Source organism: Marmota flaviventris, chromosome 7, assembly GCF_047511675.1.
Source record: "Marmota flaviventris isolate mMarFla1 chromosome 7, mMarFla1.hap1, whole genome shotgun sequence".
NCBI lineage: Eukaryota > Metazoa > Chordata > Mammalia > Rodentia > Sciuridae > Marmota > Marmota flaviventris.
This window is the reverse complement of record NC_092504.1, coordinates 74,058,474-74,121,015: the sequence shown is the minus strand read 5'-3', so window position 1 is coordinate 74,121,015 and position 62,542 is coordinate 74,058,474. Positions and strand designations below refer to the sequence as shown.

Genomic DNA, 62,542 nt, shown 5'->3' with positions numbered 1-62,542 from the left:
TGTTTCCCTCTGTTCCCAAGATATAATGTGCATTTCCAGGTGGGTGATAGATTGGGTATTTAATGTACAGTGATCATCATTTCTGGAGATGCTGGAAATTTTAATACTTCTGAGGAAGCTCCTAATCTGTTACCAGCTCAGGTTCTTATTGTGCTGTGTAGACAGTGGCCACTGGCTACAGGTGGCTATTTACATTTAATTTTCAGTGAATAAAGTTTATATGCAATTAAATATTCAGTTCCTCAGTCCCATTAGGCACATTTTAAGTGCTCGATGTCTAATGTTGCTAGTGGCTACTATAATGGGAAATTGAAATACTAGAACAATTCCTTGATCACTAAAGTTTCTCTTGAACAGCTGTTCCAGAAGGTTCTTACCAAGCTCTATGTGTTTTCCTGAATTGATGTTTATACCTAGAAAGCCTGAAGTTCATCATAAGGCATAGACCTCACCTTTTGTTTTTCATTCTGCTTACTCAGCAATATTTCTGTTCAGGAGAAACCATAACTAACATTTCAAACTTTATCATGAAATAGTAAAAAATAACCAGGATATTGAATGAATAGCATCTAAGGGACATCAAGAGTAATGTTGAATTACATCAGCATTTACATTTTTCTTTTACTGTGAAAAAAAAAAAAACTTTTATAAGAGACCTTAAGAAAAATACTTGAGGTTTTTTTTTTTTTTTTTTTTTTTTTTTTTCCATCATAGGCCTTAGGTGGTTGTGCTTAATTTGGGTTGTTGTGTTAATTCTTTCAATTCCCAAAACTTGACCCTCAAGTTCTTTGAGGCAGGGATCCTGACTGAACTTCTGGTATCCCCCAGATGCTCTTCCATAAGGCTGCTCCCCCAAGCTGTGCAGACGTCCTGCCCCCAGGGCTGTGAACTGTACAACCTGGGCAGAGGTTCTTGAGCCTTGTCTAGAGAAGTGTTCCAGGTGGCTTTGCCATAATGCACAGCAAATCCCTCTTGGCTCTCAGCCCAGCCTAAATCTGGGGATAGAAGGCCAGCCTTTGAGTCATGGTACAGATTCAAAAGAGTGACATAACCATTGTTACATCCACACCATTGATGCAAACATGAATGACAGTTACTAATACACAAATAGCATTTCCTGAAAATTTGGTGTGGTGTTTGGCATAGCTTTTTTTCTCTTTTATTTTGTCTTTTGAGACTATCACTAGTGGATGTAACTAAAAGGATGGCCATTTTCATGATATTTTAATCATTCTGGAAAATTGTTGCCACTTGAGCCTGCAGCTGTGTTCTGCCTCCTGCTTCCTCCCAGCAACAAGAACAGTGCCTGTCATGGGGTAGGGACTCAGCAAACTCTTCAGGAAAAAGAGAATAGAAATTCTGGGTTCAGAAAACAACAACAAAATCAGTCCTTTCTCTCCTCTCTCCTAGTCTTCCTGTGGTTAACTTATAAAACACAAAATTTCCATTGTCACATTTTAACGTGTGCCATAAAGTATATGCACAGTGTTGAACCATCATCACCAGTGTGCACTACCAGAGCTTTGTCATCATCCTAAGGTGGAACTCTGCCCATCAGCACTGACTTCCCATCTCCCCATCACCTCAGGCCCTGGTAACATACTTTCTGCTTTCTATTTATGAATTTGACCACTCTGAGTGCTTCATATGAGTGCAGTGGTATAGTTTTGACCTTTTATGACACACAATTTCCCATAGCATAATATTTTCAAGGTCTGCATGGTACGAGGTACCCATATCCCACTTCTTTTTGTGGCAGAATCATATTCCATTTTATTCATGTGCCACATTGTGTTTATTCATTTATCTGTGGATATCTTCCCTCTTTTACAGCTCTTCAAGTTTATCAATCCTAATGGGACCATGAGCCTACTGCCCACACTGTTTCTTGGTTTGCCAAAGACCTCTTTGGCTTTGCCATTATGTTCTTTATCATTTTCTTAGCATAGGCTTAGTTGGTGTACCTCTTCTTTGGTTATCTGGTTGATGATCTCAGTACTTTCCAAGAATATATGAAAGTACACATAAAATTAAGAAGAAAATTATAATCAGATAAAATAAAGCTGTCATCCCAAGGACAAAGAAATCTTCACTGTTGCTCTGTGCACCATGACAGTGTTAAGAATATTCAAGATAAGAGTCACCTTTCCCCAACATCTACTCAGTAATACAAAGTTGTTGATGCATTCTGAAATGTTGATGCCCTCAAGTAGTGAGATATAGGAGAACAATCACAGAAAACCAACATGATTCCAAGACCAAGCACATGGCAGTGCCCATTGCATAGGAAAGGCTCTAAAAGGACATTTGTGATATTTTTGTTCTTGTTGAATATGTTGCCTTACATTTTGAACTTCAAGAGATAAATAAAGTAATAAGTATTTCTAATATTCTAGAAGAAATTTAGAAATGCACAGAAATTTTCTGTCTTCTCCCCAAAGTTTCCAAATATGTGACAAAACAAAACTACAAAAAGAGCCAGTATCACATTTCTGTTCCATTTATTTGTTAAAAGTCAATATGGAAATGATTTTTATTAAAACCCAGCACTTATAACATCTAGCTGTTTCCTTCACTTTGAGTAAGTGTGAGAATATTGGACTTTTGAACAGATACAATTCTGGCCATCCTTTAAAAAATATTCTCCTTTTTTTTCTTTTAAGAGATATTGTCTTCACACTCAGGGTTACCATTGTAGAAATATAGAATTGCTATGTTTTACGCAGATTATGTATTGGATTCTTAGAGTCAATTGCTATGTATGTTATCAAATAATAATTATATTTAATATTAACCAGATGGAAACAACATATAGCCAGCCTTTGAGTCATGGTACTTCCATTGCTGATCTAAGCTGCAAGACTTTTTCAAAGCAGTTGACAATTTTCCATTATATGGCATCTGTCCATAGTGATCCCAAAATGTGATATCATCTTGACGAAATGTTACATGAGTTTCTAGACATTCTCTGTTTCTGTATTGTGGGTGTTCTGTTTTGTTCTTATAGCATCACTCAATTCTGTATCATTTTGTTTGATATCAATTTTGTAGAGATTGCAGAAGCTAATCAAGTTTGGGGAGTACTGTGTTTCACTACCATTGTGTTCTTTATGTTCTCCATTCTTTTAGTATGTATGCTTTTGTTTATAGTGAGATTTAATTTTCATAAATAACCCTCTTCTCTTTTTTTTAAACTTTATTTTTCATTATTTCAAATAAAGATGAGGACATAGAAAAAAGTATTGATTTCAAAAATTTATTTTATATTACATTAATTTGGAATTTTAAGCCTTAAAAAAGTAATAATTTACTTTGGTGTGTGTGTGTGTGTATATATATATATATATATATATATATATATATATATATATATATATATATATATATATATATATATATATCAAAAAATTAGACCAATGCAGATAAATAAAGTTATCTAAGACAGTGCTTTGCCTCAAAAGTAGAACATGCTCACTCACATAATTTTTTAACACAGATGTCAACACTTCATAGTTACTTGGTGGCATGACTTTTCATTTAACTCTTTCTTTCTTATAAAAGTAGGAATTGAAAAGCAAGCTAGATCCAGGATGACACAGGAAGTGTTTGAGCGAATTATTGCATACCAAGATAAAGATATTATCTTTTAACTCATTCACATATAACACTTTATTGATATGTAGAGACTACCTACAAGGAATATGAATATATTAACTATAGAACTCAATCAAATGATGATTATAAATTGTTTTAATAATTATTTCTTTAAAAGCTTTTTGAGTCTTTTGATTTGGTACAAATTGACACTTTTAACACTTTTGATCTGAGTTACTTAAGATAGTTTTAAAGGTTTTGTTTTTTCTTATCGTGTTAACATTTGTGCTTTCACTTAGTCCACTGAAAAGTATTAAATTAAGTCAACTTAGGCAACTGGGGTTTTTCATCTAACACTAACATTTCATGCTTTCCCTAAGAGTCATCTTAAGAAAACTAAATTATTTCTGTTTTAGTCACCTTTTTTGAAGCTGCAACTAAAAGTTTATTTGGTGGTTCATGATTTCAGAGGTCTCAGTCCATGGGAAGCCGGCTCATTCTTCAGGGATCCAGGTGAGGTAGAAGAGCATTGCAGAAGAATGTGGCAGAGGGAGAATGGCCACATGATGATAAGAAGGCAGAGTAAAACTCCACTTGCCAGATTATATATATATATATATATATATATATATATATATACACACACACACACACGAAAGTCACGCCCACCATGACCCACCTCCTCCAGCTACTCCCTTCCTACTTTCAGTTATCACTCAGTTAATCCCTCTCAGGGGATTCATTCACTGATTGGGTTCACCCACATGGAACTGCCCACCAAAGCTGCAACCAAAAGTGGAGATGTACATAGAAGATGTGACAGCACCAACAGCACCCAAATCAGCTCAACCCTCATACCACACAGATCCAATTGTGGCCACTGTAAATCCACCATGAAAAGCTTGAGATAGAGGCCAGTAGTAATTTCTAGAAAACACAGTACAGGAGGTTCAGACATTCAGTGGAACTTGCTGGTCCCCATTGCTGTTTGTGCTCATGATCACAATTTGTCGTTTCTCTCTTCCACATCCTTTCTAGAACTTTCTAATTCTTTGCCATTACTTCAGCTGTACTCTAAGCTGTTTTCTTGGAACAGATGTCCACACCTTCATTACTGAGGCCTCAGAGACATTATTACAGAGAAACATTGAGTTACTTCTCTGAATTCGCTACCCATTATGTAGAGGGCTAGTAATCCTGCCCTTCAGTGTCACAGGGATGACCACTATTATAATGCCTTTCCTTGCTGCTGTGACACCACTGTGGAAATCCCAAAGTGACAAAGGGGCAGCTACTTTCAGATTTTGTGGAACTTTTTCTGTATTTCCATGTGCCCCTGTCTACCTACTCTTCAGGATTAAAGATGTCTAATACAGCAGATCCTAAAGGTGCCTAGACCTAATGCATAAATTCTGCAAATGAGTTCATGGAAATGATGTTGAAAGAGGCTGGTAATTGCTTGGCTTATGGACCTGTTTCCCACTTTTTGGAAACAGAACCTATGGATTTCATGTCAGTTTCTGTAAGCTTACATAAAGGGTGAGATAGTAAATATTTTGGTTTTACAAGTGATCATGGTCTTTCTTTCAATGAGTTTGCTGTCGAAGGGCAAAAACAGCCATAACTAATACAAAAATAAAACTCCATGAGGACCTATATCTTAATGCAGTGGTCCCCAAAGACATCAGGGATAATGACTCAGTTATTGCATGTCATCATTTTGCCACCAATTTGCTGACTGGTCTGGTTTCCTGGAAGGGCAGGACCACACTGAAATATTAACATCAGCAACAGAGGTGGCCTTCAGTCAAACAACCTTGGTGCCAGCCCAGGCTCTTGTAGGATCCATTGATAGCCTCCATCCCTGGCCCCTTGACAGCTCTTTTCTAAAGCCTACTGGAATCAGAAAAGACATCTCAAAAATCAGTATTACTACTTGTCAAAAAAATGTAAGTACAAGAAATTTTAACAAATTTCAAATCTTAGGTGCATGAAGATGACTTCATAAACAGAGAAAGTGATATATTTATTACCTCTTTAACACCTTTCCACATTACCTACATGTTCTTCCCTTCTTCTCTCCCTCCCCAACACAGTGAGGAACATTTCAAAGCAGCAATCTTCTTGAAATCTTGATTGTCATCCAAAGAAGAGTAACTGGAGAATAAGTATCAACTGACATTTCATTTATTCCTGCATATAGATCAGTTCCCCTCCTTTATAGATTACTTCTGACGTGCAAGGAAATAAAAACAAATTACACAAGTATACATATATGTTCTTACAGATATTTCTATTAACTAACATTTTATTTTTTAACCTAAGAAAAATAATATCACACTTCTTTAAATGTTCCTCAATTTAGAAGTTTGATAAGATGGTAAATTTATTTTGTGTTTGTTGACTCAATAAAAAGTGTATAAAAAGGAAATTATAATGCAAAGAATAAATCAAATATGGTACAATTAAATGTTTAATAAATCCCAAAGAAGATATTGTTAATTTGAGCTATTTTTTAACCTGACAGATATATGTTGTATATAAATATGCATATACATTTCTCTCTGTGTGATGATGTATATATGTAGGTAACTGTAAGCACAGATACAGAAAATTTTTTCCAAAAGTAGAAAAAAATATTTAACATTGAAATTTCCATAAAAACTTGGTAAAACAGATATTATTCGATGCATTAATCAAATGTTATATAAAGCAATATTCTTTAAAGTGTAAAGATAAACATCTAAAGTCAGCTCCCTTGACTGACATTGCAGCAACATGGAAAAGCACCCAATGGTGGGTCAATTATATTCCTAGAGAACCAAAGTCACAGGCATCTACACTGGTGAGTCCCTAGATCTTTTCATTCCTGTATTTCCTTCTGCAAGAGGGATCTAGACACAATGTGATACCCAAAATTTGATCCTAGAACAATAAATGAACATTAGTTAAATAAAGCAGGGGGTAATTTGTAACAATTGTGCAATTTGAACACAAATATGTCCCAATGTTAATTTCTGACCTTTGACTGGTGGAGCTTGAAATATAAAAAGTTAAAATTAAATGAATCTTGGCCAAGAGCACATGGGAGATTTCCACACTCTCTTTGCAGCTTTTCTGTAAACATAAACTATTTAAATATTTAAAAGCTTTTTAAAAATGGAAGAGGGAATTAAGCATGTAGCTTTCCACCAAAAAATACAAACCCGAGCTGCAGTGATGTTCTGATAATAGCAATGGACAGGAATATACATAAATCATTTTAAAAGCAACCCATTGAGAGAGGAGGAGGAATCAGTGATTAGGAAGGTGCATGCAGGACTCTCCTGTCAGGTCACATTCTACTTCTTGGCCTGGACTGGTGGCTGCATATGTGTCATCATTTTATGGTAACTCACTAAATTGTATTTTTTGTTGTTGTTGTTACATTGCCCTTCAGTAAAAGAGAAGTTCTTAAACACAGTCATAGTACTGGTAAATAGTTCAGGTAAAGAATGAAATGAGTATACAGAAATAAATTAAATGTACAAGCATTGAATGGGATCTTGTGTAGGCAAAGATATCCAAGTTATTAAACCACAAGCATAACATTTTCAGAGCTGAGAGAGCATTAGAAATGGCCAAATTCAGCCCTGACAAGTTCTCCATGGAGGCGGCTCTCCAGGTGCTCCTTCAGTGGGAAAGGCAGGACCTGACATCTGTGTCTTAGCAACACCCTCAGAGATTCTGATGTAGCCAGATTATATACCACTGAGACATGCAAGGAGGCAAAGTTAAATTTCAGAGGCAGAATGTCCCAGAAATGGCACAAGAGCCATAACCCCCAACCCTGGCCCTCAAATCCACCTGCAGCCCAAGACCCCAGCTAAGACTCCTGAACTCTTACAATTCCATTAGAGAATATCTGTAATTTCCACCAATCTAAATTATCTTATTTAAGACATGATTTTTTATCATCATGGATCTGTTTCACCCTAGAAATAGCATTATGTTTCCAAAGTAATTTAGTTTCATACTTCTAATACAACAGTTACACAAGTTATTCATTTAATGGGATCATATTTAATGGTAGAGTCATAGAATATCAAAACCAGAGGGCTACCAGCCAGCCTACTCATTTTGTATATGAGGAACCTAATGCCAGAGATAAGAGAAACTTGTCATGAGTTTCTAGAGATCAATTCTCCTTTTTCAGGTCAATAAATTAGCCTAGATTTCTTCCCAATACTTATTGTCTGAGGGAGATAAAGTAATATGCACAAAGAAATACCATCAGATTTTGGCTTTGGTTTTTGGATATATAATTCAGTTTGTTGTTGTTTTGTGATCTTTCCTATTGAAGATGATTTCTGCTGATCAGCAGTGTGATGGAACTAAACAGAAGACAATAAAAAAAATCATTAACTACAGACAGCCAATCCAGGTGCTTTTTAAATGTGAAATTAATTCACAGTAAATGTAAGTAAAATTTAAGAATTTATTTTAAGGTATAACATTCTTAGGTAGGCAATTATGAGAAAGATAATCATCAGAATGGACAGAGCTACATGATTCATCCACAAGCCCCAAGGTGAGATATCCATGTCCTGCATTAACAAAAATTCTTCACCAGAACATCTGAAATGAAACAGAAAACATAACTTTATTCCTGGCATCTGTGAAATTTTGGTCAATTTATTTGCTTTTCCTTAAGGAAACCTATGGATTAACAATATCTTCAAAATTATCCCTTCACATACAATAGCTATCAGTCATTGTTACTTGATGCTATGCTAAGTAACTTGCATATAATTTCTTACTTATCCCTAAAATGTTCCAAACGGGTATAGATATCATATTCACTTAAGAGGAGGAAAAGAAGGCTTAATTAACTTAGCCAAGTTTACAATCATATTATAAACCAAATTTCTAGTGTAAGTAGAAATCAGATTCATTTGTTTCCAAGTATATAATGCTACCATCTTCAAAAACCAGAAATAGGCCAGGTGCGATGGCACAAATCTGTAATCCCAGCAGCTCTGGAGCTGAGTAAGGAGGATGGGGAGTTCAAAGTCAGCCTCAGAAACTTAGTAAGGCCCTCAGCAACTAAGTGATTCCCTGTCTCTAAATAAAGTATAAAATGGGCTGGGCCTGTGGCTCAGTGGGTAGTTGCCTCTGGGTTCAATCCATGGTGCCAAAAAAAAAAGCACAAATAATTATCAACTGATCTTTCACTGACTCCTGATGGGGACAAAGTGCTCACCCATGAGATAACCATCCTGAAAAAAAATTGGCTAAAACTTCTAAAACCAAAAGGGAGCAAGGGCTTGTAGGCAGAGTCAAGTCTGTCAGTTGTCAGTCTAACACTGTGATGAGCATCACAGATAATCAGCTACAGGATGTTACTTGCAGGCACAGAAAATGACTCAGACCTTAAGTACCAGCTGAAGCAGGACATGGTGGAGCATTCCTGCCACAGGGAGAAAAGTACCCGATACTAAAATACATGATGCAGCTACAGTTGTTGCCTGCTGCCATTTTTGTGCATGTTGGCATTTAGCAGTTCCTAAAATAGCCGTGCCCTCTTTCTGCCTAGAGGAGAGATTCCTCCTTCCTCTTGTGAGGATAGCCTTTTGTGAACAGTTAGGCTGTGGTGGCTCCTGCTTATATGTTCCCCTGTTTCAAACCACTGCCCAGCAGCCTGATGGTGACTCTATGTTACAAAGACACCACACCCAGATCAAACCAAGGTGAAGGGGGCCCAGTAGAGAAAACTCTATTCATAGAGTTTTTACCTGTCAGTAATTCAAAATAGGAACTTGTCTGATTATTACAAATTATTCTATGTTATTTGAACATTCAAAGGGGATTCAGGACATCAGAATTCTCTTTTCTCTCATTAATAGGCACCTGGCCTATTAGAGGCAATAGTAGAAAAGTAAAATATTAAAATATAAAACAAGGTCTTTTAATTTTTTAAACCTCTGTATTTCTGTTTTAAGGACATGATGCAGAAATAATATTTACTTCTCAATTGGCTGAAATATGTGTTTCTTTCATTGAAAACCATAGCCACTGTGAGAGAATATTCCATTTCAGAACACATACACACACAAATACACACACACACACACACACACACACTCACACATGCATACATAGCCTTGGATTTTATGTGTCTTCCAATGGCCTGAGCAAAATGAATGGCCAAAATCATGGGGGACAATGTTCACTCCATATATACTATGGCTGCCCTGAAACTTCTTACTAACATGAGCTCAGCTGACATGTAGCACAGAACCCATACACTGAGAGATTAAAACCTTTGCTAAACTGTCAGAACAATCAACCCATTTTCAACTTAAATGGTCTGAAAATTGAGAACTCAAAATTACTGAAAACTCAACTGTAAATTTAAAAGTCAACATGATCTTTTGAAAGGGCCCAAACATTTCTCTACAATAAGTACAATTTTCACTGTAGCAGAATATAGCATGTTCATATTGATTAGTGCACAATGACTCAATTTATGAGGGATAAAATATAGGCTCAGAATATTTGTTGACCTTGAAAGTTTTCATACCAGCTATAAGCCCAGGGAACTTGCTGCATCTCATTACAGTATTATGTAAACCCCTGATGACACTGGACACAAACTCACATTACATAGTCAGGACACTTATTGCTGGTTTTTGTATTGAGTTCTGGACAGAAGTTTCCTCCCAAAAACTTATTATGCTGCAAAGCCTATGTGACACAAAGAATAAGACATGATGATTTTAAATTTCAAAAACTTTCCAAAAAATTATCACAATGAAATCCTCAAGCTTAATCTTTACTAGTATTTTTTATTTCTTCTTTTTAGTTATATATGACAGTAGAATGTATTTTGATATATTATAAATACATGGAGTATAACTTATTCTAATTAGCATCCTATTCTTGTGGTTGTACATGATGCAGAGTTACACTGGTCATGTGCTCAAATACAAGGCTAGGGAAGTTATGTCCAATTAATTATATTGTCCTTCCTATCCCCTCTCCCTCTCTTCTCTTAGCTTCCCTTTGTCTAATCCAATGGACTACTATTCTTCCCCTCCCCACTCTCCCTTGTGGGTTAGCATCCACATATCAGACAGAACATTCAGCTTTTGGTTTTGGGGGATTGGCTTATTGAGCTAAACATGATATTTAAAAGACAAACCAAGCTTCATATTCAAAGTCTGTCATGGCAAAGTGATTAAAGTTATGAATCAAGAGTTCCAGAGTTGGGATGATGTTTTCAATTAGCCAAGAAGAAAGACCTCTTGCTAGTTGACCCTATAGCCCCTTCCATCTTCTCTCCCTGTGAACTCTACAGCTTTATAAGTAAAATGATACATTGTTGGTCATTAAAAACTGAAGACTTATTTTAATGACACTTCTTCTTTTCAATAAAAACACTTACAATGAATGATAGGTGGTAGAATCTTGGTTACACTGTATTAAGACACTGTTTTCTTTGGAGTTGGTTAGCTTGCTAGAGCCAATAGGGCTGAGTGTTATATAACCTTTGTTCCTCTTATAATTTCCCTTTCAACATGATCTACTATTCTAGTCTCCCATCTTCTCATTTCCTTGTTGAATGCAAACAATGTTTCACATCATTATTTCTGCTTTACTATGAGATTTATTCTCCCCACACTTCCTCACCTTCAAACAACAGGATGATAGAAGGAAACCACAGATGATGTCCTGACCTTGTGCTAATGAAGGCTATTAGGAAATCCTCATTCACTGATCCTGAAAGGACATTCCTGGGTGGGAGGTGTCCACAGGTCATAGCAAGGAAGGCTGGGTTTTATTTTCACTGTTCCCATCTTGGAGAAACACACACAAGCGTAGATAAGGACAGCTTACCATAAAGCCATAATATAGAATGCTGAAGTACTGAAGCCAGGGGAACTGAGATCTTCTGGTTCCAAAATACAAAGACACACCTGAAAGAATCTACACAGAAAAAAAAAATGAATTAGAAGAGTCCAGAGATTTCAGGAAAAGTTGTTCAGAAGATGCCTTTTGAGATCTCCAGAAACTTCTCCACATTACTGCTGGGAAGAACTCTTGAAATCCTTTGCACTTATTCTAAACATTAACCTTCCTTTACATGTGTAAACCTCTGCCTGGCAAAGGATGTTCATGGTTTTAAATTAATAAAAATATACTATCATCTATATTACATGTTCCATTTATTTGAAAGATCCTTATTGTCAATACTTTGTCCTCAACTTCCTCTGCACCCGTACACAAAGGAAAATTAAGAAGCATAGTTTTCTCTTGGTATGCAAGGGAGATCAACTCCAGGACCCATGCATACATATACCCAAATCTGCAGATACACAAGTCCCTTTATTTCACAATATCACAGTATTTGTGTGTAATCCCAAGTAAGTCCTTCATATATAAATGTATATATATCCTTTGATTTTAAATTAGCTCCATACTTCTTATAATACTTAATAGCATAGAAATGCTATGTATGTATTTTATACCATAGATATATAACTTATACACACTAAATAGTTTAGAGAATAATGAATAAAAAATTGTGCAGACATAGTACTTGTTTTGTAAGTTTTGTTTGTAGTCAATTGCATCTTATAATCCATAAAGTATGTATTTGAAGGGCTGACTGTACTCACTATTCTAATTATATCTCTACCATGTGTTGCCCCTAAAAATCTTAGAAATCTAGAAATATATACAGAACATTCCTGAGCAACACATATCCCTCTTTAATTCCATACATCAGTAAGTGTTGTTATTTACAAAGTTTGCATGTTGTATCCATGATGTTAATAATAATTTGGGCTTCAGAATTGCAGGTTTCAGGTTACCCAAAACCTAGAACTGATAAACAGCAAAGTGCAGTGTAGTACACAGAATACCTAATGAATCTTTTCATTTAAAGCTATAAAAAAGCAGCAGTGTAATGCTGACTCAGGAAGGAATGCTGGAGATGAACTAGAGGGACTGCTAAGGAATCCACATAACACTTGTCCTAACTTGTACAGGGTATGTTGGGATATGCATAGCAATGATAGTGTTGGTGTACCTGCGTATATCAGAATTGACCTAACAAGTGCCTGATACATAGCATGGCAATCCTGAGTGAAATGCAATTTCATGACTAGCTTTTAAAATTCTACATGGAAACCTTTAAAAAATATCAATCAAGTATCAAATAAAACAAAAAATCTTATTTTATTGAAGTACATTTTTGTTACAGTACATGATATAAAAACAAGACATCACTTTTTTAATGATATTCATATTCATCTCCAAATTCAGAAACAGAAGAACTCAACTTTGGCAATAGTATGTGCTAAGCTATGCTGGAATGGTTAAACCCAAATGAACCCCAATATTATGGATAACTATAACTCAATAATAAACAATTCTTAATAAGAATATGTGCTCCATAAATGTCATTGAAAGACATCTTTTCCTTCTGTAGGTTGAGCATGTCTGCATCACTGACATAGTAGTGGAGGGAATGTGATCATTTGTTCTGTTTATCTGTTGATTCATCTAAGTGAGGACAAGATTTAGGAGCATGATAGATTAAGCAACTTTTTTTAAAAGCATAAAACAGAAATATATTAATGTAAGAGATTCTCAGAAACCCACACAACAGGTGACCTATGGACTTTAGAATTTTCCAATAAATTTTAAAACATTTTCAAAGTGCAAGAGACATCTGGCTAGTCCCCCCTAATACACTTCTCAGGGAGCTTGACTTTCACCTTGGGGAGTAGTGAATCCAACCAAACCACCTCTGCTGCTTACACATCTGGCAGTTCTCTAACACCAGCATGAAAGGCAGGCAGAGAGCTATGTTTTTTGTGAGGGAATCAGCCAATTTTTCTGGGTTTTGAAGTCCCAACCTATGAAGGACAAGAAGTCCCTTTTAAAAGCTCATTAATAAGTACATGGGGCTGAAGTTAAATAACTACATTAGAAACTAGCAAAAAAAGACTGGATAAGAGGAAGAAGAAAAGTTGCACATTCTCTAATGTAAACTGTTTCAATATATAATCTCCTTGAAGCATCAGAGACCCACCCACACAATCCTCAAAGCTGGTTTTACATGACAGAAGGTGAAGGGACAAACAAGGGGAAAAATTCTGTCCCAGAGAAGCACAGTTCACACTCACCAGCATAAATGTAAAATAGGTGTCCACAACATTTCCTTGTATAGAGACTTTGCTATAACCTGCTGCTAGAGCCAGGGTCATGGAAATGGATGAAAAACCAAAGATAATGAGGGTAAAGGTCATGACAAAGAAAGTCTCCATCCGTGGCTTTGATCCTTAAAGAAAAGAAGGGATGAGTCCAGCTGGTGTAGCTCCCTGTGTACTTGTAAATATTTATTGTGCAAATATCAGGATAATATTAAGCAAACAGTAAGAGAACAAAAATAATCATCCTCTGTCCTAACACCCTGGGTCACCAATTTCATTATTTCCCTCCATATACCTGAGAGGGGGTATCACTAAGTCCTCATAGACAAATTGCCACATGGCTCTGTGATTGCGAATAGGGCTGTTAAGTTCTTAAAGTAGTTTATAATTATCATGAGCTAATGCTTTGTGTCATATGATCTGAAGATTTGGGAACAGCTGCAAAAACACTGATAGGAGTTCAGGGCTCCAGATTCCATGAATAATTCTTATCACATATATATATTTCTAAAATGGAAAGTTTAAGCTCTATTAATGATTCAAACTCTATAGTGGGTTGTTAAAGAAACTTTTGGTGTGTGTGAATGTACGTGTTTGTGTGTGTGTTCGTATGTGTGTATCAGTGAAAATTATGGAAACAATAACTCAATGAGTCTGGGGTAAACCCAGAGTATAATTCACAAATGATATTGTCTACTTCATCAAACAAGTAATTTCATTAAATCAATAAACCCCAAAGTCATCATCTTTATCTAATTAGAAAAGTAAACAGGAAGAGAATATAAGTGTATAATGATTTCTTATCTCTCTCTATATGTCTCTACAGATATTAGAGGTAACACTTCCTATTGATATTTTATCTCTATATTGAAATATATACAGAGAGAGAAAAAATGTAGAAAAATGCAATAAATATCCTGGCTCCTCTAACACAGTTTCAAATAATTTTATAAATTTGGACGATACTTGTGTTAAAACACACAGCATCTGTACAGTTTTATAAGTGGTGATAGGTAAATTTCCATTTTATAAGTAGTTTTAATAGTTCAGTTGGGAAAAGTCTAGAAAAGAGTGTCCACATTAACCAGCTATTTATAGAGTACCCAATAGACACATGTTTTCTCCCTTATAGATTGCTTTGCCATTTGGGGAACAAAATACATGTTTGCAAACAGAAGCTAACTTCTCCACATATCCAAAAGTAAAGACACATTCTCTTTGTCGTGTTACTTACCGGCCATGAAGTATAGTGTATAAATAAATATAAAACTTGTCAATATCATCTCGAGTAGTAAATCAAGCAAAAGACTTCCAAAGAAATAAGATGACACTCTGTAATACCCACTGATGGACTCATGTCTATAGAATAAAAACATACACCACACAGGCCAGGTTAGTTTAAAAAGGCACAGCCCAGATAAGATGCTGTTAAGACTCCTGCTGCCACCAGGTCTAACCCTGCAGCTGCCCACAAGCTCTGTGCTCATCCCCCCATGTCCTTCCCCATCACAGGTGCATCCTCTCTGGGACATCAGCCCCATACTATGAACCTCTCTCATGGCAGCACCCTTCCTGCTTCCATCCCCTCTGGTCCCATATCACCCCTCCACTAACACAGTCTGCATTTCCTCACTCTCCTCAGAGCCTCTGCTTTTCCTCTGAGGCTAGCTCACTGGAAAGGGGTAATATTAGTGGTAATAGAGGCTTGGTAAAAGAGGCTTTTCTGGCTTGGCTTGGCACTCTGGTACATGCCTGTAATCCCAGAGGCAATCGAGGCTGAGACAGGAGGATTGCAACTTTAAAGCGACCTTCAGAAAAAGAGAGGTGCTAAGCAACTCAGTGAGACTTTGTCTCTAAATAAAACACAAAATAGGCATGGGGATGTGGCTCAGTGGTCAAAAACCTCTCAATTCAATCCCCAGTACCCCTCCCCTCCAAAAAGGAAGCTTGTGTTCTTCCCACCAGTGAATATGAAGGTGAACTTGTTATACTCATGACAAACAGAGTCTCCATCCATAGCTTTGATCCTTAAAGAAAAGAAGGGATGAGTACAGCTGGTGTAGCTCCCTGTGTACTTGTGAATATTAATTGTGCCAATATCAGTATAATATTAAGCAAACAGTAAGAGAACAAAAAAATCATCCTCTATCCAACATAGATGAAGATCCCAAAACCTCTTTTCAAATCTATTCTGATGTTGAAGCAAGAAAATGATCATGCCTTTCAACAAAATACCCTTGACAGATACCAAACTTTAATCTTTGCTATTCCTAATGCCTCTCTTTCCAAATTCCAAACTCTTTCACCACTACCTTCATTCCTTCCCTCTATGGTGATCCCAATCCTGGGCATGTAGGCATAGGCAAATCTCCTCCATCTTTGAAAACTACAATGAACAAAACCATCCTGCTCTTTCCTGTAAGGCTGCCCTCTGGCTCTCTCCATTCTTTGATCCACTCAGGGCTGCGCTTGGCCACATACTTTGTAAACTTCATATCCCATCTCCAATTTGATACTTAACACTTAAATATCTACCAAAGCTCCTGAATTTTCCTTGAGAGGGGCTTTAAGACCTATTACTTTCTCAAAACCAAAGACAATTTTCAACCCTTTTATTCCTCACTTTCTCTGCAAAATAGGGACTTGCACACCCAAACCTTGATATTTTTTTTTCCCTTAGTAGCAGACCTCACATGCCTTTGGTTTTCCACTCCATTGAAGACTGCTTTTCTCAAATAATATTGGTAAACTATATATACTTCAAAAGCTTTTGTTGTACAAGATAAATAGACACAATTTAAATATGACAATTTTAAACATAAGATATGGGAAAGAAATGAGAAGAAAATAAATTTTCCAGTTATCTCAATTATGAAATCCTTGGCCCAATTCTGGATATGACCAGTTTGCCCACCAGGCTGCAATTCCCCTTCCCTGAACAGAGTCCAACTCACACAAACTGCTTCTTCTGGATCATGAAGAGATCCACTGCCAATGTTCTTCTGCGACACAGGTAGACCATCAGGAAGAAGAGCATCAGTGCTCTGTCAAGAGAAAATGGGAATAAAAGCAGCTCAGTCAAATCAGAGCTCTTAGGTTGGTTTCTTCCCTCAGAACTCCTTCCAGAAGTAATGTAAAATCAAAGACATTAAAAAAAGTGGAACTTTTTCATTTAAACAGATAGGAAAGCATCAACCCATCAGGGATCTCCCTGAGTGTCCTCAGTGGTGCCCTGGTTACTCCACACTATAGTACATATTGAAATTTCTGTGTGGACTGCTGTGCACTGACTTGTATTCACTAAAATTCATATGATAAAGAAATAACCTCCAATGCAATAGTACTGAGAGGTACATTTTTAAATTTTATTTATTTATTTATTTAGTAAAGAAATGACAGTAGAATGCATTACAATTCATATTATTACACATATAGACCATAATTTTCATACCTCTGGTTGTATATAAAGTATGTTCACACCAATCTGTATCATCATACATGTACTTTGGATAATGATGTCCATCACATTCACCATCATTTCTAACCCTATGTCCCCTCCCTTCCCCTCCCACCCTTCTGCCCTATCTAGAGTTCATCTATTCCTCCCATTCTCCCATCCCTACCCCACTATGAGTCAGTTACCTTATGTCAGAGAAAACATTTGGCACTTGTTTTTTTGAGATTGGTAACTTAAGTAATGAGGTTTAGGCAAGGTCATGAGAGTGGAGCCCCCATGATGGGACCAGTGCACTGGTAAGAGCAAGAAACCCCAGAAACTCTATGCCATGAGAGATGCAGGGTGAAGGCACCATCTATAGGCAGAGCGGGACCCTCCCAGGAGCCTACTGCTGGAAGGGAGCTCTGATCCCAAACTCCCAGACTCTACAACTGAAACAAAACAAAGTTTTGTCCTGTAAGTCCCCAAGTCTGGTGCATTGCTATAACAGCCTGTGCTAACACTTAGGTTATAAAATACTTTCACCTTGAATTTAACTCACAAAAATCCTGAGTATCATTCCTAATATATGAAGAGAAACTTTAAGTTAAATAGAGCTCCAAAGGGTTAAGGTATTCAATTCAATTTGGTTTTGAAGTGAAGTAACAAAAGAGTAAATGCATGTGGAAAGAAAATGCCAGAACTATACAAGACCACCAGAAAGCCTGGACACCATTCTTGATTTGGAACAACCACCTTCCTATGGGGTTTCCAAAGTGATAAAAATAATCAAACTGATGTTTATTCATAATAAAAATCAATTGATCACCTGTGTGAAGACTATTAATATGTATATCAGTAAAATAATTGAGGGTTAGCAAGATATATGTTCGGCTAGTTTATATTTCAAGTGAAATAAGGATTTCATTGGAGTTTGCCAACATCCTTAAAACATGGGCTTCCCTGTCTAATCAGACACATAAATTGATATTACTATAAACATGTAAAGAAAGGATATATGTACATCATTTAAATTACTTAAAAACAAGAGAAAGTTTTTCAAATGTAAACACAAGTGAACAATTCCAACTACCTTAAAGAGTTTATAGAAAAATTTTTATTCATGCACATGAGAAGGTTTATTTGAAACCTATACATCATCATGCTTTCCCAGCATATATCCATGTTATAAAAACAGCTATCCTCCCTACAAGCAGTAAGTACACTTTACTTCATTCAGATGTGGGTGTGAATGTGTACTTTCAATTTAAATAAACACTCTACATCACCTCAATTCACCCACTTAAGTCCATCCTTTTCCACAACAACCTCTCATCAACAGAAAATTATGGTGCAGCCTGGCTTCTCTAGACAGATATTTATCACACCTAAGAAATAAAGAACTAAGAGGGCAGGCTGTTCTAAATATGAAAGTTCATCAATAATTAAAAAGAATGGAAGAGACAAACAGCCAAATAAGTTTTAGTACCTAGTAAACCTAATATCAAGCTAAAGGTCCATGGGGAAACAATGGAATAGAAGAAAAATTCAATTAAATTTTTTTCTCACATTTAACAATATAGTAATATTCATAATTCTGAAAAAGGAAACAGTAAAATTCCTTCTAAGACAGAAGATGATTTACTTCATAATAAACAGGTTTTTATTATGAAAAATGTTTAATGCACTCAATGCTTTTTAAGGGGGCAATTCAGGTGTCATGTATAAATACACATCATATTTATTTTTTTTTATAAATTGACAAACTATACTCAAACATTTGTGGGGCACAAAGTGAAGTTATCCTTCAAGAATTCAATGCTAGTTGGGTATGGTGGCTTATGCCTGTATTCTCAGGCACTCAGGAGGCTGCATCAGGAGGATCACAAGTTCAAGGCCAACCTCAGCTATTTAGGGAGGCCCAAATCAACTTAATGAGACTCTGTCTCAAAAAATGAAAAGGACTGAGAAAAAAACGTCCCTAGAGAGTAAAATGTCAAAGAATAATAAAATGAGTCTATTATGTAGATCCATTGCTTTTAAAGTTCATATACTTTAATTTTTATCATTTTTATGGTGAGAACATTTGGACTTTATGCTCAGCAATTTTGAATTTTACACTAATATGTACTGCATTCACCAACCTGTTCAATGTATCTCAATAGAAAGAAGATCCTATTCTTCCTGCCTTCCTGAGATTTGTACCTTTGACCTTCACATACACCATTCTGGCATACACCATTCTACTCTGTCTTTAAAAGACTAAAAGTGTCAGAATTTACATATAAGCAAGAACACGTGGCTTTTCACTTTCAAAGTCTGGATCACTTTACTTAGCACAACATTCTCAATTTCGTCTATGGTGTCACAAATGGTAAAATTCCTTTTCCTGTGGCTGAACAACATTCCCTGGGGCATTCACCCATTTTCCTTATCTGTTTGTTAGCTGACAGACACTTAGATTGATGTCCAAATTGACTGTTTTGCACAGGGCTACAATGAACACAGGAGAACAGATCCCTCTTCAACTAATTGACTTCAAATATTTTGTGTGAACACCCTGAAGTGGGATTAATAGATCCAATTTTTTTTAAAAAAAACATCATTTTCCTAATTTGTTTAGCTGTCAAAACAACACATTAAGGCTATAAAGTCAAAGTGGCTCACACCCTACACAGGATTCAAACCCAGTTCCTCAGTTACATAGGTAAGAGGAATTGCGAAGACACCACTTGATTCCAAGAACAGTCCTAAACCACTGGCCTTCACAGCAATGTCAAATGAAGGATGCATATTCCTGTCCAAAGAAAGTTCTAATGCCCTGGTTCCAGAGAAGAAGCTGAGACTTCATTTTCTTACCCAAACAATCATCACTAATCACCTGATCATCCAAAGCAGAGGTAGATGAATCACACACACAGAGGCTACTCTCACATAGTCCAAATATTCTAAAAAAAGTAGGTAATGATAGTCAAAAATGCAAATTAAAATAACGTTAGTGTCCAATTTCTCCAGAAAACATCTGAAGAAAGGACTACACTCATGTATTTCTCTGAAATTTTTGACCAAAAGCTGTGGTGGTCAGCTTTTCACTTCTTTCAAACTGCAGTTGATGACAGATTCCTCAACAGTCTTCTTGCTGCACAGTATACATCTTTCATGGTCTCAAAACCTGTGATTCTGCTGAGCTTTGTTAAGAAATAGCATGTACACAGGACACAGACACTAACAGTTGTAAAAAAAAAAAATCAGAGATCTCTTCCTGAAGAAGGTAAAATAGTGATTTAACTCTGGAAAACAGCTGTAATAGTCATCTTTTTGTAAGAAAACACCATCTACTTCAACAAAAAGGAAAATTCACTTTAATAAATAAATTTAAATAAAGAATTTTTATGGTTATTTTTCATTCAAAAACAATTTGCCTGTATCCAGAGTTCACTTCAGGCTTTTGGTATGCATCTTGCTGCTCAAACACAGGAGGCTTTTTTTAAAAACTGACATGTCTTCCTTTTCTTTTCCTTAGTCTTTTCCTTTCCTCCTTCCCTACCTGTGGGGATCAAGATTAACACTGTTTCTCCCCCAGGATGGTTGTCATGTCCTTCAATTCTTGGGTTCAATTCCCAGTACAAAAATATAAACAAAACAAACAACAAACAAACACCATCTCATTATTTGGATCAGGATCAGCATCTGGGACAAAGACCAAGCTCCACATTTCTCAACAGTAAAATGGGGATGAGATCACCCACTCCTCTGGCCCTTGGGAGTTAACATTATCCATAGCTGTCAAGCACGAAGCTCAGTGCCTAGTGAGAAGTGCTTTTGTATACATGAATTGTGATGAGAACCATGAATTCTGGAATGTTGAGAATCTATGTTTAGAACATGAGCCAGCTGTTTAAAATGACACCTAGGAATAAGAGTTTTAAGGGCATATTATGACTGAAACTAGAAAGGAACATGACACTAATGTAAGTGCTTTCCATACAGAGTTAGGAACAACTGATTCCCATCCATACATCTTATACTCCGAAGTCATGCAAACACCAAAATTGAGGAAACTCACAAACCACCAAAGAAAAGAGAGCAAAAGTATATTTAAAAATCAAAAACATCTCAGCATAAAAGGCATTATGAACTGAGTGCAAAAAAAAACCCCACAAAATGGAATAAAATATTTGTAAATCATATATCTGAAAATGAATGAATAACCCATAACTATAAAGAATTCCAATCATCATCAACAACAAAACACCCCAAAACCAAAGAATGCAACTTAAAAATTGGCAAAATACTAAAAACAAACATCTCTCCAAAGATCATGTGGATCTCTGTTATTTGAAAACAAAGTAAGTTTTTGTGAGAATGAGAAGATATTGTAACTTTATGTATTGCTGTTAAGAATGAAAAATGCAGTAGGAGAGGCTTTGGCAGGTATTCAAAAAATTACCACATAACCCAGCAATTCCACTGCTGGGTATCTGCCCCAAATGACTGTTGAAAGAAAGATTCAGACAAGTGTGTGCCCCCCATAGCAACATGACTACAATAGCTCAAAGGTGTTAGCAACCCTGATTTTCAGCAATGGATGAGTGGATAAATAAAATGTACTTTCTACACATATATTATTTGGCTTTTAAAAAAAGAATATATCCCATGCTACAACTTGAAGAAACTTAACAAGTTTATGCTGAGGAAAATAAGGCAGTCATGAAAAGACAAGTATTGTATGACTTCACATTGATAAGTTTCCTAGAATGGCCACATTCAGAGACAGAAAGTTGCAGATGGTTGCAGAGGTTGCAATGATGAGTATGGGTAGTTACTCTAAGGTGGGTTGAAGATTGCACCTGAGAAGGTAAAGAAATGGTCGGTAGTTGGATGGTGTTGTCTTGTGACAACATAAATGGACATTTTGGCACTAAACTGTGCACTTCAAAATGGTTAGGATATGTCCATGATGTGTAATTTACACACATACATACATATGTGAAACCAAAAATTAACTCTTCCATTCCCATTTCAATACACTATCTGATCCTACCCCATAATAAAACAGCAATGTTTACCCTGTATTGTCATAAATTCAAATTCTGAATGGATTTTCATTAGTTTCATCAAAGTAATAGCATTTTCACAAAATTGAGATTCAAATTTACTTACCTGTTTCGGATTTCCGTACAATCATCTCTCAGCAAAAGGATAATGGTGCCTGTAACCAGTCCCAAAACCAATGTGACAATTATCTTTTCAAAGAGAAAAATGAAAATTAGAAAGAAAAATTTCAATTACAGGTAAAACTTTTTATTACCTAGTCAAATATCTCCACTGAAATACACACTTTAAATGGATTGGCCAGAGTAACTGGGGAATTATCAGACAGTGGTTATTATTAGAACATTTTCTGAATTAAATTGAGAATGTCAGGATTCTGTGTTTTGGGTACTGGGAGGACAAGAGAGCAGATGACCTGATGAGATAAGAATCTTCCCAGTGTCTACCAATCTCTGTCCACAAATACCATACAGAGTTGCTGTGTGAGGAAGGCATATAAGGGAGATGTTTTGGGAACAAAATAAGAATGCTGACTTAAACTGAATTTTCAACTTTCATGCCAGTGAATGTGCACAGCTTTAAACTTCAAGAGATTCAAATTAAAACAAGATGACTTCACTCTAATTGTGAGAAATAAAGGAAATTTCAGGGCTGTGGATGTAGCTAAGCAATACACTGCTTGCCTACCATGTGCCAGACCTGGGGTTTGATCCCCATCACTGCAAAGTACAGAAATACATAAAATTTTAATGCTACATCCAAATTCTAAGAATGGAATTTTGAATGATAAGGAAGAAGTGGACTGCACCTAGCTAACATGTGGGGAATCCCCACCTGCACAGGAAAAGTGCATTGTCACTGTCACCAAAGTATTTGGCCAGATGGGGTTACCCAAATCCTCCCATTACCATCTCCGCTCATATTTCTTGTCTTTCATTTCCAGCCAATGAGCCTTACAGATAACTTGACACACCTGAGCTGCCAATTCTTTGCCTTTCCCACCCATCTTCACCTACTCAGTCTATATATCTCCCAGAGAAAATGGAACAATGTTACATTTCCTCTTAGAATAAAAACTCTCTTAATGGTGCTTCAGTTAGCAAAAGATCAGGTTATATTAGAACATATTTTATGTAAGGAATTCTTATAATTATATGTGAGCTAAATATAATAATATAGGAGATAGGAATGTAAAGAAAACTAAATACCTACCAGTAATCTTGCAATAATCAAAGTTTAAAAAAATATCTCAATATTACAACAGTATCAAGCCATGAACTAATTGGTAATGGATACTTGGCAAATATGCAGGCAACATGCAAAGAAAAGAACAGTGAATTGTAAAGAATAATTTGTGAAGACCAGACTCTGGAAAGAAGATTAGTGAAATGTTTCACCTATGAAATGTCCTTTGTTAATAATACAGAAATTTGGGGTGGGGGTAGGAATCCATTCCCCTGCTATATCCCCCAAGACCCTCAGAATCTGTTCATTGTTACAACTAATCAAGTTTCCAAAATCTATGCTAATGGGTCTACCAACATGCAGCATGCACATCTATGCAAGAGTCTATGTTTTCCCATTGTATAACTGTCAAGATATTCAGACTTCAAATTAGACACTCTGCATCCTTCATTTCTCTTGCATCCACACTTCATTTCTTTCACTGACTGAATATTATCATTTGGATATTCCTTAGTGATTTTTAGCCAATTTTCAAATATATTGAAAAAATGATGAATCCATGATCATTCCATTCTTTTAAGAAGTTCACATGTATTGTATCTTCTTGCATGAAGAAAAACAAAGCCATTGAGTAAACAGAACTTTTAACAACAGGGTAGATGAGCCTGACTATGAGCTTTTTGTATATGTACAAATGGTCTCTGTTCAAAACAGATCAAGATGAGAAATTCTTCAACTATGTCATTCTCCCTTTTTCCAGAAGTATTTATACAACACATCTCAAGGTATGGATTGATGGATATTTGTAGCTTTCTCTAAAAAAATTAAAAATTGAATGCATAATATTTAGCAAGAAGAGTGAAGCTGGTGGTGTTATTATTCCAGACCTTAAACTATACTACAGAACAATAGTAACAAAAACAGCATAGTATTGGCACCAAAACAGACAGGTAAACCAATGGTACAGAATAGAGGACACAGAGACAAACCCACATAATTATAGCTATCTCATATTAGACAAAGGTGCCAAAAACATATATTGGAGAAAAGATAGCCTCTTCAACAAATGGTGCTGGGAAAACTGGAACTCCACATGTAACGCAATGAAATTAAACCTCTATCTCTCACCATGCACAAAATTCAACTCAAAGTGGATCAAGGACCTAGGAATTAAACCAGAGACCTTGTGTCTATTGGAAGAAAAACCAGGTGACATCTTCATTATGTTGTATTAGTCCCCATCTTTCTTAATAAGACTCCTATAGCACAAGAATGAAAACCACAAATCAATAATTGGGATGGATTCAAGCTAAAAAGCTTCTTCTCAGCAAAAGAAACAATCAGTGATGTGAATAGAGAGCCTACAGAATTGGAGCAAATCTTTACTACAAGCCCATCAGATAGAACACTAACTCTAGGATATATAAAGCACTCAAAAACCTTAACACCAAAAAGAAATAAATAATCCAATCAATAAATGAGCCAAGTACCTGAACAGACACTTCTCAAAAGAGGATATACAATCATCAACAAATATATGAAAAAATATTCATCATCACTAGCAATTAGAAAAATGCAAATCAAAACTACTCTAAGATTTCCACTCACTCCAGTCGGAATGGCAGCTATTAAGAATACAAACAACAGTAAGTCTTGGTGAGGATGAGGGGAAAAAGGCACACTCATACATTGGGACGGCAAATTTATGCAGCCAATATGTAAAGCAGTTTAGAGAGTCCTTGGAAAACTTGGACTGGAACCACCATTTGACCCAGCTGTTCCACTCTTCCGTTTAAACCCAAAGGACCTAGAAACAGCATACTACAGGGACATAGCCACATCAATGTTTATAGCACCACAATTCATAATACCTAAATTGTGGAGCCAACCCAGATGCCCTTTAGTAGATGAATGGATAGGGAAACTTTGGTATATATACACAGTGGAACATTATTCAGCACTAAAAGAGAATAAAATCATGGCATTTGCAGGTAAATGGATGGAGTCAGAGAATATAATGCTAAGTGAAGTAAGCCAATCCCCCAAACCCAGAAGTTGAATGTATCCTTTGATATGAGGATGCTGTCTCATAATGGCAATGGTGCTCAGAGCATGGGAGGAATGGAGGAACTTTAGATAGGGAAAAGGGGCAGGGGAGGAAGGGAGGGTATTTATGGGTAGGGAAGATGGTGGAATGAATTAGACATCATTACCCTAAGTAAATGTATGAAGACACAAATGGTGTGAAAATATTTGGGTACAACCAGAGACTTTAAAAATTGTGTTCTATATGTGTAATATGAAATGAATTGCATTCTGGTATCATATATAACAAATTGGAATAAATAAATAATTTAATTAAAAAATTGAATGCATAGTCAAATATTTAGTATGCAAGTATAGACAATGAATCTCAGAGAGATTAAGGAGAATGTTGTCAAAGTAGACTTAAATGAACAATAAACCATTTTTTAAAAAATAATCCATTCATTCCTATAACTTCCCAACATATTTGGTTAAATGTCAAGTCTGAATCATGTCAACAAATAACTAGTTTACAACAAAATACAAAAAAATCAGGCAATAAATTAAGGAATGTCACCAGGAAAGCATTAGTTTTGATTTGAATTTTTCTAGTTGCTAGCAATAATGAATATTTTTTTTTCATATATTTGTTGATTGATTGTATATCTTCTACATTTAAATAACTCCATTTCACAAAACTTACAAAAATAAAAATCATACAAGTTTAAGGACTTGATGTCAGAGCCAGGCATGGTGGCACATGCCTGTACTCCTGGTGAATTGAGAGGCTAAGACAGGAGGATGGCAAATTTAAAGCCAGCCTCAGAAATTTACCAAGGCCCTAATACACATAGCATCACCCTGTCTTTAAAAAATGTGAAAAGGTGTGGGAATATGTCTCAGTGGTATAGCCTCCCAGTGTTAAATCCTCAGTACCAAACAAAACAAAACCCCACTTATATCAAGGATCAGTAAACTAAGGGCCAAAACCCAATAGTTTGTTTCTTCCATTTTTTTTTACTTGGGAGGTAAAAGTTCAAGAATAATATTTCTTTCAATATAAATTTCAAAATCAGTGTCCCTAAATAAAGTTTATTGGAATGCTGCAATGTTCATTTGCTCATATGTTAGCTGTGGCTGCTTTAATCATGAAATGGCAGAGTAGACTTTGTGAAACAAATGACATATGTGGCCATGAGTCTAAAATGATTAACTTCTGAGGTTTTACCTAAACGGGTTTGCCTGCTCCTGAGCTAATGTTTCAACATTTAAAATCCTGAACAAGAGTTGTTCCACTGAGCTCAGGGTTCTACAAGGTTCTTCCCTTACTGTAGAGACTACTGCTTCCCTGAACATTGCTGGAATTGCTTTTGGAGAACCAAGTTCAATGATGAGACAAGTAGGCTGAATGTGCTACCTGGAGGCTCTGGGCCTGCTGTTTGACTCTTAAGGAAGCCAAGGCTCAAAACACTCATAATCCTGATGTAAAAACACCTGTGTTCTAATAACATCTTGCCCAGAATACCATATGTTTCTTGAATAAGACACTTAAAAATCAATTTTAGAGACATGTAAGAAAAGCCTAATGAATAAATCACTCTGAAGAATCAGCTTATTATACTGCATCTTCCTGTTGAACAATGGGCTACCAAAGTTAATGCATCTAATTGGCCTGACATTTTTTCAAATGATGTCAAATCAATGATCTAAGAATAAAATATTGTCCTTGAACAATGGGATACAAAACTGCTTGAGAGAAATGCCAAATCACATGGACTAAAGAAGTCTGAAACAATGAACACCATCACTGAAATGGGGATGCAGGCCCTCAGGTACACCTGGAGAGCAACAATACTTAAATATGAAAATGTGGTGCTTATGCTGAGAAGTCAGTTTATTAAGCCAAAAACATGCCACATCTTAATACACAGAAATGCATTGATTGACAATGAAAATATCAATAAAATAATAACCAGCTAAATTGATTTCCCTACAAATATTGGACAATAATAACCAGCTAAATTGATTTCCCTCCAAATGTTGGACAAATTAACTGAAGGAACAGTGTTTTGTGTGACATATGGATTAAGATTAACTAATAAATAGGCCAGACATATAGCCCAATAGCAGAGCACTGGCCTAGCATGTGTGAAGTTCTGAGTTCAATTCTCAGTATTGCAACAAACAAACAAAAAACAAAACAAAATAAAATAAAAACCTGGAGGCCTGAAAACACCTACCACAAAGTAGATCAAAAGGAGAAAAGAACACCATCATATCTTATTTAAGGCAATTAACCCCACCATGAATATTCTTGTTGTATCTGGTTACATCCTGTGCATAAACCACACATACTTTGAGTTATCTATTGCTTTGCCAATATTAAAATCTCTCAATGATGAGCATCAATCCTTACATTCTGCCTACAGTCTCCTCCCTCAGACAGTGGACAGAACAAACTATCTTCAGGAATATAAATGATACTGGGTTCCTTCAACACCTGATTTTATTGGCAAATCAATCCTCTTCTCCCTATTTTGAGCCTTCTCTCTTCTTCATTTCTATGATTTCTCTCTTTTCTTCTGTATAGTTCATCCTACCATCTGACATAGTCTGTATTTTCTTTATTCATCTATCATTTCCCTTCCCTTATATGGAAAATGAGTCAATAAATGACAATGAACAGCTCTCAGCAAATTCCATATGTGGTTGATATTATCTGTCTGAACATTTTTAACAAATAAAATTTTGACTAACATTATCCATTATAGTGTGTGTGTGTGTGTGTATATATATATATATATATATATATATATATATATATATATATATATCAACATTTTTGAGTTATATAGTACAGAAGCCACTTAAAGAGCTTTACATGAGTAAAACTCAATTGCTTTTTACCTGTTGTGTTTCTCATGTTTTATCACTGTGACAAAAATAAAAATTTAAAATACCAAGAAAGAACATGTTATGGTTGGACATTAGATGTCCCCCAAAAGCTCCTATGATAATACAGGAAAATTCACAGGTGAATGATTGAATTGTGTAATCTAATTTGTCTGTCCTAGTTTGAATGGACTGACTGGGCAGTAACTGCAGGCAAGTGGGCTGTGGCTGAAAGAGATGAGTCACTGGGAGTAAAGCAGGGGGTGCCCTGAAAGCATTGCTCTTCCTGCAGCTCTGCTCCCTCTCTCTGCTTCTTGAGCCCATTATGAGCTGGACAGCATTTTATGCTGAGCCCTTCCTCCATGATGTGCTGCCTCCTTGTGGGCCCAGAACAATGCAGTCACTTCTCTATGAATTGAAACTTCTGAAGCCATGATCCCCAAATAATTTTTTTTTCTCTAAGTTGTTTTTGTCAGGATACTGGTCACAGCAACATGAAAACCAAGTAAGAGAGAAATTTTATTTTGACTCACAGTTTTAGACATGTCAGTTCAGATTTTGTGGTTTAAGAGTAAGGTGAGGCAGAACTTCAAGGCATGTGGGTGTGGAGGCTGAAAGCTGCTCATCTCATGGCAGTCCGGAAACAGAGCGAGGAAGGTGTCAGGGACAACATAACCCTTTCAAGGCAGACAACTTGACCTACTTCCTCTCTCTAGATCCTGATTTGTACAGTTTATATCACCTCCTAATAATGTCATCAAATTATGAATCCATCAAAGGATTAGTTCATTGATGATGTCAAATGATACAGCCACTTCCAAAGAGCCCAACCTCTGAATATTGTTCCTTTGGAGACCAGCCTTCAACCATGAGTTTTGGGGGACCATTCATATCAAAGATAATACACTAGAATGATTGGTTGTTTCTAAATTCCAAATGGAGGGGGCGTGACTAATAAATGGAAGGATGGGTAGAAGAAAAAATAATCCTGCATAAGTCCATATTAGAAACAAATAGCTCTCAGATGGGTATTTCACAGCATAACTGGAAGATTTTTGTCACTTACCTCATTTATCCAGTGCTGGGGATTACCCGCAAAGCTTTGGAATGAACGCTTGGTGAGACTAAAAAGCTGATGACCAAAGGAGGTGACATAAGGAATCTCCTTCCTGACCCAGCACCTCTTATTCTCATCCCTTTTGAATTCATGCAGTTCAGTTTTTATGTCTTTGTAGAAAGTGGACTTGGCAAAATTATTAGCTAATTATTTTATCTGTGAATCATCTGTCTTTGAAGGCACTTCAGTCTTGTTAGCTTTGGAATGGAAGAGGATAAGAGGTCACAGATTACTGCATAGAGTACTAACTCATTATAAACAAATTACTCCTGATTTCACAAGTTTTCTCTTGACCTTTTATTTGTACAACTCCTATATTTTGTAGCTTGAGTACAAAAATGAATTAGCATGTACATTCTCAAATAGAAATGCCCACAGCACTCACTGACAATGTCTATTTGTTCATCACATTAACATGTAAATTTACAAGGTCATGTTTTCATGAATCATCTCTTTGCTAAACCTCGGGCAAAAATGTGAAAATGTGAAAGGTTCACATACCTTCATGTTCTTCTGAATCTCTCTTTATTACACCATGAAAGAAGTCCAGGAATATTTCTGCAGGGTTAGTGTAGAATTCACAGGGAAAACCTACAAAATAAGACACCCCAGAACTCAAGCTGATAGTCTTGGAAGGTAAAGAAGACTCACATGCAGAGGATGCTGGAGGTGAGGGGTAGGTAAGGCAGATTGAACAACTTTTTCCTCGTCTTCTTGCTCTCTTCTGCCCTCTCTAATTTATCCTTTCCTCTTCTTTATTTAATCACATAATATTTCAACAACTGTCTCCCTCAGGCAAAAAAATAAATAAATAAAACAAAAAATGTATCCCAAACTATTCTTGGACTCTTCAGAACATCTTACATTAGTGCTTACCTCTCATAAAAATTCAAAATCCAAGAAGCTATCAATATGCTCTACTGTTTACTAGTACTTCTTCAAAAATCTAAATGTAGATCCTAGAAAGGATATTAAGTTTCTGGTGAACTGTGCACCTAGAGAATACTGAGTTCACCTAGAGAATACTGAGTTCACCTAGAGAATACTGGAACAGCAGTAGGTATGTTAGCAGATGTTGCTTTGCAACCTACTAAATTCAGAGTTCCAAATGATCATCTCTCAAGATGCCATAATTCCAAATAGACAACAAATTCCCAGAGAAGCATTATTGAGAGAACATGACCAGCACAGCACACCTGACCTCTCACCTCAACATCTAAATTTGGCCTGAGCTCTGACTCTTTAGTTCATCTTCCCTGGATTCCCAACTCTCATGTGTTTGATGTGTTTTTAAGTGACAGATATTTAATAAAAACAAATTAAGAAGGAATGATTATTTACAACTTTATTTGGGGTCATGGATAAACATCTATAATCATATCCACAAACCCCTGAAGTGAAGCAGATAGGTAAACCATTAAAGAAATCAGAGTACTCAGTCTGAAATAGAAAGAACCAGACAGACCAGAAATTTTGACCCATTATATCAGATTCAGGGCCAGCTATTCAAGACTTAAATATTCAATTTAATGTTTCTAAGAAACATTTCCACAAGCCCTGAAGAAGGCAGAGCAAGACTATGTGTCAGGGGAAACACTGTAATATCACAATCTGTTACATGTTTTAAAAGGCAATGGTTTGGAACTTTTCAAAAAAGTTCAACTGACAGAATACTAAGTGTAAGTTCAACATGTCACTTACTGAAATTTCAGGAAAAGGTCAACATAACTGAAAAGGAGAAAAAAGTCCCATGAAACAAACACACACACACACACACACACACACACACACACACACACACACCATGCATATTCAAATAAGACAGGAAAAGGGGAGAGACCTGAAAAACAAGAAAATGCTGCAAAGTGAAAAATAATTCTGGCATTGAACTAACCAAAGATGTTTTAGAGTGGAGACACCCCAGTTAAGTCTATGCAAGATCAAAGAGCATTCCTGTAGCACTCCTGGGGACTCCTCTCCTCTGCCAGGAGTCTATGAATAAAGGATCTAGGGCATAAAATATTTAACCACACCTGCAGACTCAAAGTACTCTAAAATCCTTTGGGCAGGACCGTGATACATTAGTTCTCCTGAGGCCAGTATGGTGAGGCTGTCAAACAGCTGGAAGATGAATAGTGAGGCAGATGGATGGAGAAGATGATCGTGCGTCCCTGCTCAGAAATCCTAAGTGAAAAAGGAAAATAATAAATCATTAATTATCTGAACCTTGCTGGTATGGTGATGCACGACTATAATCCCAGTGGCTCAGGTGGCTGAGGCAGGAGGATCAAAGTTCAAAGCCAGCCACAGAAAAAGCAGGCACTATGCACTCAGTGAGACCCTGTCTCTAAATAAAATACAAAATAGGGCTGGGGTAGTGGCTCAGTGGTCAAGTGTCCCTGAGTTCAATCCCCAGTATCCCCCATCCAAAATATCTGAACCTTGAAATATTTTGTAAAATACTTATTTCTGCCAGTAGAGCATTTTCTCTCAGTTCAACTTGCTTTTCTCTTACAAATTTCTCCTCTCAACTCATTACATACATGGAGTTGGGAATATTTAAATTCAATGCTTTTATTAAAAGACTAAAGAATCTTAAAGTTTATTGCTTTAGCAATCTAGAGTTGACTAGAAATTGGTGAAAATGCAGTTTTCTAGAGAGTTTTCCAAGACAGTGAATTCAGGGAAATTGGTATACAATCTCTGGTGGTTGGAATAGAGAGTCCATATTATTAACAAGTATCTTAGATTATTTTGAGTATACTCACTTTTGAAACTAGTTATCAACGAAGTATTAGAAGGATGGTCATATACAAATTTTCATTGATCATTTAAGTATCCTGGCTCATTGATCATTTAAGTATCCTGGTTTTCATCCTACCTTAGTAATACATTAATACTGTTAAGCACTTTGAATGTTATTTAGCACTTAGCTATATGTTTTAGTGATAAATTGAATTTCCACAATGTTTTCCCAAGGATATTATAATATTAGTATTTTCTTCTTTTGACATATAAAGTTTAAAGGTCAAGTAACTAACCAATGGCTCACAGTTACTAAATGGCAAGGCTGGAATCTGAGTCTGGTTTGATTTTACGGTAGAAACATTTCTCACCTACTTGTTATAGGAATTATTACTTATGGGTATAAGAAACAAAGGCAAAAAAAAAAAAAAAAAAACTTTTCCAAACTGTTTTGTAAATATTTTATGAGGAGAATCACTTCAATTTAAGAATTTGATAAGCACCTAGTATATCTAATATATCCAAAGATGATCAAGCACCTAGTATATCTAATATATCCAAAGATGATCTTCCTCAAAGAGAAAAAGGAGATAAGGTCTATAATTTCAATATGATTGGATTCAAAGAAGTTAATGGCTCCTTATAAACAAAAAAGGGAAAGTGATAACCCATTCTGGAGGTTATAAAAGTAGAATATCCAAATTCCCAACAATAGTGAGCTAAGAAAAGAGATACAAGGTGAACAAAGTGTGAAGTGAACAGGTCTAAAATTCAAAACTATAAGAAGCCTTTCTGTGTAACACAACAAGCAGTGTCTATGTGTGTGCTTGTGTTGCTGTTGTTTTGGGTGAAGAAGATAACTAATAGAGAGGACCAAACAGGACCATGCTGAACCCTTCCAAAAGAAACTGGAAATTATTCAACTGACAATAAGAAGCTGAGAAAGGACTGGAAGATGGACATGGAATACCTGAGAGTTCTAACACTCAAAGTGGGGCCTGAGGACTAACTGAATCAGTGTCAGTAATTCTTTAAAACTACTATAGAGAACTTTGATTCCTTCCAGGAACCTAGAGAAACAGGATCTGCATTTTAATAAGTCCCCAGGTGAGGAGTATGCTCAGCAGTGCTTGGGAAGGACTGACCAAAGCTCTGGGCATGAGGAAAGAGGACTGTGTGCTAAGCAGAGCAACCCATAAAGAAAATGTCTGTGAATAAAAATATCCTACATATATTCTGTAATGGGGCCTGAACTCCAGACCCGTTTCTTGGCATCTTCACTTATATGTGTAAATGACATCTTAAACTTCAGAAGTTTAAACCCATACATATCTTCAGTTCTTGTTGTTTCCTCTCTTGTAGCATAGACACTTGCTCAAAGTGTCATGGGCATCAGAGGAAGCAAGGTTGTGACAGAAGGGAGGCCATGAAAGTAGTGTGATTGGCAGCTTAAAACAATGGGGCAGAGGAGTTTCTAGAGGTGGTGGACAAAGGGAGAGACCATAGCTACAAGGAGATTGGCTTCCTTAAACAAATAAATTACTGCATAAGAAAGTAAGTACATATGTTGTGATAATGGGAGTTGAATATCTCCATATCTGAAGTCACTTACAAATGTGAAAATAGCAAAGACTAAAAGTAAGACAGAGGTGTCAGATTGGCATCAGAAATGTTGTTATGAGTTCCTGGTCTTTTCAATGTATTCAATAACAGAAATAGCAATAAATATAGATATATCTATGTTCATGCATGTATTTTTAGGAAGCATCTATGCATACATATATGTGCACCACAATTAGATGATAAAGGCTGTGTAGGTTGCATGCCCACGTGTGTTTTACTGAGAACTCAGCATCCTTTCATGCCTGAGTCAGCTCATACAACACGCACTGGGATAAACCCTGCAGTGTGCCATTAACTTTTCAGATTGAAAAAAGACAGGAAAAATATATTTCTGTAGAGGATCCCAAAAAGGCAGGAAACAGAGACACTAGGGAGAACTGGGGAAATCTGAGTAGCCCTGATTGGATATTGGCAAAGCAATATCTGAGGAGTAAACTGTGGAGTGAAGATGATGGCATGTCCTCCCTGATTGGAGGTTGTAGTAGCACATGATGGCAGAAAAGCCTATGTGGGAAACAGCAGAGAAGAAAGGAGGGGCTGCATATGGAATGAAAAGTAACAGAGGGGAATCCAGGTGAGAAGAGTAGGATTTCATCTGTATTGTTCTTAGATACTTTCTGTCAGTTTCAAATATGTTTATATTTTTAAAGATGATGTATAAATCTCAACTATTGAAAATTTTCCTATAAACATCCCTTCCCCACTTCCTTCTTTCCTTTCTTTCTTTTTTTTTCTTTGTGGGGGGAGGGGGCAGGGATTGAAGATAGGGGCACTCAACCACTGAGCCACATCCCCAGCCCTATTTTGTATTTTATTTAGAGACAAGATCTCACTGAGTGCTTGGAGTCTTGCTTTTGCTGATGCTGGATTTTAATGTGTGATCCGCCTGCCTCAGCCTCCAGAGCTGCTGGGATTATAGGTGTGCGGCACCCCACCTGGCCATTTTTCTTTCTTGATAAAGGAAATCCCATTTATTTAATTTCATTCTTCCACTTCTTCAAGCCCGAAATCTCAGCAGTCATTGTCTTAATCCTCCCATCCCAGGTGCAAATCCTGACCTGATCCTATTGGTTCCCTTGAAAACAGAAACCACCTTCTGCTCACCATGACCATTCTGGTTGAAGCTCAGCAGCTCCTTCACGGAGTTTTCTCTCATCCTTGCCTAACTGCACAGTCTTCCCCACAGCCATTGCTGTGCTCTAAAACTCTCAAAATATCACTATGTCCCCTAGTGACAGGAGAAGCCATACTTCTTTGATAGTCTATGAGATCTATGAAATCTGCCATCAGCCCAACTTCACCTCACATCCTAAACACATTTCATTGGCTGAACTGTGTCCTCCCCAAACTCAGATGTTGAAGTCCTATTCCCCAGTGCCTCAGAATGTAACCACATTGGACATAGCACCATCAAGGAGGTCTTTAAGTTTAAATGAGATCATCAGGGGGTTCTCATCTGACTACGTACAGTTAGGAGGAGATTAGGACACAGACACACAAGGGAGAAGGTGCCATTTACAAACTAATGAAGAAATGACCAGAAGACACATTAGTTTCAACTTTCTGTCTCCAGAGATATAAGAAAATTTTTTTGTTGTTGAGCACCCAGTCTGTAGCATTGTTGTGACAGTTCATCAGGCAACCTCCACTTCCCTTAGTCTCTGGGTCTCCTTCTGGCCTTGCTGATATTCCACACACATAAGACATGCTCTATCTCAGGGCCACTGTCTGCTTCTTCCAACCAGAACACTCTTCTGATTTATAGCACATCTCACTCTCTCCCAACTCAGGCGTAACATGCTTGTGGTCTTCTCTGACCTTCCTGTTTAAAACAACTCCCTGCCCTCACTATGACCTTACTTCCCTATGTATTTTTTCATCATTCTTGATATACTTCTTGTTTATTGACTGTAACTTGCTAAAAAAGAAAGAAAACTAATTTTTTTAGCTTTTGAATCTCCTGCACCAGGAATACCGGTAACTGGAAGTGATCAGATAGTAAACAGGTGAAATGTAATGTTGCCATAGCATTTACCTTTTTAGGAGTCTGATGACATCATTAGCTGTTCTCCCATCTAAGCCAGTTGTGGGCCTATCCAGGAACAAGATGAGAGGATCAAGGATCAGCTCCATTCCTATACTACTCCTTTTTCTTTCTCCTTTAGATTTTACCTAAAACACAAATTATTATCATTTTAACGAATTTTCATCATCACTATCTTTTGGTGAATTAACCACCAGCAATCCTGCTAGAGACACTTTACCTAATTTTCCTCATTATTCTGAACAGCAAGTAAATGACACCTAGGAGAAGGGGGAGGTTTCACTCTAACCACATGTGGAAGCTGAGCCCCAGTGCAAAATTCTCAAGTGATTGCACCTGATATGAAAAGCTCATTCTTTTAATAGTCCTGTGAATTCCTCACCAAATAGTTAGTTTTAAGAGAGTAAGTTAAACACTAAAAAAGAAATAAAAGAAAAGCCTATAAAATGGGTAAATGACTACTAAGAAAGGAGAAGAGCTGTTCTCAGTTGGAGGCTGAGGCAGGAATTCATGAATACAAAGCCAGCCTGAGCAACTTAGTGAGGATCTAAGCAACTTAGTGAGACCCTGTCTCTAAATAGAATCAAAAAAGGGCTGGAGATACAGCTCAATGTTTAAGTATGCTTGGGGTCAATCTCTGGTACCAAAACCAAACAAACAAACAAACAAATAAAATAGGAGGAAATATAAAGGACACTACCTATAATGATCTTTTAGAGTGTTGTGACCACTTCCTACAGGCATATCATCTCCACAAAGGATCCCAATTGGATTGAAAAAAAAAAAAGAGAATCACCTTGGAGCAAGAAACATATACTACCCATCATTCCATATTCACATATTTTCAATTTCATAATTTTTTCACAATAATTATTTCTACAAGTTAACATACCTCAGAATTGCTCATTCATCTTTACAGAAAATCCCAGAAGAGGGGATATTTCACAGGGCAACTGGCCCAATCTTTTCACCAGTATATGTGTGGAAAGGGAATAAAGAAGCTCTGGGGGAGGTAGGAAGTAAAAAATACATCTAGAATTTGGAATCTCTAAACAGATTATTATAGAATGCTCCTTATGGCCATTGATTGGTTTCCATTAACAATTGTACTATAAAGGACATTTGGGTACCTGGTTCAAAGTATTATATAAATGTCTAAATATACCACAATGAAATCTATTATTCTTTATAATTATTATAAACCAATAAGTAAGTCCTTTGGGAACAATTGTGGAAATGTGAATGAATATAAATGTAGTTATAAAACAGTTGATAATACAGAGACCTTGTCCATTTTTTCACTGATACTGATATTGGTAAGGTAAGGAAATGTGCTTATTTTCTTATGTTAGTATGGGAGAAAAGGGGGAAAATGAGCAATTGAAGTGAATGATATTATTACCAATACAGTGGCATTAATACTTTAATTATTAGGTAATTGTTCATATCATTAGAGTAATCAAACTATTTTTTTTTACATTTCTGTTATATTCGGATCATAAAGAACTAAAAAATAAATTATTTCAATCAATGAGACTTTATGGTTGTAAGAAGCCAACAACTTTGTACATTTCCCCTGGAAATCTAAGCAAACAACTAATGGAAGTGCCAGCTTGCAGCTAAATAAGAGAGTAAAGAAAGTGCTTTCCTAAAAGGACAAAATCAGTTAAAAAATAGCAGCCCCAAAGTAAACCTGATTCAATCACTTAGCAAACAAAAATAACTGGTGAAAGGTGGCTCCTACACCACTGTAACTCAGGAGAGATCCACAGCCAAGGAACAATTCATCTGCTACAGGTCCAAACCCCTCTGAAATCCAATCCAAGATTCAGCATCATTGTTCTTTACCTTGGCATGGTTTACTATAAATAATTCTAACATCAACTTTGATAATTTACAGAATTCGTTAACATGAATGAGAGTAGTGACCCCAATAGCCAACACTGTACCTTCAACCCATTTGAATGTATTTTATCTAATAGTTTAAAATATTATTTGGTGTCAATCTTCCTATCTTTATTTTCATTTCTCTGGTTTATACTTGTTTTTCATATCCCTGATTCATTCTCTTGCATTATCTAATACTACCTTACATACTCATCATCCATCTATTTTGCCTTTGTATCTGGGTGTGAAATATATTTTATATCTTTTTTTCTCTCTCTCTTTATTTTTACATCCTATCTTTTCTCAAATTCTCTTTGGCCTATCTGTCTCCCCTGCCCTTATCCCTTTTTTAAGGTTACAGTAATTGTACTAAATTTAATAACTATTAAATATTTTTGAGCTATTCCAGAACTTTATTACAAGTTTACATGTATATATAGGGAACTGTGGAAAAAAAATAGCAAAAACTTTTTTATTTCTTATAAGGTGAATAGTATTTAACTTGGCTCTGAAAAGATTATGGTAAATAGGATTCACTGGCATTTTAAAAAGTGGTGCTGATATTAGGATCAGCAGAAGTGACACACTGAAAAAGTAAATAAATATTTGGATATTCTATCAATCCAGGACTCTTAAGAGAAAGAAACTCACAAGTAGTCCCTCCATTAATAAAGAAGTAAAAACTATACCAATAGATGGGTAGTCATAGAAATGGTATAAAAAAGCAAGTGAACAAATCAACCCCAAACCAATAATGCTTCAACAACAGACTCCATAGACACTACCATGGAGGATATGTAGAAACATAATTTAGGAATTTCATAGTTAAAATGTTCTATTACCTAAAAAGATGTAAAAAGCAAAATTGGGGGTAAAATACAGGAAGTGAAAGATTACTTCAGTAAAGATAAAGAAATTCTAAAAATGATATTCAAGAAATCTGGGATATCATTAAAACACCAAACTTAAGATTCATTGAGATAGATAAAGGATAAAGGGATTCATGATCTTTTCAATGAATAATATTGGAAAATTTTTCAAACCTTAAGAATGAGATAGAAATTCAAATAAAAGAGACAAATAGAATCAAATTATACAAAAATCACAATGCATCCATACCTAGAAACATTATTAAAAAATGCACAACCTATAGAATAAGGATAGAATTGTAAAAACTTCAAGGGAAAAAGGATTGGTGACATTTAAAACTAAACCAAGGAGCAAAGATGGCGGAGTAGAGGACATACTGCTTCTGGTGGCTCTGCACACTAATCTGAGAAAATGGTCAAAAGGCTTTTCCACAGGGTCCTGCCTCAATGAAAAACTACATCTCAGAGCATGTGACAGGATACCATACAGGGAATCTTTTGCAGATTCCACTGGAGCAGCAAGCGTGACACAGAATGCAGAGGCTTTGCTTGCTGGTAAGACTCCAAACTCTGGCCCCAAAGCCCACAGTCTGAACACACATGTCACCACAAGCAGCACTTCTACAGAACTGTAGATCACCAGACTATGCTCCGCTCCCATGTGGGTCACCAGACTGACTTCTGGCCCCAGCACAAGGTCACCCCATCTCCTCCCACCTCACCAAACACCCGACGCATGAAACAGACGGAATCCATCTTGGAAAACCTTTCTCACCATCTCTTGGTGGGCATGGCTACCAGCATAGTTCTGCAGCTAGTCAGGTACCTGGTTTCCAATTCTCCCACCCCCATATGTAATAACTCAAAACCTTTCTCAAAATCTTTTTGGGGGGTATGGCTATCAACATGGAACTGCAACTGTACAGAGAGTTGGGGGGCATGGCTATCAACATGGAACTGCAACTGTACAACTTCAAGTAAAGAGAGACTAAGAGCAGAGAGGCTCCAGGAAGATTCTCAAGCCCTCTCACACTGGTTACCTGAGGGCAGAGACACAAGCTTGGAATAGACAATGCCACCTACTGGAAGAAAAGAAAACAGAATTCTAAGAGGTTTTTTTTTTTTTTTTTTCTCTCTCTCTCTTCTCATCCATTCTCCTTTACCCTTCCCCCACTGATTCTTACAACCCCAACATATGTGAAACCAAGTAGTTTGCATGAAATAGGACTTTAAGAACTGAATCACCAGAATGATATATTATAGAGGAATTGCATAACACCCCCCCTTTTTCTTATTTTCTTTCTCCCTCTCTTTTTTTCTCTTTCTTTCTTTCCTTTTTAATTTTCTTATACCCTCTCTCCCATTTTCAACCTCCTAACTTTTACTATTTTTACTTCAGGTAATTTTCTAAATACATATAGGTATTTGATTTTATGCATTCTTCCCTAAACTATCTCCTGTCTATTCACTAGAGTTTTCCTCCAAAGTTGCTAAGATAGATTAACTCCATACCCTCACACCTTTCCCCTTAAACATAATGTCCTACGCCTGACGTTCAGTTCTCTGTACACCATTAGAAATGGTATGGCTTTTATGAAACTAATGACTATATTTTAAATAATGATTTAATCCAACATCTTTAGGCATAGAGACTAACTATAAATGTATTGATAATGAAAACTTGTTCATAGATGATGTATTGTTGATATTGGGAACTGTTAACATTGTCTTTTTCCACAAAGGAGAGATTCTGGAACTATACAAGTGCAATATAAATCTATAGGGGAAAAACAAGAAATGAAAAATAACAATAAAAACCCAACAGTGGGTAGTAGAACACTAAAGGAAAAAACTAATCAAAGAGGAAAATCAAGTCAAGTTAAATAACAACAACAACAACAAAAAAAAAAAAAAAAAAAAAAAAAAAAAAAACACAAATATGGCTGGAAATGCAAACCATATCTCATAGTACTCCTAAATGTTAATGGCTTAAACTCACCTTTCAAAAGACATAGGCTACTAGACTGGGTTAAAAAATATCCAACAATATGCTGCCTATAGGAGACTCATTTGATAGGAAAAGACATACACAGACTGAAGGTGAAAGTTTGGGAAAAATCATACCACTCACATGGACCTTGTAAGCAAGCAGGGGAATTCATACTCATATCAAATAAAGTAGATTTCAAGCCAAAGTTAATCAAAAGGGATAAATAAGGACACTACATATGGCTCAAGGAAACCATACAACAACAAGACATAACAATTATTAATATATATGCCCCAAACAATGGTGCAGTTATGTTCATCAAACAAACACTTCACAAGTTCAAGAGTCAAATAGTTCACAACACAAAAATCATGGGTGACTTTAACACACCTCTCTCACCACTAGATAGTTCTTCCAAACACAAGTTGAAAAAGAAACTATAGAACTCAATAACACAATTAATAACTTAGACTTAATTAACATATATAGAAAATATCATCCAATATCAAGCAGATACACTTTTTTTTTTCTCAGCAGCACATGGAACCTTCTCAAAAATAGGCCATATATTGTGCCACAGGGCAACTCTTAGCAAATAAAAAAAGAGAAGAGATACTATCATGAATTTTATCTGATCATAATGGAATTAAATTGGAAGTCAACAATAAAATAAGGAAGAAAAATTCCTACATCACATGGAGAATGAACAATATGCTACTCAATGAAGAATGGGTTACAGAAGACATCAAGGAGGAAATTAAAAAAATATTTGAGGTAAATAAGAACACAGACACAACACATTGAAATCTGTGTGACACTATGAAAGCAGTACTAAGAGGAAAATTTATTGCATGGAGTTCATTCCTTAAAAGAAGAAAAAGCCAACAAATAAATGACCTCACACTACACCTCAAAGCCGTAGAAAAAGAACAAAGCAGCAGCAAAAGCAGTAGAAGGAAAGAAATAATTAAAATCAGAGCTGAAATCAAAACAAAAGAAACAATTGAAAAAATTGACAAAACTAAAAGTTGGTTCTTTGAAAAAATAAATAAGATAGACAGAACCATAGCCATACTAACGAAGAGAAGAAGATAGAGAACCCAAATTACTAGCATATGTGATTAAAAAAGGCAATATCACAACAGACACTACAAAAATACAGAAGATAATTAGAAATTATTTTTAAACCTTATACTTTAATAAAATAGAATATAGTGAAGACATCAATAAATTCCTAAAGTCATATGACCTGCCCAGATTCAGTCAGGAGGATATACACAACTTAAACAGAACAATATCAAGTGAGGAAACAGAAAAATCCATCAAAATATTACAAAACAAGAAAAGCCCAGAACTGAACAGATATACAGCCAAGTTTTACAAGATCTTTAAAAAAGAACTAATACCAATTTTCTACAATCTATTTCAGGAAATAGAAAAAGAGGTAGTACTTCCAAATACATTCTACAAGGTCAATATCACCCTGATTCTAAAACCAGACAAAGACACTTCAAAGAAAGAAAACTTCAGACTAACATCTCTAATGAATACACATGCAAAAATCCTCAATAAAATTCTGGCAAATCAGATACAAAAACATATCAAAAATATCATGCACCATGATCAAGTGGGATTCATCCCCAGGATGCAAGGTTGGTTCAACATATGGAAATCAATAAATGTAATTCATCACATCAATAGACTTAAAGATAAGAACCATATAATCATCTCGATAGATGCAGAAAAAGCATTTGACAAAATACAGCACCACTTTATGTTCAAAACTCTAGATAAACTAGGGATAACAGGAACTTATCTCAACATTGTAAAGGCTATCTATGCTAAGCCTCAGGCCAACGTCATTCTAAACCGAGAAAAACTGAAGGCATTCCCTCTAAGATCTGGAACAAGACAAGGATGCCCTCTGTCACCACTTCTATTCAACATAGTTCTTGAAACACTGGCCAGAGCAATTAGACAGACAAAAGAAATTAAAGGAATAACTGTAGGAAAGAAGAACTTAAAGTAGCACTATTTGCTGATGATATGATTCTGTACATAGAAGACCCAAAAAATTACATCAGGAAACTTCTAGAACTAGTAAATGAACTCAGCAAAGTGGCAGGATATAAAATCAACCCCCATAAATCAAAGTCATTTCTGTATATCTGTGAAAAATCCTCTGAAAAGGAAATGAGGAAAACTAAAACATTCACAATATCTCAAAAAATAAATATCTCAATATAATACTTGGGAATCAACTTAACAAAAAGGGTGAACGATCCATACAATAAAACTATAGAACCCTAAAGAGAGAAATAGAAGAAGACCTTAGAAGATAGGAAGATCTACCTTGCTCATGGATAGGCAGAATTAATATTATTAAAATGAATGTGCTACCAAAAGCACTATACGGGTTCAATGCAATTCCAATCAAAATCCTGATGGCATTCCTCATAGAAATAGAAAAATAATCATGAAATTCATCTGGAAAATAAGAGGCCCAGAATAGATACAGCAATTCTAAGCAGAAAGAGTGAAACAGGTGGTATCGCTATACCAGACCTTAAACTATACTGCAGACAATAGTAACAAAAACAGCATGGTACTGGCACCAAAACAGGCTGGTAGACCAATGGTACAGAATACAGGACACAGAAACTAACCCACAAAATTACAACTATCTTATATTGGACAAAGTTGCCAAAAGTACGCACTAGAGAAAGGATAGCATCTTTAACAAATGGTGCTCGGAAAACTAGAAATCCATATGCAACAAAATGAGATTGAATCCCTGTCTCTCACCATGCACAAAAGTTAACTCAAAATGGATCAAGGATCTAGGAATTAAACCAGAGACTCTGTGTGTAATAGAAAAAAAAAGTAGACCCTAATCTTCATCACGTGGGGCTAGGCCCCAACTTCCTTAATAAGATGCCTATAGCACAAGAATTAAAACCAAGAATCAACAAATGGGGTGGATTCAAACTAAAAAGTTTTTTTCTCAACAAAAGAAATAATCTGTGAGGTGAACAGGGAGCCTACATCCTGGGAACAAATTTTACCCCTCACACATAAAACAGGGTTCTAATCTCTAGGGTATATAAAAAGCTCAAAAAGATACACACCAAAAAAATTAATAATAATCCAATCAATAAATGGGCCAGGTACCTGAACAGACACTTCTCAGAAGATGATATACAATCAATCAACAAATATGTGAAAAAAAATGCTCATCATCTCTAGCAATCAGAGAAATGCAAATCAAAACTACTAAAGATACCATCTCACTCCAGTAAGAATGGCAGTCATTATGAAGACAAACAACAACAAGTGTTGGTGAGGATGCAGGGTTAAAGGTACACTCATACACTACTGGTGGGATTGCAAATTAGTGTAGCCATTTTGGAAAGCAGTATGGAGATTCCTTAGAAAGCTGGGAATGGAACCACCAATTGACCCATTTATTCCCCTTTTTGGACTATACCCAAAGGACCTAAAAACATCATACTACAGGGACACAGCCACATCGATGTTTATAGCAGCACAATTCACAATAGCTAAACTGTGGAGCCAATCTAGGTGTCCTTCAGTGGATGAAAGGATTAAAAAATGTGGCATTTATACATAATGGATTATTACTCAGCACTAAAAAAGAATAAGATCATGACATTTGCAGAGAAATGGATGGCATTAGAGAAGATTATAATGAGTGAAGTTAGCCAATACCCCCAAAATAAATGTCAAATGTTTTTTTCTGATATAAGGAGGATGACTCAAAGTGGGTTATGGAGGGAGAACATGGGAGGAAGATTACTTCTAGACAGGGAATAGGGGTAGGAGGGAAAAGGAGAGAGAAGGGGAATAACAAGGGTGGTGGAAGGAGACAGTCATCATTATACAAAATACATGTATGAAGATGTGGAAAAACTAAACCAAAACAGATTTCAATTGATTTCTCAAGCCAGACCCTAAAAGCTAGAAGTACTTGGTATAATGTATAAACTTCTGAAAGAAAATGGATGTCAACCAAGAATTTCTACACCCAGCATAATCCGGCTTCAAAATTGAAAATTAAAAAAAAATCATAAAAAAGAAAACCAAAATAATTCATAACTAATAAGCATGCACTACAAGACATACACAATGAAAGTTTTCATGAAGAAGAAATGATGAATGAAAATGAAAAGCACCATAGGAATGAAGTGCTCAAGAAGAATAGTCAATTAAAGGGGAATCAAGTCTTCTTTAAATATTAGAAATAATTCAAATGTTTGGAAATATAAACCATCTCTAAATAACAACATTGAATGTAAATGGTCTAAAATCATCAATCAAAAGACATAGGATGGAAGACCAGAATAAACAACAACATCTAACTGTATGTTATCTGCAAAAGACTCACCTCACAGACAAAGACATCCTTAGACTCAAGGTGAAAGGAGGGGAAAAGACATACCATTAAAGTAGGACTCACGAACAATCAAGTGTAACTACTGTCATATTAGATAAAGTACATTTCAAGCCAAAATTAATCAGAAGAGAGAAAGAAAGGCACTTCATACTGCTAAAGGAAATCATTTAGCAACAAGAAAATGATGGAAAATATTAGTGCCTCAACCAGCAGATCATCTATGTACATGAAACAAACCCTTATCGATATTAAGAATAAAATGGACCACAATACATTGATACTGGGTGACTTTAAATTTTCTCCATCAATACTGGATAGATCAACCAAACAAAAACTAAGTAAAGATTCTACAGAACAAAAAGTTAAATTAATTCATAGACCTAAGAGACATTTATAGAATACTTCATTCATCAATGCCTAAATTCACTTTCCTCTCGATAGCACATGGAACATTTTCTGAAACAAACCATATTTTCAGTCATAAAACAAATAACTGCAAATATAGGAAAACAGAGATATTATCTTGAATTTTATCATAACATACAGGAATGAAATTGGAAATCAACAATAAGATTTTTTAAAGCACTGTACAGATTTAATGCAATTCCAATTAAAATCTCAATGGCATTCCTCATATAAATAGAAAAGGCAGTAAAGAAATTCATCTGGAAAAATAAGAGACCCAGAATAGCTAAAGCAATCCTGGCAAGAACAGTGAAGCCAGTGGCATCACTATACTAGACCTTAAACTATACTACAGAGCAATAGTAACAAAAACAGCATGGTATTGGCACCAAAACAGACTGGTAGACCAATGGTACAGAACAGAGGACACAGAGACTAACCCACAAAATTACAATTATCTTATATTAGACAAAGGCACTCAAAACATGCATTGGAGAAAAGATAGCCTCTACAACAAATGGTGCTGGGAAAACTAGAAATCCATATGCAACAAAATGAAATTAAACCCCTATCTCTCACCATGCAAAAAACTTAACTCAAAGTGGATCAAGGACCTAGGAATTAAACCAGAGACTCTGCTCCTAATAGAAGAAAAAGTAGGTCCTAATTTCCATCATGTGGGATTAGGCCCCAACTTCCTTAAAAGACTCCTATAGTGGAAGAATTAAAACCAAGAATCAATAAATGAAATGGAATCAAACTAAAAAGTTTCTTCTCAGAAAAAGAAACAATCTATGAGGTGAACAGAGAGCCTACATCCTGGGAGCAAATATTTATCCCTCACACATCAGATAGAGCACTAATCTCTAGGGTATATAAAGAACTCAAAAAACTAAGCACCAAAAAAAAAAAAAAATACCCCATCAACAAATGGGACAAAGACCTGAACCGACACTTCTCAGAAGAGTATATACAATCAATCCAGTCAACAAATATATGAAAAAATGTTCACTATTGTTAGCAATTTGAGAAATGCAAATTAAAACAACTCTAATATTTCATCTCACTCCAATTAGAATGGCAGCTATTATGAAGACAAATAATAATAATATGTGTTGGTGAGGATGTAGAGAAAATGGTACACTCACATATTGCTGGTGGGACTGCAAATTGGTGCAGCCAATATGAAAAGCAATATAGAGATTCCTTAGATAATTGGGAATTATCCATTTGACCCAGCTATCTCTATCCTTGGACTATACCCAAAGGAGTTAAAAACAGCATACTACAGGGACATAGCCACATCAATGTTTTGAGCAGCATAATTCACAATAGCTAAACTGTGGAACCAACCTAGATGCCCTTCTATAGATGAACGGATAAAAACTGTGGCATTTATATACAATGGAATATTATTCACCAATAAAAGAGAATAACATCATGGCATTTGCAGGTAAATGAATGGAGTTGGAGGAGACAATTTTGCTAAGTGAAGTTAGCCAATCCCAAAAAACTAAAAGCTGAATGTTTTTTTCTGATATAATGAGGCTTATTCACTCTGGGGTAGGCAGGGGAGCATGGGAGGAATAGACGAACTCTAGATAGGGCAGGGGGGTAGGAAAGAAAGGGAGGGGTGTGAGGGAAAGGGAGGGATTTGGGGTTAGAAATGATGGTGGAATGTGATGGACATTATTATCCAAAGTACATGTATGAAGACAAGAATTGGTGTGAATATACTTTTTATACAACCAGAGATATGAAAAATTGTGCTCTATATGTATAATATGAATTGTAAAGTATTCCACTGTCATATATAAATTTAAAAAATAATAACAACAAATTAAAAAGTAAATGAAAATTTAAATTAAATAAAAGATAAAAAACAGAAATCACTCTAACACCAGCAGATTAAATAATACTCTTCTGAAGGTGAATGGATAGCAGAAGAAATAAGGGGAGAAATAAAAAAAAATAAAAATAAATGAGAATAGTGATAGAACATATCAAAATCTCTGGGACAATATGAAGACAGCTCTAAGAGGAAAGTTTGTAACATTGAGCTAGGGCAACAAGTAAGTAATCTAAAATTACATCTCAAGGCCCTAAGAAACAAGAACAAAGCAACACCAAAATCAATAAAAGATAGGAAATAATCACATCACAATAGAAACCAATGAAATTGAGAATGAAAAAAAGATCCAAAGATCAATTAAAAAAGTGTATTTTTTGAAAGGTAAACAAAATAGATAAACTCTTAGCCAAACTAAATAAAAGAAAGAGATTAAAAAAAACTTAAACAAAATTTAAGATGAAAAATGAACTATCACTACAAGAAATTAGAAAGACTATCTTATTCACAATAGCATCAAAAAAAAACCCTTATAATAAGTCTAACAAAGGAAATGAAGCATCACCTACAATGAACACTAAAAAAAATTGACGTAGACTTCAGAAGATGAAAAGACATCTCTTGTTCTTGGATAGACAGAATTAATATTGTCAAAATGGCCATTCTACCTAAAGCACTGTACAGATTCACTGCTAGTGAGAAAAGCAGGAGGCATCACAATATTGAACCTCAAATTATACTATAGAGCTATAGAAAGAAAAACAGCATGGTACTGGCATCAATACAGATATGAAATCTAATGGAATGGAGTAGAAGACACAGAGACAAAGTCCCATAAATACAGTTACCTCATACTAGAAAAAGATGCCAAAATCATGTTGAAAAAAAAGACAGCTTCTCCAACAAATAGTGCTGGGGTGACTGGAAATCCATATGGAGTAGAATGAAATTTAGGTTCTATCTCTCAGACTACACAAAGCTCAACTTAAAGTGGATCAAAGACCTAGAAATTAGAAACGCTGCATCTGCTAGAAGACAATATTGGCCCAACACTCCAACATGATGGCACAGAAAACCACTTTCTTAACAATATTCCTAAAACACAAGAAATATAATTAAAAACATCAATGAGTGGGATGGTATCAAACCCAAAAATGTTGGCACAGTAAAGAAAAGAACTAAGTGTGAAGAGAAAGCTTCAGAATGGGAGAAAATATTTCCTACGTGCTCCTCAAAAAGGGCATGAATTTCCAAAAATACAAGTAACTCAAAAACTATAACACCAATTAAAAAAATGAACCAACCAGAAAATGGGCAAAAGAATTAAACAGACACTTCTCAAATGAAGAAAGACAAACAGAAAACAAGTACATGAAAAAATGTTCAATATCAGTAGCACTTAGGGAAATATATATTAAATCTACATGGAGATTTCATCTCACTCTAGTCAGAAAGGTGACTTTCAAGAATACAAATAACAATAATTGTTGGTGAGAATGTGGGGGGAAAGGTATGCTCATACATTGTTGGTGGGATGAAACTGAAAATTTGTGCAAACAATATGGAGTATGGAGATTCCTCAAAAACCTAAAATGAATCCACCATATAAAGCAGCTATCCCACTCTTTGGTATATATCCAGGAAAATTTAAATCAGCATACTACAGTGATGCACAGCAGTGTTTATAGTAGCAAAATTCACAACAGCCAAGCTAGATAAGCAAACTAAGTACCCTTCAACAGAATAATGGATAAAGAAAATGTGCTATATATACACAAAGGAGTATTGCTCAGTAATAAAGAAAAATGGCATTGTGGAATTTGCCAGTAATGGAGGGAACTGCAGACTATCATACCAAGTGAAATAAGCCAATGCCAAAAAAAGGCAAAGTTTGAATGTTTTCTCTGATATGTGGAAGCTAATTCAAGCTAAGGGGAGAGGGATTTTTTAAAAATTAAAAAAAAAGAGTTGAGTGGAGTAAACAAAGGGAAATGAAGGGAAGGTAATAGGAATGAAATAAGAAAAGAGGGCAGAATGAATCTGACCAAACTTTCCTATGTACGTTTATAAATATACCAGAGTGGATCTTACCATCATATACATATACAAGGCACTAAGTTAAAAAAAAAACAAAAACAAAAACAAAAACAAAAACTGTCAGTAAATAGAAGATCAGTAGAGGAGGAAAGGAAAAGGGGAAGTACAGGAATAAGCCGGAACAAATTATATTCCATGCTTTTATAATTACATCAAAATGAATCCCAGGTTATGTATAACTAAAAAGAACCAATTTTAAAAAAAGGAATCCTTGGATTCTTTTGATTTATCACATCCACATGTAAACCTCAAAACAAAACAAAACAAAATTATGTAACAATGTTCCCTGGAGAAGGAAATGGAGAAAAGCAACTAAAAGAGGAAAAAAGAAAAACAAGAATAAAACTCAATGCAAAGAATCAAATGATCTGTGTCTTGAACAATGGGGGTGGGAGGATCATGGAAAAGGCTGGGTGAGAGGTTCTCTCCACATACACCTACTCCATCTCCAGGACAAGACAGAGTTAAGATTGTTTCTTCACATAATTTCCCTCTTCTTAGTATGTAAATAATCACTTTTCTCACCACTACAGAAAACCACCAATTTTGACAACACAAACTTTGGGAAACTTCTGATTAAGGTCACATTGCCCACGTAGGAGCCCCTCCTTCCTGATTATGATTCTATCAGGTTTCTTACATTACCTTGGAATCTGCCACTTCCTCCAGATTTAATTCTTTAATGACCTTGTTGATCCTCTCATTTTTTTCCTGTTTTGACATAGTTGTTGGAAGCCGAAGAGCCGCTGAGAACCATATATTTTCTCTAACTGACAGGGTGTCTGTCACAGCATCATCCTGAAGGCAAATGTGATTTCCTTGAGAAACAGTTCGTCTTTTCTAAGACTATCAATTCAGTGTATGTAATTTAATATATGAAAATAACAAACCCAAAAGAAAGTTCTAGCTACTGTGAACATTCAACTCTAAGGATTTCAGTAACTCTACACACACAGCTTCAGAGCCCAAGGGAAGCATTTTCACTCCCTATTTGCATACCCAGGTGGAGCACACAAAATTATGCCTACTAGACACTTACAAATATTTCAATGAGGAATTGCTAAAGTCATCCTTTAGGAGAAGAAGATAGGTGAATGAAGGGCAAAAAGGACAACAATAGATCCTTTTGGAAATGATAGGAGAGCTAGAATTGATACCACTGCCTAAAAGTTAATATTCCAGGTTCTTTCTATCTCTCCTTTTGACTCCTCCCTCAATTTTTATAAATGTGGTGTAAATAAAGTTGGTTCTGAGCATGTTCAATTGGAAGCACACTAAACTATAAGCCAAGGCTCTTGCCTTACAGGAACAGGGGAAACCTAAAAGGCAAAATCACTAATACTTATCTGTACCACATAACCTGTATTATGTGGGAAATTGGAATCCTCAGGTACTCCATGTACCCAGACATCTCCAGATAAACTACTTGGATCTTTCCTTGCAGCTAAGATATCTAACAACCTATAAAAGGACACATATATTGTGAGATTGTTCCTTCCAACAAAGGCTACAACTCTCACATACTCAGAATCCAAATTTTGTTCATGTTAAAAATGAACTAATCAAAAAATTCTATGGTTTAACATATGGTCTGTGCACACACATACTCTCTCTCTCTCTCTCTCTCTCTCTCTCTCTCTCTCTCACACACACACACACACACACACACACACACAAACACACACACACACACACACACACACACACACACACAGAGAGAGAGAGAGAGAGAGAGAGAGAGAGAGAGAGAGAGAGAGAAATTCTTACCTTCCTTTTCATCATGTACTATACAAAATTCCAAACACATTAAAGCAAGAGATGATTAGCTTCTCCAGTACAGAGTCCAAATGACCTTTACCTTGATGATCCCAACCCAGGTAGTAGGACCTTTTATCTCAGATGCATGTGCTCATTGAGAACTTCAGCTCTTTCTCTCCATTTTAATAGTATTCCCTTATCTTCCTTCCTCATTTGCAGATAACATGGCCAGCTGCTATGACTTATCACCTTATCATGTTGTGTTACTCATACTGAATTTTAATAAAACTTTCTGGTCCTAGGATTTAAACCACAAGCTAGTCTAAAAGCAAGTGATATACACTACTTAGGACCAGACCAGGAATGCCCATCAAATGTCTGTGATTTTTCCAAAGAACATTGAAAAAGCACCAAAAGGGCTTTGAATTATACTTTCTATTGTACTCACAAAGTTTTGCCTCCACCTGAGGGTCCCATGATAGCATTAAGGCCAGGTTTCATGATCCCACTGTAAACACAAAAATATACTAATTTAGCATTTTAGTTTTTATAGTGTTCTATAGTTTTAGGGGCTGCATTGAATATGTTTAGTTGATGAAATTCCAGACAGATAACAAGCACTGACACTTAAAGAAAATAAGTCATTCTTAATACAAGTCTAGCATACATAGGATATCATCCAATAGTCAGGAATTAAGAAAAATCCCTCACATTCCCAAAATATCTTGAAACCATTAATGTTGTTTGGGAAAATGACATATTTCCATTTGTGTTCACAGATCACAAAATGAATAGTAAATTCTCATCAATTATCTGTATTACTCTTGTAAGGGTCAGGTGAAGCGTCGGAGAAAGAGACCACCAAGTGACCACTCATGCAATTGGCAGAAGGGGATTTATTGAACCAGCATGCTGGGGCTCCATGCCCACTCAAGAAGGGAAAGCAGCCCAGAGCCCCGAGCAGGGGCTGAGCACTGCTTAAATACACTTTTTTGGGGAGGGCGGGGATTTTACATACATCACAGTCTTCTTTAACAAATCATTATACACCGCGGGAAAATCAAACAACAACTCCTAAACATGATTAGTTCATTCATTGGCGGGAACAGGTCAGGCTGGAGTGATAGGTCATTTCTAAATGGGGTACACATTCAAACTGATTGGTTTTAGGGCCTAAAGGACTACGTGACCAGTTACACAGAGTCCCGAGTTAGTTATTGGACAACCAGGGAGTCAGTGGGAATATTTACTGGGCAGTTCCAGTATTGTCCTAACAGCTACAGGGATTTCAGATTTTTCAGGTAGCATAGAAACTTAACAATACCTAATCCTTTACATTTTAACTCAGACCTTGCAGCTTAGAAACTTTACAACACCCGGTCTTTTACCCTTTAACTTTTATGCTTTAACTTCAATTTCTTTTACCCTTACACTCTTACCCCTCTTAAAACAAATTCTGAATAATGTTTGATGATAAGCCTCTTCAAATCCCCTCACCTGCTCCTCAGTCAAGTCAGACACAATGAATGAACCACTGATTTGGAGACTTATAAGCAGCAGTGTTCTCACTTTTAGAATCTCATCAGAACAAAAATTAATGTGTCTTCAGTAGAAATTCAAGAGTGGAATAAAGTACTCCAGAATATAAGAAACCATTTTCTCTCAGAAAATGGATGCAACTATGATTCAATCAAATCAAGTGTATGCCTGAGTGCAGTGAAAAATCAGATAGTGTAGAAGGGGTAATTATGGCACTATTGACTGTGCTAAGGCCCAATAAGTCAAATAGGCTCAATGCTATCCTAAATATAAGAGATGAAACTACTAAGAAGAATGAAATGGAGGAAGAGAACTAAGGGCAGGGCTACTGCAGGGGCACAAGAGTGCACACAGCAGTCTGGCTTCATACATTCAGAACTCTGGTGTCTATGCCAGTCTCTCTTTAGAATTGCTAGGCACATCAAGATGTGTTCTACAGTGGAATCAGTATCTATTCCAAGTGTAGGATCCAAGCCAACAGCTATGTGTCCTCACATACTGATACCCTATGATTGTATAGCTGTTATAAAATATGAAAGTCCCCACACAACTGCCCCACAACACTCACATCCAGAATGATCTCACCTTTCTTGGCCTGTAGCGCCTGATCTATCACAATGAAACTAGGGTTGCTAGTGGCTGGAGTGAAATGAATGTACCTTTCACTTTGTTCATTGACTGAAGAAACTCTAAATCACTGGACTAGTATAATGAGAGTGTGGTAAAGCAAGAGCCAGCTGTGACTCAGAAAACTCTTAATTCATTTGATATCCTTCCTCCCCCAGTGTAAAGACACACAAATGACTGGGTAGGTCTGGGAGTATAGGTCAGTGCTAGTATGGGTGTTTAGCATTCATGAAGTCTTGAGTTCAATCATTAGCCATCCCCCAAATGCAAAATGTCTGGGTAAATTCTCAAAGCTCATTTCTCTACAGTTCTTAATACATCTCCCTTATTAATATCTACCTAGCAAGTGCTTCTAAAATGACCAGGAAAATCTTATTCCCTAAGTCTTCATTACTTGAAAAACTCCCCCAAGCTTTAAGATACTTTCTCAAGGAATGATCAAGACATTCTGAATGATTCAACAAGGAACCAAATGTGAATGTTAAGGCAAAGAATTTCACAGATCCTGCTATTTGGCTTTCTCTGACAATAAACCCCAGTGTTACAGAAAACAGCAGTACTGTAGAATTGCAAATCCAACGGTTCCTATGTGGAGCAGTGACTGTTCCACAATTCATCAGGCAATACAATTATGACGTGTCTACTATGTGTGTACAACATACTCTTCTAGGAGATGGGACACAGATGAGAACAAATCAAGTAGATAAACAAATGGAAAAACAAATTCCTAGCGCCCTGGAGTTCTCATTCTAGCCCAGGGATCAGCTCCCTGTTTTTACAAACACTGTGATTTGACAGAGTCTTGCTAATTGGTTTAAGTAGAGTCTAGAGCTACTTTCATTCCACCAAGACAGTTATGTCCATCAACTATGGTCCACTATTTCCTGGTTTCCCCACCCTCCCTCCACCATTCTCTGACCCCTCACAAGCCATTCCCCCTTCATTTTCCACTTTATAGCATGTGTCTACAGAGGCCCTCTTTTTTCATACTGTAAAATCTTCATGACCAGCCTGTGTCTTACTGTAACCACTTCTCCCTCCTTCCTTTCCCTATTACCCACCGCACACTGAATCCCAAGTACTGAGTACAAAAGATGAAAGTCACCTGAAGGATTCCTGTTGGTTCTATTGCACTTTAGTAGATAATGGTACAACCTTTGGTCTTGTTCTCTTTATGGGCAAAGGATCTAAATGTCATTCTTGGGGCATGGTCAACCTCTCCCACAATACACACACTTATCACAAATTCAATCTCCATGCACCTGGCCCTCAATGAAGGGTGAGGAGCTTTTGTTCTGTCTTTGAATACTTACTTCTGTCAATCACCACAAGAATGAGGGAAAATGCTCTAGTTTTCTGATTCATCCATCAGACTAAAAGAGGATTTTTCTCTGTCACCAGCATCTTGTACAACACCAGACACCTACTAGAAACCCATATTTTTTTGAATAAGTGAATCTCCACTTTAGTGTATTGAATCCCTAGTTGATTAGCTGGAAAGGATAAGTGAGGTAAATGAACCCCTATGCAATGTATGCTATATATATATATATTCAACCTGCTCATATGCAAAGCATGTTACTTTCTACCTCTTTCATCACAAAACATATATGGACAACAATTTCTTAATTATTGTGTATTTCACAAAAGACTTGTCAGCTTTTCATAAGTCAAATCTATCTAATCATGTAGCAAAAAATCAAAGCCTTCCATCCACCATGCCTTTCCTTATTCTCCTAGTCAGGATTTCTTAACCAACAGAAGAGAGAGAAGAAGTAGGCAAGGCAGCAGGTTTTGTTGCATGGACAGAATTCCAATCCACACAGAAGCTCTGGCCTCAGCCCAGGAGCCCTAAGTTCCTTGCTATTTTTCTTCAGCCTGTGCCTCAACATTTGTATGCTATCTTGTCACTTTTTTCATTTCTAATGGGAGTTGGCTAGCATTAACAGAAAAGTAGAGAGTTGCTTGAAAAATATCAAGGAAATACAACAAACACCAAATTCTGTATAGATCTTCAGCCACACTGAGTCAAAAGATTCTTTTATAACCACTCTCCAGCCTTGGAGAACCAGGAGAAGGTGCTTGCTTTTTCTAGGAATGAGTATTTCCCTTGTTACACAAACAGAACTCATAGGTCATAGTATCTGAGCAAAGCCAAATTACATTGTGACACCATCAAAAGGAAAAAGAGGCTCACAAAATATCAGAAAAACACTGACACTCCTAATGCCCAGCATCTGTGAACTTGTGGAGGTACCTCATAGTGATAGGTTCTAAAGAAACACTCATCTCCCTTCCACTCTAGATCCCACTTCAACACCGAACTTTGAATTCTGAGTTTCTGGTTGGATGAAAAGAATAAAAATAAAATCACAATTATTAGGTATTTTAAAAATTAGGTAACTTCAATTAAATTGTAGGGATCTTATATTTAAATATGTTCTACCTGTTTTTATTAGAGTGAGTAATGAGTAAATTGTTATGAACTGGGAACAACTATAAATAGACCATTCATTTAAAACAGGTCTATTTGAAAAGAAAAGTACTTTCACAATATACTATCATTTCAACCTCTTTACTTCTAGAACATAAAAAGGACATATACGGCAAAGGTACCCAAAACTAAAACTTGTCTGTTTCAGAAAACATGTTCAAGTAGTGAAATTGAAAAACATTCTGTTTTAGAGTTTGGAAAGATGAATTATATACCAACAATCAAAAAGCAATAAAGTAGCCAGTGTGGTGGCACATGCCTGTAATCCAATCAGGCCAGGAGGATGTAACAGGAGGATCATGAGTTCAAGGTTAGCCTCAGCAACTTAGTAAGGCCCTAAGCAAGACAGGGAGAACTGTCTGTAAATAAATCATGATAAAGGGCTGAGTAGGAGATGTGGCATAGTGGTTAAGTGCCATAGGTATGAAAGAAAGAAAGAAAGAAAGAAAGAAAGAAAGAAAGAAAGAAAGAAAGAAAGAAAGAAAGAAATGAAGGAAGGAAGGAAGGAAGGAAGGAAAGAAGGACGAAATGAATGACACCACCAGGCCTATTTCTGCCATGTGGCATACATAAGGGAAACTAAATTGCACATTAATTGTTCATTTTCTCAAAGATTGATGTACATGGTACAATCACTTTAATGAATGGATTTTAATTCAGTTCCATTCAAAGCTAAACACACACTTTACAAGTGATCCAATCATTTCTGTCATAATTTAGCAAAAAAGAAAAATGCTCAATATGTCTAATTAGAGATTTGAATGCAAATATTCATAGCAGTTTATTGGTAATAGCTAAAACCTGAAGTTCATTTTTAGTCAATAAGGTGATCCTTTCGAAGGTTTATGCACATACTTGATATCTGATAGTTTCTTTTTCTCAGTTGTTTTTTGGTTAAATAGAAAGCCTCTATTCTCTTTTACATGATAACAGATGTTGTGAAAACTTAGCACAGGCCCTTTCAGGTCCCTGGAGCTTGTCCCAGGGAGGACATCAGAGTTTAAAATCAGGTCATTGTTGGAAGACATTTGGAGAGTTCTGTTTTTCTGTAGAGGGAAAAGCAATAGTAAGTTGACAGTCCAGGTAAATGAAATTTTTAAACACGAGATAACAAAACATGAACACATTTAAACCAATCTTTTTTTTTAAACTGTGCTGCAATGAGTAGGTTCCTTTCCAAAGAACAGCCCACATTACTGTGATAAGAACAACTTGAAAACCTATAATGAGAGGCGGATACAAATTAAAACACCTGCACTCAAATTAGACATAATATTTCCAAATTAAGAGGTCCTAAAAAGGGACAACCAAACAGAGGATTTATAAATGTTCCTTATGAACTTCTTCCAAACCATCCCAGAGTCCAGCCTCTCCCAACCAATGACCAATAAGGTGAATAAAAAGAGTACAATACATAATAATGGTTGACAATATACCCCTTTGAAACTAGAGAAGAACTCATGTAAATTTAAGAGAGATTCTACTGAGAAACTCCTGTGAATTTAAATAAGAGAAGTGGGTAACAAGTCTTGGAGGAGGGTGTCTGTGGGAGTCAGGGGGGCAACACTGGCAGATGAGAAGTCCTTACCCTTTGTCTCCTCTCTGCATCAAGCTGACCCCACCCTACTGACACCCCATTTAGATCTTCTGTGAGAGGGTGGATAAACTTGGCACCTCTCAGTGGTGCTTTGTACAACTTTATAAAACTCACCTCCAGTGGCTTCAGGCAAAGATCACAGACTTGTTACCCTCTAGAAAAGTAAATATATAATGACATAAATTGATGTGAACATACTATATATACAGAGATATGAAAAATTGTGTTCTATATGTGTAATAAGGATTGTATGCATTCCACTGTTGTTGTGGATTTAAAACAAGCATTTTTTTTTAAAGAAACTTCAGTTTCACCCTCTGGATAAATTAAATTGGATTACCTAAGGCTAGCTGGATCTAAGAACTAAATTCCAGCAAGACCATGCTCTAAATAGCAGCAAGGGCTTTCCAGTCACAAACAAAAGATATTAAGGTAGTGATCAATATAGGAATATTGGTTCAGCAGGGTCTCCAGCCAAGTACAGAGTTGATTTTCTTCTTCTGAAAACAAACTTATTCATAGACACCAGGATGGGAACAGAAGGTTGGATAGCAACTTTTCTCTGTATTTATCACCCATTCCTCTCTTAAGCAACTGCTACACTACTGACTTTAAATAAGATGACACTGAATATTTTCTCTATGTAAATCAACTAAATGTATGACTTAAATGAGGTATTCACTCTTCTCAGCTTCCTAGTGAATAGGGAGAATGAGTACTCATCAGTACGGATTTTGTGGGATCATGGTGCATGAATAGCTTTAAATATATATTAATATTAATGTCAATATATATTGATAACCACAGAAGTGTACTTTAAGTAGCAGAGATATGTGGTATGAGAATAAAATTATACAATACATTATTGAAAAGGAAAAAAAAGTTATAAGGACCAAATCAACTAGACTATCAACTTTTGGTTCACATTCTAATGTGAACTCAGCATTGATTATTTTAAAGAACATATGAGGTTCTCATAGGTCTATAGAACCTATAGATACAGGTAAGGAGGCCATTTGGGTCCTTTAATTTTCATTAAAACATTTCAATCCTAACTACCTACCCCACAGTATATGGTTCATTCTTTACACTGTGTAAACCTTCCTCCTTGGTAATGTCTTCAACTGCTACCAAACTCATATCAAAAAGTGTCAGCACGATGTCTGAGGTGACATATAAACAATTACCCTCATCTGATCATTGCACATTGTAGATGTATAAGGAAATGTTGCACCAAACATTTACCTATGTTAAATTAGTGTGGGTCCATTGAAAAACATATACATATATTTTTAAAACAAAGGACAATATATTTACATGTTGTTTAAAGAACATGAGGGTGACCTATGACTCTATAAAATGTAGGTTTATCCCCAATTAAGCTCCAGCCATCAACAGTAGCATATGAGACTACAGGGTCTCGGTGTCCAAGTGTGTCTTGTTACAGCTAAAACAATCTTCCTTAGGAAGTACACTGAGAACATACACTACTGCATGCATATGGGCAGCACTGAGGGTGCTCTCCATTGCCATTCCTCAATCTCTTCTGCATCCTCATGTGACACACAGTACATATTCCTCAAAAATAATGGCCATGAAAATAGACACATGGACCAATGGTACAGAATAGGAGACTCATAGACAAAATCATTTAGGAATACTCATCTGATCATCTTTGACAAAGGCACCAAAAACACACATGGGAGAAAGGACAGTCTGTTGAAAAATGGTGGGTGCTTAGCAAACAGGTTATTCATTTAGAGAAGAATGAACACAGAATGAAAATACAGAAGAATGAACATGGAAGCATGAAAATGTATCAACAATTCCTGTTGTTATATACAACTAAAATACACCAAAAACATAGGAAATAAAACAAAAAATTTAAAATTAAAAAAAAAAAAAAAAAGCCAGGCAAAGCTTCTGTGAAAAACCAGCTGGAGTGGGAATTATTGATCATTTTCTTTCTACTATGGCCTCCAGGATACAATTTTTTTTTAAGTGCAAAGGCCTTTCAGTTCATCTGTGTCCATTCCAACGTTCTCTCTCTGGCAATGTTCCACTCTAGTTGGAATTTTATTTCATTTTTCTTATGGTCACTTCAAATGCTTCATGGATGCCTAATGATAATAAATGCAGAAATGGGTTTGCAGGCTCCTGTGTGTATTTTAATACAACTTAAGAAAAATAATGTGTTCCCTAAGAAAACTCCTGAATAATGTCCAGGGTCCTGGAACAAATAAGCCCAATAAACATTTGTTATTATGAATCAGTATTATTTTCTGAAACTGGAGTGAGCATTTACAATTCATATATATATATATATATATATATATATATATATATATATATATATATAATATTATATTATTACATATTATACATATATAATACATAATATATTATATATCAATATATAATTAATACATTATGTTAGTATATATTAACATAGTATATCAATATACATTATATATTAATATATATTTACAATTCATATATAATACATGAATATATAATATGCTCTCTTCTTATACATGCACTTTTTAAAAGCTGGTTTATAATCTAGTTTTGGGTCTGAATTTTGTGGACTATTTGAATGTTTTCAATATTATTTTAATAAGTGTTGTAAATAGTTGGTTAATTTTTAAATTTAACTATCAAAACCAAAATACCCACAGAAAAACTCTAAAAAAGAGCTCAAATCTATAGAAAACTATCCAAACTTGTGAGCAAACAATGTCCTGGGAATAAGAAAATTATTATTTGTCCAATCCTTTTAAAATATTAATGCAAACAAATATTTGCTCCACCAGCAGTAATTCTCATGTTCAGTAAGTTTTCATCCATCAATATTAACTTTCATTATCTTTACATATTTAGGGTCAGGCAAGAGTTTTATCTTAATTGACCTGTGCAGGACTCGCACCAGACCTGAATCAGTTGCACACCCACATAGTTTTCTGAGAAAACATTCTGAATGGACAGTTTTTATTTCCTACTCTCAAATTAAACTGCCAAGGGTACAAAGTCAGTCATCTCATTTGAGCAGTTTGCTCTTTTCTAACAAAATGTGCTCCCAATATCCACCCACCTTTCCTGTTACACAAACTTTCCCACTTAATAGTAGTTCAAGTGACCAAGGGCTCCAGTCTCAGGATGCATGTGCTCGAAGGCAGAACATAAAATTGGGGATATAAAGCAAAGATACGGAAGTTGAAAGCAGTCAGCATGAACTTCCACACAGGCCCTGTAACAACAGCTTCCACAAGGCCACCAAGCTTCTGTGCTGGTGTGACAATCCTGATACACTTTCTGCAGGTCACCTGGTTCCTTTTCCCTACCTCTTTCTTCCTGCCCCTCTCTCCTCAGTGGAGGACTGAATGCCTCCCCTTTCCTTTAGCTCTCTAGGGACAAGGTCTGCAGGGAGCCAGGACACTGCCTGCAGCCTCCACAGAGCCCTTCCCAGGATGGAGACAACCCCATGGTGCCAGATGCCCTGAGGTGGAGAACTCACCACAGGTAGGTGCCTGAGAAGGTGCTAGCAGCACAGCTGAGGGCTATGGGCAGCAAGCTGGACCACTAGGTGAGAGCCTGAATGGGACTTCTCTATGTAAGGCTCAGGCTGCAGGGCCAGAATACCAAGAGCTTCCCAGTCCCTGGAGTCAGGCTAGCCCAGAACAGGGTGGGGACAAGAAGGCAAAAGGTGTGGTGCAGCCTGACAGACTTTGATAACCTCCTGTGCTCAGGGCACCCAATGTCCAGGACCACCACCTTCCCGTGGAGTCATGTCACAGAGAACACTTTCTCTGACCACAAAGGGACAAAACAAAACCCCAGCATCTGGTGCTTTTTCTAAATGAACAGAAGCAATTTATGTCTGGTATCAGTGGGGACTTCCTGGGCTGAAGCACACCTCTTGTGGCTCTGCTGCTATCCTTGGCCCTGAGTGCTGGAGACTATGACACCTAAGCTTTTCCTCTTACACTTCACCCATCCCAAGGGCAATAGGCAATTTCTGGTCAATGAGTTTGGGACAAATTAGATGGTTGCCCCAGGGCCAAATACATCAGGAAATGAATCTAAGGGGGTGGAGGATTAGAATGAAAGTATTCCTGTAGAAGATTTCAATATCATCACACTGCTGAAATAATTACTTCTCTGCAAGAGTTTGACACTGTGGAAACCCCAGAAGATAGTGTTGTTCAGGAGAAGGGCTGGTGGCCAGACTCTGTGAGTGAGCACTGCCATTCCAGCATTTACCCTGACCTCTACCCCCAGAAAGTAGGACCTGTATGGAGAAATCCTTCTATCTGCAGTTTACAAAGAAAACCACATAGACATTATGTTGTTGACTCTGAAAATTATTGTTAATATTTTGTCACATTCAGGAATACTCAGGCATGAATAGAAGAAAAGAAAATGGACAGTACATTAATTTTTAGAATATTGAAGATACTGTATTGTAAACTTAAAGAGCATCAAGGATATGTTATTCTTTTAGCATTTATTCTGTCAATAATAATAAAGACACTGGGAGGCTCATATACAAATACGTTTTATGAGATGGAAGCCTAGGCCATCGCTTGGCGCTCGCTCAGCGCAAATGGAAGATGGTGCAGAACAGAGGCTTTGCTTGTGGACTGAGCTCTGGACAAAGCACAAGGTCTCCCCAGCACCCCCCACCTCACCATACACCCTATGTGAGTAACAGATGGAATCCATCTTGGAAAACCTTATTCACCATCTATTTGTGGGCGTGGCTACCAGCGCCGTTTTGTGGCTGATCAGGTACCTAGTTTCCAACTCCCCCACCCCCAATTGTGATAACTCAAAATTTTTCCCATAAGCTTTTGGGAGGGCGTAGCTATTAATGCGGAACAGCAACTGTACAGGCACCTGGTTTCCAACTCAGAGACTAAGATTAGGGAGGCTCCAGGTAGAAGCTTAAGTCCTCTCACACTGGCTACTTCCACCACCCTGAATGCAGAGACTCAAGCCAGGAATAGACAACTCCACCTACTGGAAGAAAAGAAAACAGAGTTCTGAGACTTTTTTTTTTTCTTCTTTTCTCGTTCTTCTCATCCAATCTCCTCTACCC

General features: G+C 36.4%; 1 protein-coding gene and 1 long non-coding RNA gene across 3 annotated transcripts; both read right to left on the bottom strand.

Annotated features, from left to right (window-relative positions):
- Window positions 1-8,057: 8,057 nt before the first annotated feature.
- LOC114082737 (broad substrate specificity ATP-binding cassette transporter ABCG2-like) lies at window positions 8,058-50,126 on the bottom strand. The gene is made up of 12 exons (XM_071614443.1): window positions 50,075-50,126; window positions 35,910-36,046; window positions 31,540-31,690; window positions 30,008-30,097; window positions 29,456-29,703; window positions 22,396-22,478; window positions 16,751-16,840; window positions 15,031-15,155; window positions 13,770-13,924; window positions 11,473-11,562; window positions 10,235-10,320; window positions 8,058-8,211 (listed from the first exon to the last, which is right to left on the bottom strand). Exons 7-12 carry the CDS (start codon window positions 16,831-16,833, stop codon window positions 8,064-8,066), a joined length of 687 nt encoding a protein of 228 aa, XP_071470544.1. The 5' UTR covers window positions 16,834-16,840; window positions 22,396-22,478; window positions 29,456-29,703; window positions 30,008-30,097; window positions 31,540-31,690; window positions 35,910-36,046; window positions 50,075-50,126; the 3' UTR covers window positions 8,058-8,063.
- A 675-nt stretch (window positions 50,127-50,801) lies between these two features.
- On the bottom strand, window positions 50,802-61,064 carry LOC114083694 (uncharacterized). 2 transcript variants are annotated; one of them, XR_011707997.1, is made up of 5 exons: window positions 60,959-61,064; window positions 57,559-57,598; window positions 56,703-56,893; window positions 51,636-51,695; window positions 50,802-50,890 (listed from the first exon to the last, which is right to left on the bottom strand). It is a non-coding gene; the product is annotated as an uncharacterized lncRNA (long non-coding RNA). The 2 variants fall into 2 exon arrangements; XR_011707996.1 differs by lacking the exons at window positions 50,802-50,890; window positions 51,636-51,695 and having other exon boundaries at window positions 56,597-56,893.
- Window positions 61,065-62,542: the final 1,478 nt, after the last annotated feature.

Bases quoted from the DNA above. Each gene is read 5' to 3' on its own strand.
- LOC114082737 (XM_071614443.1), bottom strand. From the start codon at position 16,833: ATGCTCTTCTTCCTGATGGTCTACCTGTGTCGCAGAAGAACATTGGCA. The intron at 11,563-13,769 runs GTGAGTGTGAAC...TTTTCTGTGTAG, and splicing joins CCTATTTTACATTTATGCTG to ATTCTTTCAGGTGTGTCTTT. The intron at 8,212-10,234 runs GTGAGTTTGTGT...GTTTCATTTCAG, and splicing joins AAGTGTCCTGACTATGTAAT to ATGTTCTGGTGAAGAATTTT.